Here is a 70,678-nt window from a genome sequence, read left to right on the forward strand (position 1 = left end):
TGAGACAAGTCAGGGGAAGATTAGTGGTGGGTCTGGGACTTGTAATATTTGATAGTGTATTCTGATAGTGCAGGTGAGGTTAGTCCTGAGCCAAAGTCATCATCAAAGTGGACATTTGTTGTCAGTCCAATGTTCTAAGTCCTGTTTTTATAAACTGATTGGTCAGATTTGTCAAGATGTTATTGGGTGTAACACTCGACTGGCATAAGTTGGTTGTGATTGGTCAGTTTTGATCTGTTGGTAAAGTTGGGTTATTCTGTTTAATTGGTTTTTAATGTTCATGTTGTGAATAAGTCATTTGAATGGTGCCCAGTAGTAGTAGACACCTGTTGATGGGAGTCTGTATGAAGTTGGTTAATAATTAATAGACTTGCACTTAAAAACTTATAATTAGTAGTAATGTCAGTGTTAGACTCCAAGAAGACCTCTTGCATCGCTCTTGTTGTTCACAGCTTCATACTTTACCTCTAGCAAAGAAATTCTTGTGCCAAAGCCATAATGATAAAGGCCTGTTCAGAGGCTATGAATGACAAATCTGTTGGTAAGGGTTGGGTTCCATTATGACACTTTCCTCCTCTATATCTTCATCAACATTTGTGAGGGTATCATCACAAGGGACTGAGGTGTAAAGAGCCCCTTTGATCCATGGCACAGAGGGCCTAGCTGGTTTTGAACATGGTGTAGCTGCCACCTGGCAATAAACAAGGAGAGAATTAGACATCAATAACTGTACACTGAAAGATTTGGCTTTTAATTATTAACTTTCTGCACTAATTTCTCCAGTTAATGATATATGTCAGGTAACATCCAGCACGTAAAGACGAGAAATCTCTACATATTTTCTCACCTTTTGGGCAATAGCCGAAAACTTCATGACATGGAATGTTTCATCAAACATGGAAGCGCACATGTTAACATTGACAATCAGAGCAGCCCTTCCTTTTCCACAGAAAAATCCCTGGAACAGTCTGGTGAGTTTACTTTCACGGAATGGGATGATAAGTGGTTGATTCCTATAAAAATAAATTAAAAGTTTCGGTTGAGGTAAAAGATGACAGGTTTTTTTTTAAATAAAAACATAAAGTACAGTATGATTGACATTTATTCTAAAGCTGAAAACTACTATCAACATGGATTTGCAGTCTGCTGGACAACTTATACTTACGAGTTTTTCTGATTGTAACGTAAATATTCCAAGCATTTTCCCAAAGTCATCAAGGAGGTGTTGATATTACCAGCTTCTTTGAGTCTGTCTCCCTTGCTCTGGGTTTTTGAGTAGCGCTCAGATCCTGCTAAATCCACAAATGAAAGTCTGCAGAAAAAAAATTCTGTTAATTGTAACCGCTTTAAGTGTAGCATTGTCTCCCCCGTGAGCAATTAAAACACACTCCTAACCAGCTAGGCCCTCTGTGCCATGGATCAAAGGGGCACTTCACACCCCAGCTCCTTTGTGATGATACCCTGACAGAGGTTGATGAAGATATAGAGGGGAAAAGTGTCAAGAGAATCCATGTAAGAACATGGAGTTGTAGATCTCTATAAATATAAAGGTTCTGGAGGATACTTTACTACAAGTAGATGACATGTAATATTTTTTAATCAATGTCTTTTGAACAATTTGTGATTTCTAAATTAGTAATGTTGAGAGAAATTGCATATGTTCACCTCTTACCTGCTAACTCTTGCTACGTGAGGATCATCAACATCTACAACTCGCAGAACTTTAATGCTGAAGATACAGTGACTGAATTACTTTGTTAGTAATACTGGTATGCAATGATACGATCCACGTCCATGTGTCATCATTATCATCACTACTATTACAACCACCATCATCATCATCATCACCTCACCATGCTAGTTGGCAACAAATATGCCACAGAATGGACCAAAAAAGACCCTAATGTAACTCACAATAGCAATTTGTTGTTTTTACCTACGACTGGAACATTGGTCTAACTTTGTGGAAGCTATTCTTTGATTTTTCTGGCCAATCTTAAGAATGTATACACGAAAACAAAATTGTTTAATTTCACATGTCACCCCTCTGAGCAAATAAACAAGCCATATTTGAGTTATTGGTGATTATGAGCAGGTAACCTGAGAAGGGAAAACAGAAGGTGGAGAGGAAGAAGGATGGAAGCATATCTTACCTTGCAGGCTTCATCAGCATTGGAGACATACATTTCTCTCAATCCTTTATTAATAAATGTATATAGGCATTATTAACAATTTGCCTTAAAATCTCCACTTTATGAGATAATTATCATTATTAATAGCATTATTTATTTACTGCTAATAGTGTTTTAAGTTACAATAAATTAACAAAAACATATTGGAAGAGAAAAGTCGGGTATTGGTAATTTAGTCCTCCTCAATTGTCACATCCTTGTCAACTGTTGATCCATTTGATAGGTCTAGCTGAGTGTGCAATTTTGTTAAAGACTTGACCATTAAAACAAATTAGTTCTGAAAGTGAGAAACCATAGATAGCTATGACAGATTCTCAAGCACAAGGTCTTTGTTGTTTCTGAAGACAGAAAACACAAATCTACCAAGGTATGTTAAAAACTACTAGCTTGCACCTCAAATTCTGGATGTTTCAAATGTAATAAAAAAACCACATTGTTTGCCAGGAAGAGGCCACAGGAAAACAGAATGGAGCATACAGTGCCGTACAAGCTAAAGGGAACAAGACAGTCACCTATTTTATACCATGCAAATTAATTTTTTGTAAAAATAATAAAATAAAATTTATTAATAATTTCTGAGCAATTAATAAAGCAACAAGGCTATCTCAAAGGTTTGACCTTGCTCTTTAATTAGCACATACCTTTGATATAGGGATTCCCATTTGAGTCATCACCTAGTCTGAGTGTTGTTCTTTTTTTACCTTTCCCTGTAGGACATGGCTCCAACAGATCAAAGATTGTTTCATTGTAGATTTTGGCGAAAGAAACCCAAACAGAGAATTTAACTGGTCCTTGTGTATCTACATTGATTGTGGTGTCATCTGCAACCCTGGAGACATTCTCCTTGTTATCAATGGAAGACTCTAAAAATCGAATTTAGAAAAAATACTAATGAACTTCTTCTCTTGGGAAAGGTCCTTAGCAAACTCTCGAATAAACAATTAAGGCTTTAAGGTGAATTTTCATAACATTTTGTAACCATGCACAAGTGCTATAACTGTTGCAACTGAGATAAACTTGCATTCAATCTGGTTCAAATGTTGCTTGCCTTCATTTCCTCCATCCTGGCTCTACAGAGCGGAGTCATCAATGCAACTGACTTTTGACAAATCAGCTGTGGAGTCTTGGTCCAGTTTGAGAAATGCATTTATGTCAAAAGTCTGAAAGAACAATGCAATGCATTGCTTATTCAGATAAATATCTTATAATACCATAGCCACTTCTATAAGTTTCTCATCTCAAAAAGTATCCTACTTTCAAAAAAATCTCTATTTTTTCACTATCAGCCAAACAAGGCTGAGATCAAAAATAAATTTTAAGAACATACTAAGAACTAACCAGACTGAGTGTCAGTTAAATAAAAACGTCCTTATTTGCCCACTTTTTGTTAGACGTTGTCATTAAAAGAGAGTGTATTCATTTAATAAATGTGAGAGTTCGATTGAAAAAAATATTGCCCGGCTAGGAAACCCTCAAAGGCTTACCTCACAACCCACTACTACCTGTAATTACTGTAACTCACTTCTTTGTTGAGAGACGAGAGTAACGCACTCTTGAAACTATTCTCCTTCTGTTCCTCGTCATCTGTAAGCCTAATAATATCTGTGCAGAATCTTGGTTTGAGGTTCATTCTCTCATAACTCTTTCCCGCTATACTGTTGAACAGCACATCGAGACTTCGAGGTAGAATCTCACCATCTTTGGGGGTTCCCTGAATTGTGTAAGTCTAAAAACATACCGTGAACAAAGATGTTTTAAAGCAACTGAACTACAATAAAAAAAATCACCGTGTAAATGACATCGGAACAACACCATCATGAATCCAATAGCATTCGAGAGAAGATAAAGAAGTTACAGCGCACTGAACGCGCAGTTACAAAATGTACAAACAAAACAGAAAGCTTGCTTACCTTTCCCGAGTTTGCCGCCCCGTAGGTGAAAACCAAACAATTTTGTCCGTTTATGAAGTCCGTCACAAGAGGAAGAGTTTTTTCATCGAAGAACTCTTTCTGTGTTGTATCCTCACTAAACACATTTGTGAACGAAAATCGATGCGAAATCTCACTGCCATCGCGAGTGCTGTTTTTGAATGGGAACGATTCTTTTGGCGCGTTCATCAAAACCGCGATACGGCTTTCTCTCTCTACACATTGTTGATCTTCGTTTGCCTCGAGTTCTTCGCTACTAAATGGCCGTGCTCGTAAATAAACCTTCATGCATTCTCTCCAAGAAGTTCCGGAAGAGGTCTTTTCTTTTGTGAGAACATCAAATTCATCGAAGAGGTTCTTGCGAACGTCGGCATCATTGTCACGGATAGGATGGTTGATCTGACTATCATGAGGCTCTTCCTCGCCGTCCGAAACACAACTACGTGGATGCTCAGACATTTCGTTCAACCAAAAAAATATTTTCAACGACTGAAATCAGTAGATCTAACAATATTTACCAAAAAAATGTGCACGAACAACTCCCTCCTAAAAACACGAGAAAAAACAGTTTTGAACTTGCCACTCCTTGATTTAACTTTCTTCTAACTGGTCCGTCAAGGAATGCCGCTGCTCAAATTGAATCGTGGGCAAGTTCGTTCTTATGGCGCGTATTTACGGACAAAAATAGGTATAGATCGTTTTCACTCACGTGACCAAATAGGGATCAAAGAGTAATTCATTCTCTGCAAATGTCTCTCCTTGGCTAACACAACAAATTTGTTTGCGATGATGTGGCCTTTTACGCTGGTTATAAATCCTGAAATCATCTGATTGTTGGCTTCCAGGTTTCGGAAAGCCTTAAACTGTTGTTGCGCGTAGAAGCTCGTCTCCAAAACCAGATAGAAAAGGAGAACTGTAGATTCAACTGGAGGCAAGCAGTCTGGTTGAAAATTCTTACTCTGAATAGGGACGGGATCGATTCCAATCGCCGAAATTTTTTCCAAACAACGCTGCCTTACTCGTGGTTCTAGCTTCTTGGCGTACTCAGAAAGAGGAGGATGAATAATGATATCAGTATTGGCACTTAATTTTGCTTCCGTTGCTGTAGTATTCATTTTTGCAGGCAGAAAATTGCTGATGTGCTTATTATTTGCATATATAATACTACCTTGGGTTGTACACAAATATGGCGACCGGAAATGATGTGACGTCACGTGAAAACGATCTATATGAGACAGGGGTGAAAAACCTCTGCGCATGCGCCAGAGACCAGCGGTATGAAACGCGGGCTCAGACGCGCGCTTATTTAAACTCAATAAATTTTGCGGGAAATGAACAGCCATTACAAAAGTTTAAAAAATAAGGAAGCCGTTAAAAAGATAAGGTTTTAATTCTCATTTTTTAAAAGAAGAAAAGAATTTTAAAAAATTGAGGGGGTGTACAAATTGTAAAAAAACTGTTCTCGCGCCGAAAAACGGTCTTTTGTGCAAAGTTCCATTACGGTTGCAAACTGGCTCAATTTGAAGCAACATTTACAGTGTCGTGTTGGCTTTTTCTGATCACTTTTTCGTCCGTTCATGGAAAATGTTGGTTCGTCGGTAAAACAAGGAACAGTAAAGAAGCTTTTTACGGCACCTCTAAGCCCCTGCCACTCGGTTTGGCAAAAGCTGTGAACTTGCCTGAAGAAACTCCAGTTTGTTTACATCATCGTCGAACCATCAAAAAGCAAGATAGTCGCTCATCATCGCCGTTTCCCAACCAACATTCCAATTAACTAAGCTTAATTCCTGTAATAATTTGAATATATCAACAAAGTTGAAATGGTAAGCTGCCCACCGGAACGATTACAAAAGCTTCGCTCCGACAAAGGGCTAACGCTCGAAACGTCAGCTTTTGTAATCGTTACGGTGGCCAGTTTACCATTTCAACTTTGTTGATATATCCAAATTATTTCGTTACCCCCACCGACGCCGCCCCAAACAGTTTCTTTCGAAACTATCAGCCTTTATTAATTCCGTATGATGCACGATCCTCGCAGTAGATAGCGCTATTTATGCAATAGCGAAAATCAGACCTGAAAAAAATCAGGCCTGTACGGGACTTGAACCACTGACCTCTGCGATACTAGTGCAGCGCTCTACCAATTGAGCTAACAAGCCAGCTGGGAGCAGGCCGTTAAGTTGGTTCGTAATAAATCCGTGAAAGTGATAAATGAGATAGAATAAATATATGAAGTTCATATATTTTGAACTGCGGTATTAGATACGTATGATGCACGATCCTCGCAGTAGATAGCGCTATTTATGCAATAGCGAAAATCAGACCTGAAAAAAATCAGGCCTGTACGGGACTCGAACCACTGACCTCTGCGATACTAGTGCAGCGCTCTACCAATTGAGCTAACAGGCCAGCTGGTAGCAGGATTTATTACGATCCTCGCAGTAGATAGCGGGTTTACTACGAACCAACTTAACGGCCTGCTCCCAGTTGGCTTGTTAGCTCAATTGGTGTATGAAGTGTTTGTAGAATGTAAGATGAAGTTATACATAAATGTGTTTGAACGTAAGTGTCGCTCTGATTGACGAGCTGTCATCATGTCTGTGTACAATTGATGGAAAGTATGATTCCAACGTGTTTTCCCACGTTGGAATCATAGGTTTATGGCAACTTCCGCGCGGTCTGGGTCCGAGGGATTCGGTCGAGTGGGTTCTAATTAAATATTCGTACGGCGCAGGTGCGCGAGGGGGGTTTTAGGGTTTATTCATGCGGCGTAGGTGAACGAGGGGATTAGGGTTGCTGGTATTTACAGATATTTACATAAACACTTTTGAGATACCTCGACTGTTTAGATTGCTAAAAATCGCTGTAAGAGTATAAGAGCTGTAAGAGCTGAAAACCTTCAAAAGGAGATGCATTTAGGATGTTCAATAACCAAAGAAAGCTGAAAACTCAGGGGCCCTGCGATTTATGATTTTAGAATATCGATGACGTCACGTGAAAACAAAGAATACTCAGCATTTTCTGCCCACCCCCTCAAGTTGCATTTTATTTAAGTCTTTAATGAAGATTAAAGATGTTTACCAACAAATTTGGAAAACCACATTGTCTACGTGTCCAGGAATTTATTTATTATTTATTGGAAAAAAAAACTTCCTCAGTAGATTTCAAAAATTTAAATGTTAATGGAAAAAGGCATGTCAGAGAAAGGAAAAATAAAAACACTGATTCCGAGGAACGTTTTAGCAACCCCGCAGCGGGCTTTTCGGACCGGCGGCGGCAAAGGATAGGATGACTATACTTACATGAAGTATTTTACCAATTTTTTTGAAAAACGCATGCGTAAAGTTTTGTAGACATGCGCAGTGTTAGATGTGATACATCCCACATGGATGGTGAGTACCACACCATATATATGAGACATCATATATATGGTGTGGACATCATATATATGGTATGATGAGACATCATAGATATACTTATCAAATCCTTACACAATTATAACACATATAAGGCATCTGCCGATCACGTTTACGTCTACGTTATAATCCGTGAAAGGGTGATGACCTGACTGACTGCTCACATGACTGATCATCTCTCCGGCCAATACTTCGATACTTCGGCTCTCACTTCGGCACTACTTCGGCACAACTTCGGCACTTCGATACTTCGGACTCATTTGCATAAATCTCATTTGCATAAAGTAAACTCGAACCTAACACTTTGGCCGAGCGATTTTTTAATTCTTATTTAAACTCGGTCCCATGCTCCGCGGAATTGCCGGAGTAGACGCCTTACACTAATTACGATTTTTTACAATACGCGTAAAGAAACCGTTTATAGTCTCATTACGTGATCTTTATATTCAACCGTTTACATCGCGTAGACTTTCTTTACGAAAGTCTAAAGAAGCTCGTAAAGATAAGTAAAGAGGATCTTATCGCTTTCTTTACGACGTCTTTACGGAACCGTAAATTCAAAATTTCATGCTGTGCTTGTTCGGCTCCACCAAACTCCGTCAATAAGTACATGGTATTAGCGGAACCGAAAAGGTATAATTTTGGTCTGGAATTTGCGTTTAAAACGCACGCATTTGAAATTTTTATGGACTTCGGTCTCTTTAATAGTTTGAGGTTATTGCTATATTGAGTAGAAATTTATGATATATTTGTACTAAAACCTTTTTATCTCAAAATTATGATATTCGGACGCATTTCAACTGTGGGTCTGTTTGAATAAAGCTTAAAGCTTTTCATAGGAATTGAGTGCGATTATTAGGCTGTTTGAAGGAAGTTGGGGATTATGTCTTAGAAACAAGGGGGGTTCCGCGGCCACGAGCTCCACCCTCCCGTCCCTACTACCCATGCCTCAGTCTCAGCAACGAAATTGTCTCAGCCCTTGGCTTAAGAGCCGCCAAAGAGGACCGACAACATTTTACAACAGGTACGAAATCATCTGCTCTAGTGAAGTGACTAGAAATTGTTGGTCTCATCGGGATACAGAGTCCCTCGTGACATTTTTCCGACCTCGACCTCTTTACTTCAAGGTCTGACGTAGTCATGTTATGATGGTGAGGTATGGACTTTAATTACACTCGTTAGCTCACTCAGGAGATGGGTTCCTGGCCCATTCCATTCCCATCTGCCATGCTGGGTTAGGCGTATTTTCTTCGGCCTCCTCCTACTAGGTTAGCTTCTGTCCCAGAGTCATGCTTTTATTTATATCTGTTTTGCCGCTATTATTTCGGCGCCTCTTGGGGAAGAGAACGCGTAGAACAGTCATACGGTATATTCATACAGATAGAACAGTCTATTGTATATTCATACGGCTGCCAGCAAGTTCTCTGTAGCTCACGTACTTTTAGAGGCGGCTGCGTAGGTATTAAGTAGTGTCGAATCCACATGAGAAACTCAATTTTCTTTGTTTCACGTTCGTTGCAAATAACTGAACAGTGATCGCAGCCGTTCAAGTTTTGATTTGGACAAAAAGAAGACGAATTTTGACACCTGCTCTTTCCTTCAAAGGTAACGCGCGAATAATAAAACGTCAAAGAGGTCCTTTGAGAATTAGTTCGTGCGGTTAAAATTTCACGTGCAACTGCGCGCAGTAAATTTAAAAGTCAACTACGAGGGCGTAATCAAATATTTCACTCCGTTGAACTGCAAGAAGTTTCAGTGAAAGTTTTTCAGGTAAGACCTGAAGGCTCCTGGTAAATGTGCGCTCTGTTTAGCAAAGTCGAGTGACAGCTAGAATGTCATATGCGTTTAGGCAGTAAATTTTGAGAAAGCTCCCGAGCGCGGAATTTAATAGCACGGTTACCTTGGCGAGAATGCATGCGTAAGTTCGTCGAATGTTGGGGCTCGTTATTTCTAAAGCGACAATTGCTGCGTACGGTTTAAAATCCAGCTGTATTTTTTCAAAGAACTTTCCAAGTAGACCTTTTTTAGAGCAAAACGAGGGGTTGACGACGAAAGGCTCTGACAAAGGATTAATGCTCGAATCGTCCGCTCGTTAGGATCTCTCTCTGTGGCAATTTACTCAACCCACTTGGAAAAGTAAATTATAATAGTTATTGAGCATAAGTATCGCGCCACTAGAACTGGAGGCTGTAATATACTTTCAAAAATAATCTTGGGATGTCACAATTGTTTTGCTATTGCATTGCTATTCTAAATCACCAATCCCCATCTTATTTTTTTTAGTAGATACAGAATGAATTTAAAGCGTTGTTTGTTCATTGGCAAGTTCTTGTGCATGTTGCTGGTATCCACCAATGCTTGGTGGCCATTTTATAGCTCGTCTACTGAAGAGACCGAAGCAGAGCAAGGGCGTTATTTGAAGAACAGTCCAGTTCCTTTTGAAATGACGACATTCGAAGAAAAAGTTTTGGCCAAGGCCAAGAAGTATATGGAAAATCTTGCACCATTGGACACCTGTCATCAGATTGTAAGTATGAAATCATCAAAGTATACAAACAGTTTTTAATTTCACAAATCTTGTTTTAGTATTCTAATCAGAGAATGTTTAGAAATACATTTGATAATAAAAATTAACGGTAAAAAACTACGACGTTTCGAAGTCTGCATGACCTCATTATCAAGTAAAATGTTAAAACTGATGTAAAATTGTAGCTCAGAGATTATATACAAATAAAATGTGATAACTTCATTAGAATAATGAGCGTTCATTGTTATAGGTGTTTAGCATGTCAGATCGTGCAGTATATGTTTAAATAAATACTTTTGCACGTATTGAGTCAGACTGCGTGTTTAGCTTTGGTTTTTGTTCGCGAATGAATAGCATTTCGTGAATTAGGCAGTCCAACGAAAGAATCTTTTACGAAGGAATGCCAGCATCTCAAGCGGATGTTTACTAAGCTTAAGTACCCAGTGAAACTCATCAACTCAGCTATCGCCTGGTACACGAGTTCTACGATCCAAAGCCGTCACGAAACCCCAACTGAACTTGACGCGGCAACACAAAAACCTGTCAGAATAACTTTACCATTTAAAGACCAAAAATCGGCCGACACAGTAAGACATCAGCTGAAAGATCTCGGCCGGAAAATCGGAACTGACCTACAACCAGTTTTCACGAGTCGTAAGATCGAGGGAAAGCTCAAGATACAAGAAGAGAAGCCCGCTTTAATTAACCACCAATGCGTTGTTTACACTTTTAAATGTGATTCGTGCGATGCGGATTATATCGGTTATACCACACGCCATCTTTATCAACGCATAGAAGAACATAAAGCCTCTGTCATTGGCAAGCATCTGAAAGAAGCCCACAGTGTAGCGTCCACTAGCCTAGAGGAAATGTTTTCCGTTCTTAAGAAATGCCGCGGAAAAATGGACTGCCTAATTCACGAAATGCTATTCATTCGCGAACAAAAACCAAAGCTAAACACGCAGTCTGACTCAATACGTGCAAAAGTATTTATTTAAACATATACTGCACGATCTGACATGCTAAACACCTATAACAATGAACGCTCATTATTCTAATGAAGTTATCACATTTTATTTGTATATAATCTCTGAGCTACAATTTTACATCAGTTTTAACATTTTACTTGATAATGAGGTCATGCAGACTTCGAAACGTCGTAGTTTTTTACCGTTAATCTTGTTTTAGTAATAGCAGTAAATATTATATTTTCCAATTAAATGCACTTACACTGGTAATGCAAATTATTTCCTGTTCTGTCACTCGTAACTCGTTGCGTTACACGTTTTCACGTATTGTTTTGTTAAGAATTGTGGGATAGCAGGAGGAATGCTGTCAAAATAGAAAACTGTAGTTTGTAGGTGCTCCGGTGAAGACGCTTTCTCGTTTCACCTCATACGTTTATTTTCAATAAACCCGGTTACACTGCCGAAGAAGAGTTCTGATCTCGTCAATTTTTCGGGTAATGGATCAGAGCTTGATAGATCGGAACGTTTCCGCTCTAGAGATGTTTTTGTACTACGGGGCATGCTTAGCACGCGAATATAAATACACGTGGGGTTTTCAACGCACGACTACATGCTCGTGACATTCGATTTGGATCCCTTGCACCTACTGGCCGTCTGTTCAATTCAGAGCTTAATCGCGACCTTGGAAATCCAATCGTTTCTCACGAATTTCTCCCGCCTAAACGAGGCTTTAAATTGGCCTCGCTAAATATCAATAGTCTTTCTGCACACATCGGTGAACTAAGAATTTTGCTTTCCGACAGACCTATCGATATCTTAGCCATAAATGAAACTAAATTGGATGACACAATAGGCGATAATGAAATTCATATTTCTGGCTATGAATCTATTCGTAGAGATCGCTCTACTAACGGTAGGTCTGGAGGGGGTGTTTGTTTTCTTATTCGTTCCGAAATCAATTATTCTGTTCGCTCTGATCTAATATGTGAACAAATAGAAAGTCTGACTGTCGAAATCAAGAAGCCCAGATCAAGGCCTTTTGCCGTTATGACCTGGTATAGACCCCCTGATTCTTCAATTGACCTTTTTAGACCATTTGAAGAACTTATTGGAAAACTAGACTCAGAAAATATCGAATATTACGTCTTAGGAGATCTGAATTGTAATATGGCCACACCTAAGTTTGACAAAAGTACAAATATCTTATCTAATATTGCTGATGTTTACGGCCTTGACCAGTTAATAACTGAACATACTAGAATTACCGACAAATCACGTACTTTAATTGATCTAATTTTTACAAATACTCCAGATAGGGTCGTCTGCTCAGGGGTCTCACATATAGGCATCAGCGATCACAGTTTGGTTTACGTTTTTCGTAAAGTTTCTATTGAATCGACAACGAATAAGCATACTACCCTGAGATATAGGAAATTTAAGAATTTTAACTCTGATCACTTTCGTAACGATATAGGTCAACAGGATTGGAGTAGCATCGAAAGCTATTCTGATCCTAATTTAATATGGGCTGCATGGAAAGAACTATTCCTGGAATGTGTAAACAAGCATGCCCCACTTCATGTAAAACGGGCGCGCGCCTCAAAGTCACCTTGGATTACACCTTACTTAAAGAAACGAATGCATGACAGAGATATTCTTAAATTGAAAGCATCGCGTTCTAAGGATGTTAATGACTGGCTACAATTTAAAAAATGTCACAACCTAGTTAATAACGAAATCAAAAAAGCAAAAGAGCTCTTTTATAAAAGAGCATTAGATGAAAACGAAGGCAATTCGCGCCAGACATGGAGGATTGTAAATGAGCTCATGTCGAGGAAAACTAATAAATTTTCCATAAAAGAAATCAAAAGCAACGGTAACTCTATTTACGGCCCTCCTGAGCTGGCCGATGCCTTCAACAATCACTTTTCTTCTATTGGACCCAAGCTTGCTAGCCAGATTTGTTCTAATAATGGTCCATCACACCTACAGTACCTTAAGGGAACTGACAAACGTTTTGAGTTGAAATGTATTATATCTTCTAAAGTGTTCTCACTTTTGTCTAAGCTTTGTAAATCGAAAGCCACAGGCTTAGATATGATATCTTCGCGACTTCTTAGGGAGTGCGCCGATCTGATAGCTGATCCATTGTGTTCTACTTTTAATCAGTCTATCAGATCACGTGTTTTCCCTCAGGAACGGAAATGCGCAAAGGTTATCCCACTTTTCAAAGAGGGAGATCACTCCGACTTAAACAATTATCGCCCAATTTCTATCGTCCCTATAGTAGCTAAGGTGTTTGAGCGTATCATTTACGACCAGGTTTACGGTTATCTCACTGAAAACAATTTGATTTCAGTCAGCAATCTGGCTCTCGTTCGCTCCATTCAACTGTTACTGCCTTGTTGGAGGCCACAAACAATTGGGTCTTCAACATTGATAAAGGCAGTATAAATGCAGTTGTTTTTCTCGACCTAAAAAAGGCTTTTGATACCGTTGATCATACAATTCTTATGTCTAAATTATTCGAATATGGTATCCGCGGTATCGCTTATGAATGGTTTAGCTCATACCTAGATAATCGCCATCAACAATGTTTTGTAAATGGTTCGCTCTCAATTAGTCAAGTTCTCACTTGTGAAATTCCGCAAGGAACAATTCTAGGACCTTTGCTTTTTGTTCTATACATAAATGATCTTCCTAATTGCCTGTCTAATTCAGTTGCACGTATGTATGCCGACGATACTCACCTGACCTTTGCCAGTAACAACATAGAAATGATCAATGATGTTATGAATCACGACCCATCCAATGTTATCACATGGCTCACTGCAAACAAATTGACTCTAAATTCATCTAAAACTGAATTCATGTTAATTGGATCGCGGCAAAGGATAGGTACCTACGATACTTCCCCTAAACTAATCATAGGTGGTGACACTATTAAACAAGTTAGCTCAGTCAAATCTCTGGGTGTACATATAGACGAAAACCTTTCATGGAATATGCACATTGAAAAAATAGCCAAGAAAATCGCATCGGGCATTGGAGCAATTAAACGTTGTAGGCCTTTTGTTAATCGAGCCACGCTTGAGTCCGTTTTCAATGTCTTAGTTCAACCGTACTTTAATTACTGCAGCGAGGTCTGGGGGCATTGTAACAAGGGTCTTTCGAATAAGCTCCAAAAGTTGCAAAACCGGGCTGCCCGTATTCTGACCTTCCCCAGTTATGACACAAGCGCTGATCCTCTTTTTGTGCAACTTAACTGGAGACGGTTAGATACTCAGCGACAAATACAAGTGGCCACCATGGTCTATAAATCTATACATGGTCTTGCGCCCGACTATCTTGGTTCTCTTTTCACTAAATATGATCCTCCATATAATCTAAGGAACTCTGAAAACAAACTAGCTGTTCCATTGCCCCGCACCAATTTCCTGAAAAATAGCTTTAGCTATAACGGTGCGGTTATCTGGAATAGCTTGTCCCCTGAATTGCGGCAAGCAAAATGCTGTGGGTGTTCGAAATTAAATTAAGTCTTCTTTTTTTATTCTAACGCTCATTTGTTACTTTTCCTTCTTTAACTTGTATGAAGAAAAGGGACATTATATCAGTTCAAGATCATTTTGCAGTTATTATTGCGAAAGCTGTTTCACAATCTCGACCTAAGGAGCTGGTAGCAAGACCTTAAAACTGTTTGTTTATTTGTTTGTTTCTTTAGGACCCTGATGTAGCAGACAAGGCGTGTCCGACAACGGCTTCTTCAAGATCAGCAAAGAAATCCTTCAAGGGGAACAGCAGTGACATACCATTGGCTCAGGTAGATCTTGACGAGCCAGTTCATTCCTGGTTTAATGTTGACGAAAAGTTAATTATAACAATTCCCTGATTCCGACATTTGACAAAAATACAGACCAAAAATTTCATGGAAGGTCGAGGAATAAAATCAAATGATTTTTTATTCAATGCATCGCCTCTAATGGCAGGAAGAGGTGTGGATTTTACCTGGAATTTATGCAACTAATCAAGTCCTTGATGACTTGAATGAAAACGTTGCCAATCTTGGGATCCTTGCGTTTGCTGGGATCGCCCCAGGGCAATCAATCATTGTATGGTATTAAAAGAAAATATGTGGTGAGAGGCGTTCTGAACTTTCCTTTAAACGATCAAGTTGGTATTTAGGTAGATTAAATAGGAGCGAGTTGCAGTAATCAAAGTGAAAGATACAATAGCATTGACCAGTGTCTTCTTCGACTGCATGGAGATTCCCAGGAATCTTTGCGGACAGCTTTTTCGTGTTTGGTATCCTCTGTCCTGACACAACGGGGTGACGGTATATGTCATTTATCCAGTTGTTTAATTCATATGCGTTATTAACCAAGCGTAAGGTCAAGATAGCTGGATATTGGCCGAGTTCCTTTTTTTAGCATTTTTGTGGACCGCGACGAATTCGAGGTACATAAAAATGGGAAGAAAAGAACGAGGCTAATATCCAGCCATCTTCACCGAACAAGCTTGGCTAATAAAGGATTTATTACATTGCAAAAAGATTTTGCTTCATTAAGAATTAAGAATGACTTGTTTTCTTCGAGATTGAGAGCCCGGAAAGAAAGCCAACTGTGTTTGTTTTGACTATCTTTTGCCACTTTTTGCGTTTCCGTCGCCGAAATTGTCTAAGAGTTACGAATGTATTCAATACTATCTAAATGCCGACCTTGCTAATTTAGCTCAATGGTTCGAAAGTAATTATCTGACACTGAACACTAAAATATCGAAATTTTTATTCTTTGGTAGCCATCGCAGATTGGAAACCTGCCAAGGTATCAAGCTTGAAATAGATAACAAAGAACTTGAAAATACGAACTCAATCAAATTTCTCGGTGTAGTCATCCACAAGAACATGACATGGCACGAGCACATCGAATCATTAATCACCAAAATAAAACAAAAACTCGGTTTACTAAAGCGAGTCAAGCGTCAGTTACCATTAGAAACGCGAATTACATTGTACAATTCCTTAATAAGTCTACTTTTTGACTATACCGACATCCCTTGGGGAGACAAGAATAACGCCACTATCATGGAAGACTTAAAAATACTACAAAATAAAGCTGCAAAAGTTATCCTTGATTTGCCCAATCGCGCCTCATCCCCGACGCTCTAAATTGTCTAAACTGGCCAACACTGCTCCAACGGCGTCTTGTCCACAGATACATTGCCACCTTTAAGTACATTCACGGCCTTGTTGATTAGAGTTTTAATATTTGAAGAAATTCTGACCTCCCTAGATATAAAACGAGAAGAAAGGATTTACCGTAAAAGCCCGAGGATAAACCGCACTTTTTTTCCCCAAAATCATCGCTAGAAATTGGGGTTGCGGGTTATCTACGGGAACATTTAAGAAAAGTGTCGTGAATGTCCACTATCAAGTCCAATCTAATGCCTGGTTACTAAGCTTGGAATGTTTTGCCCACGTTTTAGTTGTAATGGAGAAATCTATGGAAGAACTGCGTTGAATGAAGAAATTCCTGTCAACAAAGACCAGAAAAAGACCAGTCATATGTCAAAGTAGGTAGAAACGATGTTCATTACGTTAAAGTGCTAGCGTTGTGGGTAACACTTTGAAATATTTTCAATTGCATGGTGAATAACGAGTTTATGTTCGATGAACAGTGGATGAAGGAGACTTCTTAAGACTCGACTTTGGATTTCTTTTGATTTCTATCTAAAAACTTTCCCAAAATTTGAGCTGCTAAATTCGGGATGTAGCTTATCCGCGGGCTTTCAAAGTATCTAAAAGCGTGCGTAAAGCGCGTTACTCGAGGAAGCAAATTATTACCTCGAAAGCAACGACTCGAGCAACGTTTTAAGTCAGTGTCGTTTAAAATTTCTTGATTTTTCACAAATTATAGATCAAATTGTTCCATACGCTCGAGACTTTTTACCTTTCAGGTTTTTTTTCAAAAGTTTTCTCAAGTGTTTCTTCAAAAACCCTTGCTTCAAGTTACCTCAAAATATACCGTGAACCGATGACATGCAGTCTGTGTACAGCCGACCCCCTACCTTCCAAAAGAGAATCGGGTAGAGCCCCCTTCTTTTGAACGGTAGGGGGGGTTGTGCACAGACTAATTAGGTAACGCGTGTCAAAAGTGCCAGCACAGGCATAAATGGAGTAAGTTTGGCCCAGAATCTCTCCTAAAGAAGCACGGAGACCTATCTTTTCAATTGAATTTTTCGAAACAGATATTGATAGGAAACATTTAAAAAAAATTTAAAAAATTATTTGATAACTTCTTTCTGAGGAATCAACTTGAAAATTCTTCCCTACAGCTTTTTAAAGGCTCGTTCGTTAGTTGGGCAATTCTCTTATTTTTTTCGTAGGCGACGTCGCCCGAACACAAGAGAATCGGCGAGAAACAAGCGGACGACATCCGCGACAAAGTCGACGACTTTACCCGCAAAAAAGTCGTCAGCGGTAAGGTTATCTGATTCTATTACCTGATTAACACGCATCAGTTTGTTCTATGAAGAAATAGTCAATGGATATTGGAGTTGTGAAGTCTGAGTTGCTTTAGCCTTCGTAGTTTAGCCGGGATTGCCAGCATTCGTCCCGCGTATCAAGAAAAAAAAAAAAATAATAATCATTTGAGAAATACTCTATAGCTAAGCAATATCTTTAATGAGAAAAGACCTTTATTGAATCTAACATGTGTATAAAAAAATAAAAAAAATCTTGCTGGTTACAATTCTCCTTTTAAGGAAAAATATTACTAACCTAAACTACATAGTTATATGGCTATGAATAATAAAATTATAATGTGCTGTTTAGCAAGTCTATATCTTACTTTAAGTCTCTTGAGAAAGGAAATGCAAAGTCTTCAAAAGTTCAACGCAAAAGAATAGTAAAAAGATTTACTATAAAATTTACTATAATTTACTATAATAATAATAATAATAATAATAATAGTATAATAATAATCTTTTGAATATATCAACAAAGTTGAAATGGTAAATTGGCCACCGTTACGGTTATAAAAGCTGGCGTTTCGAGCGTTAGCCCTTCGTCGGAGCGAATAGAGGAATTGTGGGTTGTGTGTGCTTTCAAAGGCAGAAAGGAGAGCTACGTGATTGGTGGGAACATGGCAAGGAGAAAAACATGAATAAATTAGTGGAATGAAAAGCGTTCGTTGATACCTGTGGGATTTAGACTGCCGGTTTGAAAGATGAGCTTTTGTTCAAGGGTTTTGCGGCTTTCCGTGCAACCTAAGTGTAAGGAAAGACCGCAGATTGCCCTAGGTTGCTTGTTCACGTGCACCTCCGCCAATGTAATCTATTGCATAACTCACTCTTATTGCAAAAAGATTTACATCGGCGAAACAGGCAGAGGACTAGGTGACCGATTCCGAGAAAACCTTCGCGACGTGGAGAGGAACGACCAGGACACATCGAAACCAGTCGCTTGACATTTTAATTTACCCAATCATTCCTCGACATTCCATGAAATTTTTGATTGGTATTTTTGTCAAATGTCAGAGTCAGGGAATTGTTATGATTAACCTTTCGTCAACATTAAACCAGGAATGAACTGGCTCGTCAAGATCTACCTGAGCCAATGGTATGTCACTGCTGTTCCCCTTGAAGGATTTCTTTGCTAATCTTGAAGAAGCCGTTGTCGGACTCGCCTTGTCTGCTACATCAGGGTCCTAAAGAAACAAAGAAATAAACAGTTTTAAGGTCTTGCTACCAGCTCCTCAGGTCGAAATTGTGAAACAGCTTTCGCAATAATAACTACAAAGTGATCTTGAACCATTTCTTCCCCAAGGTATGTTCCCAGTGTGAACAAGTGTCTTTTTTTTTCGTAACTCGCAGTTTTTCAGCGTTGCAGTGTGTTTCGTTTAGAACTAAACTGTTTTATATAACTTAGATAGATGGCTGGCCTGTTGAAGTACAGGCTTAAATATATTTTCAAAAGGGAGTTGTGCCGTGAAATTTGCTGAGTCATTTCATTTGTCTTGCTCGATATAGGGGAAAGTGGAGTGTTGTATCGCATGCTTTAATTTCTATTCGCTGCGAATGAAATTAAAACACCTCTTATAATTAAATAATATTCATGTCATTTTTTGTAATAATAATAATAATAATAATAATATAAAAAAATAATAATGTTCAATGTCTGATCACTTTTTTTTTTAAATGGAATGGGGTCATCTGTGACTTGCTCCCAGGCTCTGGTCCTGTCTTTTCTCCCTCGGGTATTTCCACTTTGACGTGACACTTGCCTTTGAATTCTGATTGCATTGTTATTATAACCAAATGCTCGAATATCAGGATTATCATTCCGTCTGCCTAACTTGCGCTGATGGCCAAAATCTTCCTCTAGAGAATCTTGACAGAAGCGCTCAGTCAAGACAAACTCCACCCCTTCTTGGAGGAGAAATTGCGTAGCCTCAATAACAGAATAGACTGTGAGCTGAAAACCTTCATGAGTTTGCCACCAGATAAACATTTTGCTCCTTCCATTCTGATCGAAATTTCCAGGTCTGTTGTTACGTGCTTCTTTCCAGGTCTTAAGGTAATCAAGGAGTTTCAGTAACCACTGAAACCTGAAATAAAAATTACATAAAATTTAGAATTGTCATATTGTAAGGGTTAGAGTTGTCATATTACACATTAATCTGCTCCATGAAAATTTCCATGTATACAAAATGGTTAACAGAACAGTGTAAATTTACATTTTCATCAAGAACCACAGCTGCACTATCCATTATTTTGATTGTTTACATTGGATGTAGCAAGAGAGCCTCGTTTTCATGTGGTTTACATAGGGGTGTATTTCTTAGGTTATTCTGCTGTCAACAAAGTACAGGATATTATTATACCAGTGTAAAGCACTAATTGGTTTAACTGTGGGGTTAGGGTTACATTAAACATACAATTTGCACTACATGTATAGCATTCAAACAAACTAATGACAAGATTTAGGTATACCACAGTCACAAGTTAAATTTATAATTACAAAAAAGAGGAAAATATACAGATGACAATATATATAACTATAATAACAATATTAATTGCCATACCTGCCATCCTGAGAGTCACGGTATGGAGCAAGTAAGGGTAAATATATCTCTACTTCATTAGAGCAGTTCACCGAAATTGCAAAAACTTTACCACACTTTGATAAAAATACTTACATGGTAATAATAAACAAACATGAATCACACATTATTAAGTATAGCGACATCTACTGGCATAACTAAAAAAAGATTACCTGCTGTTGAGTGGACTCTGATGTGAACACCTTGTCCATCTCGAACAGTTTTGTTGATCCTTTGGAGAAAACACCAAGAACACGATCGTCATCTTTGTCAAAAGAAACATCATTGGCAGCCATTTTTCCTCCTCCGTCTTCTTTGATCACAGGCCTTACCCTGCAATATACTCTAATGTTGCCTTTCAATTCCACCAGTTCGTTGTGGAGCTTTTTCCTCAGCGCCATTTCCTTTTTGTACTTCGTAACCAATTCTTTATCTTTGTCATCAATTCCTTCGATGCGCTGCACAATCTGTAAGGAAAACAAAAGTGGAGTTACATTCAGAACTGAAATTGCAAACAGATCGCGAGATTCTCGCAGGAGAAATCCATCCTTGTGTAAACGAGGTACCCCATACAGTGGAACCTCGACTTCACGAACCTCTATATAACGAAGTCCTAGGTATAACGAACGATACTTCAGCCTCAGCCCGGCTAAAGTTACAGTAAAATGTATGCCACGAAACCTCGATATAACGAGCCAATTTCCCCAGTCCCTTAGCACCTCGTAAATTGAGGTTCCACTGTGTCTTGAAACATGCGAGCTACAGGAAGTGAAACCTACTTGTTTTATCACCTCGCGTATTGCCGGTTTAATTCGAGTCCCGAGTTTTAAACAGTTTATCCTTAGATCTTGATGTTCTCTCTTTATATTGTCCAAAGTGTTCTTCATTAAAATCAGCTGCTGTGTAACGCTTTTCAGCTTTGAGCGCATAACGCTGGTTTCCCTCCCACATTTGGCCCGCTCCTCTGCAACAAGTCGTCTTTTTTCCTCTTCAAAAGTCTTTCGTCTGTTGTTCAAATTCTTGTCCCAGCTGATCGATATCCGCTTTATATTTGATGATCTGTTGGAGAGGGAGAGGATAAAAACAAACACGAAAATCAAACACTAACTTGCGCTGATGGCCAAAATATTCCTCCAGAGAATCTTGACAGAAGCGCTCAGTGAAGACAAACTCCACCCCTTCTTGGAGGATAAATTGCGTAGCCTCAATAACAGAAGAGACTGTGAGCTGAAAACCTTCATGAGTTTGCCAACAGATAAACACGTTGCTCCTTGCATTCTGATCGAAATTTCCAGGTTTGTTGTTTCGTGCTTCTTTCCAGGTCTTAAGGTAATCAAGGAGTTTCAGTAACCACTGAAACCTGAAATAAAAATTACTTAAAATTTAGAATTGTCATATTGCAAGGGTTAAAGTTGTCATATTACACATTAATCTGCTCGATGAAAATTTCCATGTATACAGAATGGTTAACAGAACAGTCTAAATTTACATTTTCATCAAGAACCACAGCTGCACTATCCATTATTTTGATTGTTTACATTGTATGTAGCAAGGGAGCCTCGTTTTCATGTGGTTTACGTAATGGTGTATTTTTTAGGTTATTCTGCTGTCAACAAAGTACAGGATATTATTATACCAGTGTAAAGCACTAATTGGTTTAACTGTGGGGTTAGGGTTACAATAAACATACAATTTGCACTACATGTATAGCATTCAAACAAACTAATGACAAGATTTAGGTATATCACAGTCACATGTTAAATCTATAATTACAAAAAAGAGGAAAATATACAGATGACAACATATATAACTGTAATAACAATAATAATTGCCATACCTGCCATCCTGAGAGTCACGGTATGGAGCAAGTAAGGCTAAATATATCTCTACTTCATTATAGCAGTTCACCGAAATTGCAAAAACTTTACCACACTTTGATAAAAATACTTACATGGTAATAATAAACAAACATGAATCACACATTATTGAGTAAGCGAGGATTTAGTACGGGTCGCAAATGACGAACAAAAAGATTTTCACTGCTCCCGGATTGTGGACAGTTTGATCTCATTCTCTGCCTTTTTGGCGTTAGCCACCTCTAATGTTTGACGCATGGTTTTCATGATGTTTTCTCTTGAATCGTTCGTTTTTCTGATTTCTTCATCCTTCTTTACCAGCTTTTCCTCCAGAGTAGCACGCTATTTCTGCAATATGGCTATTTCCTTCTCCATGTTCTGCATCCGCTCGGAGGCGCTTCGCTCATTAACTTCGTTCTCGTTGGACATATTTTTGACGGTATCACTAGCAGCCATCGCTTGGTTCTTCAAGCTGGTAATTCCCTTTTTCTTTATGTCCAGCGCCTTGGTTTTAGTCTTCTGCCTGTTTCGCCTATGTATATCTTTTTGCAATAGGTGCAAGTTATGCAATAGATTACATTGGCGGAGGTGCACGTGAAGTGAGCGGTGATCTTAATGGATCGTTTGGGTCCCGATATTTTATCAGTTTTGTGAATAGAAGGACACGTTTTGCATCGTGCACGAGCGCATTTAAAAGTGCCTGGTTGGTCATTAGTCTGAAAAGAACTTCTGACCAAAAAATTGCCTATGTTTTTGTCCCGTTTGAATGAAATGAGCGGAGGCTGCGAAAAGATAGTGCTTGTCTCTGGATCGTTTTGAAGTAATTTAAAGTTTTTGAGAATGATGGATTTAATTGAGTGGTTGGGAGGGTGAAACGTGAGAGTGAATGGAATGCGGTCGGAATCTTCCTTTTGCGACGTTTGTAGTGCTGAATGTCGATCAATAAGCTGGGCGCGGTGGTAACCCGCTTGAGCGAAAGAATCAAGGTAACCACGTTTATCGAAAAACTGGCACATTGACTATGATTTGTGCTGGAAATCAGAGTCATCACCACATAAACGACGAAGTCTTAGAAACTGAGAAAAAGGAATGGAATTCTTAACGTGAGATGGATGCGAAGACGAATATAACAAGTAATTATGCGAGTCTGTAGGTTTGTCATACACACTAGTGCATAAACCGTTGCCTTCAATTGAAACTTTGATGTCTAAAAAGGATAAAGAACTGTTAGAAATTTCCCAGGTACATGATTTCAGAGCCGGGTGAAAAGAATTGACTGCGGTTATGAATTGAGTGAGTTCCTCTCTGGTAGAGGAGGTAGCGCCGATACAGTCGTCGATGTAGCGACCGTAGAGTTCAGGTTTGGAGTATGATAATATAATGATTCTAGTATTTCTTTGAAATCTTCCTGAAGCGGACCGTTTTTATTTATCATTATTAAAAAAGAGCAGCACATACACGCTTTCTAGTGTAATGGGACGCTGCACAGAAACTAGTACTGAAAGAGAAGAGATAGAAGAAGAGAGGCAGCTTGGTTCGGTTTGCCCACAGAAATTTTCGAAATAACTTTTCTTCATCCATAATCACCGCCTGAAGAACTTTAACTTTCTAGGTTTCTTCCCATATATTCAAAGTGTTCTAAGGAGCTAATAAATAATGTAAAAAGAAAATCGTTGGTCTTATCATTTTCCCTCTGCCTTAACCTCTTCAAACACCTGGAGAGAACAGCGCATTGCAGATTAAAAGAGCGTCTATTGTTTAAATATATCTCTACTTCATTAAAGCAGTTCACCGAAATTGCAAAAACTTTATCACACTTTGCTAAAAATACTTACATGGTAATAATAAGCAAACATGAATCACACATTATTAAGTATAGCGACACCTACTAGCATAACAAAAAAACAATTACCTGCTGTTGAGTGGACTCTGATGTGAACACCTTGTCCATCTCGAACAGTTTTGTTGATCCTTTGGAGAAAACACCAAGAACACCATTGTCATCTTCGTCAAAAGAAACAACGTTGGCAGCCATTTTTCCTCCTCCGTCTTCTTTGATCACAGGCCTTACCCTGCAATATACCCTATAGTTGCCTTTCAATTCCACCAGTTCGTTGTGGAGCTTTTTCCTCAGCGCCATTTCCTTTTTGTACTTCGTAACCAATTCTTTGTCTTTGTCATCAATTCCTTCGATGCGCTGCACAATCTGTAAGGAAAACAAAAGTGGAGTTACATTCAGAACTGAAATTGCAAACAGATCGCGAGATTCTCGCAGGAGAAATCCATCCTTGTGTAAACGAGGTACCCCATACAGTGGAACCTCGACTTCACGAACCTCTATATAACAGAGTCCTAGGTATAACGAACGATACTTCAGCTTCAGTCCAGCTAAAGTTACAGTAAAATGTATGCCACGAAACTTCGATATAACGAGCCAATTTCCCCAGTCCCTTGGCACTTCGTAAATTGAGGTTCCACTGTACTTAGTGTCTTGAAACATGCGAGCTACAGGAAGTGAAACCTACTTATTATATCACCTCGCGTATTGCCGGTTTAATTCGAGTCCCGAGTTTTAAACAGTTTATCCTTAGATCTTGATGTTCTCTCTTTATATTGTCCAAAGTGTTCTTCATTAAAATCAGCTGCTGTGTAACGCTTTTCAGCTTTGAGCGCATCACGCTGGTTTCCCTCCCACATTTGGCCCGCTCCTCTGCAACAAGTCGTCTTTTTTCCTCTTCAAAAGTCTTTCGTGTGTTTTTCAAATTCTTGTCCCAGCTGATCGATATCCGCTTTATATTTGTTGATCTGGTGGAGAGGGAGAGGATAAAAACAAACACGAAAATCAAACACTAACTTGCGCTGATGGCCAAAATATTCCTCTAGAGAATCTTGACAGAAGCGCACAGTCAAGACAAACTCCACCCCTTCTTGGAGGATAAATTGCGTAGCCTCAATAACAGAATAGACTGTAAGCTGAAAACCCTCATGACTTTGCCGACAGATAAACATGTTGCTCCTTGCATTCTGATCGAAATTTCCAGGTCTGTTTTTACGTGCTTCTTTCCAGGTCTTATGGTAATCAAGTAGTTTCAGTAACCACTTAAACCTGAAATAAAAATTACTTAAAATTTAGAATTGTCATATTGCAAGGGTTAGAGTTGTCATATTACACATTAATCTGCTCGATGAATATTTCCATGTATACAGAATGGTTAACAGAACAGTGTAAATTTACATTTTCATCGAGAACCACAGCTGTACTATCCATTATTTTGATTGTTTACATTGGATGTAGCAAGAGAGCCTCGGTTTCATGTGGTTTACATAAGGGTGTATTTCTTAGGTTATTCTGCTGTCAACAAAGTACAGGATATTATTATACCAGTGTAAAGCACTAATTGGTTTAACTGTGGGGTTAGGGTTACAATAAACATACATTTAGCACTACATGTATAGCATTCAAACAAACTAATGACAAGATTTAGGTATACCACAGTCACATGTTAAATTTATAATTACAAAAAAGAGGAAAATATACAGATGACAACATATATAACTATAATAACAATAATAATTGCCATACCTGCCATCCTGAGAGTCATGGTATGGAGAAAGTAAGGCTAAATATATCTCTACTTCATTAGAGCAGTTCACCGAGATTGCAAAAACTTTACCACACTTTGATAAATATACTTACATGGTAATAATAAACAAACATGAATCACATATTATTAAGTATAGCGACATCTACTGGCATGACAAAAAAAAAATTACCTGCTGTTGAGTGGACTCTGATGTGAACACCTTGTCCATCTCGAACAGTTTCGTTGATCCTTTGGAGAAAACACCAACAACACCATCGTCATCTTCGTCAAAAGAAACAACATTGGCAGCCATTTTTCCTCCTCCGTCTTCTTTGATCACAGGCCTTACCCTGCAATATACTCTAATGTTGCCTTTCAATTCCACCAGTTCGTTGTGGAGCTTTTTCCTCAGCGCCATTTCCTTTTTGTACTTCGTAACCAATTCTTTCTTTGTCATCAATTCCTTCCTTCCTTACCCAATCATTCCTCGACCTTCCATGAAATTTTTGGTTGGTATTTTTGTCAAATGTCGGAGTTAGGGAATTGTTATGATTAACTTTTCGTCAACATTAAACCAGGAATGAACTGGCTCGTCAAGATCTATCTGAGTTAATGGTATGTCAGTTCTGTTCCCCTTGAAGGATTTCTTTGCTGATCTTGAAGAAGCCGTTGTCGGACTCGCCTTGTCTGCTACATCAGGGTCCTAAAGAAACAAACAAATAAACAGTTTTAAGGTCTTGCTACCAGCTCCTTAGGTCGAAATTGTGAAACAGCTTTCGCAATAATAACTGCAAAATGATCTTGAACTGATATAATGTCTCTTTTCTTTATACAAGTTAAAAGAAGGAAAAGTAACAAATGAGCGTTAGAATAAAAAAAGAAGACTTAATTTAGTTTCGAACACCCTTAGCTCTACTAGCACTGATGAGTGTAAACAGAGTCAACAGGGATACAAAATGAAGTCCATAAACTTTATTCTCACCGACGAAGAGGGATCTGCTTTTGAAGAGTCGCTTCTTTCAGCAGCAAGTTCTCTTTCTACGTTTTCTTTCTCATGCTTAATCTCCTACACACTCCTATCCTTGTCGTCAAGTTGTCTCTGGTAATCCCGTTTAGTTTTCCCGCAGTTCCTCTTCCATCTCTCTTCTCAAATCCTGCTTACACTGGTCGGGGTTTGTGGACAGTTTGATCTTACGCCAACTAAAGGCAGCGTAAATCTCTTTTTTACACCAACTTTACGCCGTGCGTAAAGGTCTCTAAAATAAGTCTCATTACTCCAGCTTTACGTCAGTGCGTAATGGCCGTGTAAAGGGTGCCTTTACGAAATGTAAATGTGGTGTAAAGCTGTGTAAAGTAGATCTTTACGGCAGCTTTATGATAACATTACACAACTTAAATGTTTTTTCATGCTTTGCTATTCTCAAGTGAAAAAGTGTCACTTTATTTCTGCGCTAACTTGCAATTGACTTAATAGTTATAGTTATATTTCACAGCTCGCGGACGCAGTCGTCTGGCAATTATGGTTCTTGTGGAGTCTTGCTCTGTTTTTGCTTCACGACATCCCTAAAGGTATCCAAAAAATTAAATATAAAGTGAGCTACACCAAAACTCTTTGTGGCAGAAAAGACGTCTGATTTCAAACTGGATGGATTTGTGCCTCACGGGGATCATTGTGCCTGTTTTGCCAGAGACAAATATGCTGGCATCGCAGGTATTTTAAACAGCTTTCTTCTCTTTTTCGCGGAGGATTGAGTTAACGTTGATGATGTGCCCTTTTCATTGTCTTCACCTGAAAAAGAGATATACACTTCAAAGCTCGATAAAGAGGCACGCCTGTACGAATTAGGAAATGTCCATGGTTCGAGATTGCATCAGAACTTCACGAAACTTTATACCTGCAACGCTATCTTGCAAGTCTTGGAAGAGTTTTCTCTTTTTTGACTCTATTTTGAGTGACTCTGTCTCGTCCTGCGAAGAGATTTAAACTCAGCATTTAATGGGCACTCGAACAAAGCAACTTAGCCTGAGTAGCGGCCCTAGAGGAAGGGGGAAAGGGGGTGGGAAGCCGATGAGCACTGATGAGTGTAAAAAGAGTCAACAGGGATACAAAATGAAACCCATAAACTTTATTCTCACCAAAGAAGAGGGATCTGCTTTTGAAGAGTCGGTTTTTTTAGCAGCAAGTTCTCTTTCTACGTTTTTTTTCTCATGCCTAATCTCCTCTACACTCCTATCCTTGTCGTCAAAGGGTCTCTGGTAATTCCGTTTCGTTTTCCCGCAGTTCCTCTTCCATCTCTCTTCTCAAGTCCCGCTTACACTGCTCGGGGATTGTGGGCAGTTTGATCTCATTCTCTGCCTTTTTAGCGTTAGCCACCTCTAATGTTTGACGCATGGTTTTCATGATGTTTTCTCTTGAATCGTTCGTTTTTCTGATTTCTTCATCCTTCTTTACCAGCTTTTCCTCCAGAGTAGCAGGGTATTTCTGTAATCTGGCTATTTCCTTCTCCATGTTCTGCATCCGCTCGGAGGCGCTTCGCTCATTAACTTCGTTCTCGTTGGACATATTTTTGACGGCATCACTAGCAGTCATCGCTTGGTTCTTCAAGCTGGTAATTCCCTTTTTCTTTATGTCCAGCGCCTTGGTTTTAGTCTTCTGCCTGTTTCTCCTATGTATATCTTTTTGCAATAGGTGCAAGTTATGCAATAGATTACATTGGCGGAGGTGCACGTGAAGTGAGCGGTGATCTTAATGGATCGTTTGGGTCCCGATATTTTATCAGTTTTGTGAATAGAAGGACACGTTTTGCATCGTGCACGAGCGCATTTAAAAGTGCCTGGTTGGTCATTAGTCTGAAAAGAACTTCTGACCAAAAAATTGCCTATGTTTTTCTCGCGTTTGAATGAAATGAGCGGAGGCTGCGAAAAGATAGTGCTTGTCTCTGGATCGTTTTGAAGTAATATAAAGTTTTTAAGAATGATGGATTTAATTGAGTGGTTGGGAGGGTGAAACGTGAGAGTGAGTGGAATGCGGTCGGAATCTTCCTTTTGCGACGTTTGTAGTGCTGAATGTCGATCAATAAGTAAGGCGCGGTGGTAACCCGCTTGAACGACAGAATCAAGGTAACCACGTTTATCGAAAAACTGGCACATTGACTCTGATTTGTGCTGGAAATCAGTCATCACCACATAAACGACGAAGTCTTAGAAACTGAGAAAACGGAATGGAATTCTTAACGTGAGATGGATGGGAAGACGAATATAACAAGTAATTATGCGAGTCTGTAGGTTTGTCATACACACTAGAGCATAAACCGTTGCCTTCAATTGAAACTTTGATGTCTAAAAAGGATAAAGAATTGTCAGAAATTTCCCAGGTACATGATTTTAGAGCCGGGTGAAAAGAATTGACTGCGGTTATGAATTGAGTGAGTTCCTCTCTGGTAGAGGAGGTAGCGCCGATACAGTCGTCGATGTAGCGACCGTAGAGTTCAGGTTTGGAGTATGATAATATAATGATTCTAGTATTTCTTTCAAATCTTCCTGAAGCGGACCGTTTTTATTTGTCATTATTAAAAAAGAGCAGCACATACACGCTTTCTAGTGTAATGGGACGCTGCACAGAAACTAGTACTGAAAGAGAAGAGATAGAAGAAGAGAGGCAGCTTGGTTCGGTTTGCCCACAGAAATTTTCGAAATAACTTTTTTTCATCCATAATCACCGCCTGAAGACCTTTAACTTTCTAGGTTTCTTCCCATATATTCAAAGTGTTCTCAGGAGCTAATGAATAATGTAAAAAGAAAATCGTTGGTCTTATCATTTTCCCTCTGCCTTAACCTCTTCAAACACCTAGAGAGAGAAAAGCGGATTGCAGATTAAAAGAGCGTCTATTGGCTAAATATATCTCTACTTCATTAGAGCAGTTCACCGAAATTGCAAAAACTTTACCACACTTTGATAAAAATACTTACATGCTAATAATAAACAAACATGAATCACACATTATTAAGTATAGCGAGGATTTAGAACGGGTCGCAAATGACGAACAAAAAGATTTTCAAGCAATATTTTCCAGTACACACAACTGTCTCAAAGCTCCTTTAAATGAAAGTTTGCTCCGAGATTTCGCTGCTAAACTGGTGCATTGATGAAGGAAACACCATCACTGCCTTCTTTTGCATCAGTTACTGTTCGCTAGCGCAAGGTTTGCATTAAAAAATTAAAGCCCGAACGCATGATGTCACGTCCGACTCATCAAATACAACATCAACTGGCATAAAAAAAAAAAAATTACCTGCTGTTGAGTGGACTCTGATGTGAACACCTTGTCCATCTCGAATAGTTTTGTTGATCCTTTGGAGAAAACACCAAGAACACCATCGTCATCTTCGTCAAAAGAAACAACATTGGCAGCCATCTTTCCTCCTCCGTCTTCTTTGATCACAGGCCTTACCCTGCAATATACTCTAATGTTGCCTTTCAATTCCACCAGTTCGTTGTTGAGCTTTTTCCTCAGCGCCATTTCCTTTTTGTACTTCGTAACCAATTCTTTCTCTTTGCCATCAATTCCTTTGATGCGCTGCACAATCTGTAAGGAAAACAAAAGAGGAATTCCATTCACAACTGAAATTGCAAACAGATCGCGAAATTCTCGCAGGAGAAATCCATCCTTTTGTAAGCGAGGTACCCCATACAGTGGAACCTCGACTTCACGAACCTCTATATAACGAAGTCCTAGGTATAACGAACGATACTTCAGCCTCAGCCCGGCTAAAGTTACAGTAAAATGTATGCCACGAAACCTCGATATAACGAGCCAATTTCCCCAGTCCCTTGGCACTTCGTAAATGGAGGTCTCACTGTACTTAGTGTCTTGAAACATGCGAGCTACAGGAAGTGAAACCTACTTTTTTTATCACCTCGCGTATTGCCGGTTTAATTAGAGTCCCGAGTTTTAAACAGTTTATCCTTAGATCTTGATGTTCTCTCTTTATATTGTCCAAAGTGTTCTTTATTAAAATCAGCTGCTGTGTAACGCTTTTCAGCTTTGAGCGCATAACGCTGGTTTCCCTCCCACATTTGGCCCGCTCCTCTGCAACAAGTCGTCTTTTTTCCTCTTCGAAGTCTTTCGTCTGTTGTTGAAATTCTTGTCCCAGCTGATCGATATCCGCTTTATATTTGTTGATCTGTTGGAGAGGGAGAGGATAAAAACAAACACGAAAATCAAACACTAACTTGCGCTGATGGCCAAAATATTCCTCTAGAGAATCTTGACAGAAGCGCTCAGTGAAGACAAACTCCACCCCTTCTTGGAGGAGAAATTGCGTAGCCTCGATAACAGAATAGACTGTGAGCTTAAATTCTTCATGAGTTTGCCACCAGATAAACATTTTGCTCCTTGCATTCTGATCGAAATTTCTAGGTCTGTTGTTACGTGTTTCTTTCCAGGTCTTAAGGTAATCAAGGAGGTTCAGTAACCACTGAAACCTGAAATAAATATTAAATAAAATTTAGAATTGTCATATTGCAAGGGTTAGAGTTGTCATATTACACATTAATCTCCTCTATGAAAATTTCCATGTATACAGAATGGTTAACAGAACAGTCTAAATTTACATTTTCATCAAGAACCACAGCTGCACTATCCATTATTTTGATTGTTTACATTGGATGTAGCAAGGAAGCCTCGTTTTCATGTGGTTTACATAAGGGTGTAATTTTTAGGTTATTCTGATGTCAACAAAGTACAGGATATTATTATACCAGTGTAAAGCACTAATTGGTTTAACTGTGGGCTTAGGGTTACAATAAACATACAATTTGCACTACATGTGTAGCATTCAAACAAACTAATGACAAGATTTAGGTATACCACAGTCACATGTTAAATTTATAATTACAAAAAAGAGGAAAATATACAGATGACAACATATATATCTATAATAACAATAAAAATTGCCATACCTACCATCTTGAGAGTCACGGTATGGAGCAAGTAAGGCTAAATATATCTCTACTCCATTAGACCAGTTCACCGAAATTGCAAAAACTTTACCACACTTTGATAAAAATACTTACCTGTTAATAATAAACAAACATGAATCACACATTATTAAGTATAGCGAGGATCAGTAGTACGGGTCGCAAATGACGAACAAAAAGATTTTCAAGCAATATTTTCCAGTACACACAACTGTCTCAAAGCTCCTTTAAATGAAAGTTTGCTCCGAGATTTCGCTGCTAAACTGGTGCATTGATGAAGGAAACACCATCACTGCCTTCTTTTGCATCAGTTACTGTTCGCTAGCGGGAGGTTTGCATTAAAAAATTAAAGCCCGAACGCATGATGTCATGTCCGACTCATCAAACACAACATCTACTGGCATAGCAAAAAAAAAATTACCTGCTGTTGAGTGGACTCTGATGTGGACACCTTGTCCATCTCGAACAGTTTTGTTGATCCTCTCAGGGAGAAAACACCAAGGACACCATCGCCATCTTCGTCAAAAGAAACAACATTGGCAGCCATCTTTCCTCCTCCGTCTTCTTTGATCACAGGCCTTACCCTGCAATATACTCTAATGTTGCCTTTCAATTCCACCAGTTCGTTGTGGAGGTTTTTCCTCAGCGCCATTTCCTTTTTGTACTTCGTAACCAATTCTTTCTCTTTGTCATCAATTCCTTCCTTCTTTACCCAATCATTCCTCGACCATCCATGAAATTTTTGGTTGGTATTTTTGTCAAAGGTCGGAGTCAGGGAATTGTTATGATTAACTTTTCGTCAATATTAAACCAGAAATGAACTGGCTCGTCAAGATCTACCTGAGCCAATGGTATGTCAGTTCTGTTCCCCTTGAAGGATTTCTTTGCTGATCTTGGAGAAGCCGTTGTCGGACTCGCCTTGTCTGCTACATCAGGGTCCTAAAGAAACAAACAAATAAACAGTTTTAAGGTCTTGCTACAAGCTCCTTAGGTCGAAGTTGTGAAACAGCTTTCACAATAATAACTGCAAAATGATCTTGAACTGATATAATGTCCCTTTTCTTCATACAAGTTAAAAGAAGGAAAAGTAACAAATGAGCGTTAGAATAAAAAAGGAAGACTTAATTTAGTTTCGAACACCCACAGCACTACTAGCACTGATGAGTGTAAACAGAGTCAACAGGGATGTTGACTCTGTTTACACTGTATGTTGACTCTGTTTACCCGTATGTAAACAAAAACAAAGGCGTGGTTGACTAAGATCCTTTGAGACGGTGGCTAACAACAAATCAAACTTTGGGATTTTCCAAGTTCGTACGGTAGCGACTGAACTGTTTCATTCCTAAGGAGACTTTTTATCCTAAGCTGTGAAAGCTAGTCAGTAAGTAGGAGTGTGCTCTTAGTTCTCCTTGAAGAGCCCGGAGTAAAGACGTCGTCACTGTCCTCCATTTCTCGTTCTTTCATCCATTCGATTTTGAGCTGAAACAGAGCAAAGAACGTACGGGGTTACATAATAGAGTTTATTACATCGCACGCAGCGACCGTGGGCAAGAAGGAACGAATCCTGTGTTGTGATTGGCTAGCCGAGCGGGTAAGATGGGCCGGGATTGCCAGCATTGATCCCGCGTACAAAAAAAAAAAAAAATAATCATCATTTGAGAAATACTCTATAGCTAAGCAATATCTTTAATGAGAAAAGACCTTTATTGAATCTAACATGTGTATAAAAAAATAAAAAAAATCCTGCTAGTTACAATTCTCCTTTTAAGGAAAAATATCACTAACCTAAACTACATAGTTATATGGCTATGATTAATAAAATTATAATGTGCTGTTTAGCAAGTCTATATCTTACTTTAAGTCTCTTGAGAAAGGAAATGCAAAGTCTTCAAAAGTTCAACGCAAAAGAATAGTAAAAAAGTTTACTATAAAATTTACTATAATTTACTATAATAATAATAATAATAATAATAGTATAATAATAATCCTTTGAATATATCAACAAAGTTGAAATGGTAAGTTGGCCACCGTTACGGTTATAAACGCTGGCGTTTCCAGCTTTAGCCCTTCGTCGGAGCGAATAGAGGAATTGTGGGTTGTGTGTGCTTTCAAAGGCAGAAAGTGAGCTACGTGATTGGTGGGAACATGGCAAGGAGAAAAACATGAATAAATTAGTGGAATGAAAAGCGTTCGTTGATACCTGTGAGATTTAGACTGCTGGTTTGGAAGATGAGCTTTTGTTCAAGGGTTTTTCGGCTTTCCGTGCAACCTAAGTGTAAGGAAAGACCGCAGATTGCCCTAGGTTGCTTGTTTACGTGCACCTCCGCCAATGTAATCTATTGCATAACTCACTCTTATTGCAAAAAAGATTTACATTGGCGAAACATGCAGAGGACTAGGTGACCGATTCCGAGAAAACCTTCGCGACGTGGAGAGGAACGACAAGGACGCATTGAAACCAGTCGCTTGACATTTTAATTTACCCAATCATTCCTCGACCTTCCATGAAATTTTTGATTGGTATTTTTGTGAAATGTCAGAGTCAGGGAATTGTTATGATTAACTTTTCGTCAACATTAAACCAGGAATGAACTGGCTCGTCAAGATCTGGCTGAGCCAATGGTATGTCACTGCTGTTCCCCTTGAAGGATTTCTTTGCTGATCTTGAAGAAGCCGTTGTCGGACTCGCCTTGTCTGCTACATCAGGGTCCTAAAGAAACAAACAAATAAACAGTTTTAAGGTCTTGCTACAAGCTCCTTAGGTCGAAGTTGTGAAACAGCTTTCACAATAATAACTGCAAAATGATCTTGAACTGATATAATGTCCCTTTTCTTCATACAAGTTAAAAGAAGGAAAAGTAACAAATGAGCGTTAGAATAAAAAAGGAAGACTTAATTTAGTTTCGAACACCCACAGCACTACTAGCACTGATGAGTGTAAACAGAGTCAACAGGGATGTTGACTCTGTTTACACTGTATGTTGACTCTGTTTACCCGTATGTAAACAAAAACAAAGGCGTGGTTGACTAAGATCCTTTGAGACGGTGGCTAACAACAAATCAAACTTTGGGATTTTCCAAGTTCGTACGGTAGCGACTGAACTGTTTCATTCCTAAGGAGACTTTTTATCCTAAGCTGTGAAAGCTAGTCAGTAAGTAGGAGTGTGCTCTTAGTTCTCCTTGAAGAGCCCGGAGTAAAGACGTCGTCACTGTCCTCCATTTCTCGTTCTTTCATCCATTCGATTTTGAGCTGAAACAGAGCAAAGAACGTACGGGGTTACATAATAGAGTTTATTACATCGCACGCAGCGACCGTGGGCAAGAAGGAACGAATCCTGTGTTGTGATTGGCTAGCCGAGCGGGTAAGATGGGCCGGGATTGCCAGCATTGATCCCGCGTACAAAAAAAAAAAAAAAATAATCATCATTTGAGAAATACTCTATAGCTAAGCAATATCTTTAATGAGAAAAGACCTTTATTGAATCTAACATGTGTATAAAAAAATAAAAAAAATCCTGCTAGTTACAATTCTCCTTTTAAGGAAAAATATCACTAACCTAAACTACATAGTTATATGGCTATGATTAATAAAATTATAATGTGCTGTTTAGCAAGTCTATATCTTACTTTAAGTCTCTTGAGAAAGGAAATGCAAAGTCTTCAAAAGTTCAACGCAAAAGAATAGTAAAAAAGTTTACTATAAAATTTACTATAATTTACTATAATAATAATAATAATAATAATAGTATAATAATAATCCTTTGAATATATCAACAAAGTTGAAATGGTAAGTTGGCCACCGTTACGGTTATAAACGCTGGCGTTTCCAGCTTTAGCCCTTCGTCGGAGCGAATAGAGGAATTGTGGGTTGTGTGTGCTTTCAAAGGCAGAAAGTGAGCTACGTGATTGGTGGGAACATGGCAAGGAGAAAAACATGAATAAATTAGTGGAATGAAAAGCGTTCGTTGATACCTGTGAGATTTAGACTGCTGGTTTGGAAGATGAGCTTTTGTTCAAGGGTTTTTCGGCTTTCCGTGCAACCTAAGTGTAAGGAAAGACCGCAGATTGCCCTAGGTTGCTTGTTTACGTGCACCTCCGCCAATGTAATCTATTGCATAACTCACTCTTATTGCAAAAAAGATTTACATTGGCGAAACATGCAGAGGACTAGGTGACCGATTCCGAGAAAACCTTCGCGACGTGGAGAGGAACGACAAGGACGCATTGAAACCAGTCGCTTGACATTTTAATTTACCCAATCATTCCTCGACCTTCCATGAAATTTTTGATTGGTATTTTTGTGAAATGTCAGAGTCAGGGAATTGTTATGATTAACTTTTCGTCAACATTAAACCAGGAATGAACTGGCTCGTCAAGATCTGGCTGAGCCAATGGTATGTCACTGCTGTTCCCCTTGAAGGATTTCTTTGCTGATCTTGAAGAAGCCGTTGTCGGACTCGCCTTGTCTGCTACATCAGGGTCCTAAAGAAACAAACAAATAAACAGTTTTAAGGTCTTGCTACAAGCTCCTTAGGTCGAAGTTGTGAAACAGCTTTCACAATAATAACTGCAAAATGATCTTGAACTGATATAATGTCCCTTTTCTTCATACAAGTTAAAAGAAGGAAAAGTAACAAATGAGCGTTAGAATAAAAAAGGAAGACTTAATTTAGTTTCGAACACCCACAGCACTACTAGCACTGATGAGTGTAAACAGAGTCAACAGGGATGTTGACTCTGTTTACACTGTATGTTGACTCTGTTTACCCGTATGTAAACAAAAACAAAGGCGTGGTTGACTAAGATCCTTTGAGACGGTGGCTAACAACAAATCAAACTTTGGGATTTTCCAAGTTCGTACGGTAGCGACTGAACTGTTTCATTCCTAAGGAGACTTTTTATCCTAAGCTGTGAAAGCTAGTCAGTAAGTAGGAGTGTGCTCTTAGTTCTCCTTGAAGAGCCCGGAGTAAAGACGTCGTCACTGTCCTCCATTTCTCGTTCTTTCATCCATTCGATTTTGAGCTGAAACAGAGCAAAGAACGTACGGGGTTACATAATAGAGTTTATTACATCGCACGCAGCGACCGTGGGCAAGAAGGAACGAATCCTGTGTTGTGATTGGCTAGCCGAGCGGGTAAGATGGGCCGGGATTGCCAGCATTGATCCCGCGTACAAAAAAAAAAAAAAAATAATCATCATTTGAGAAATACTCTATAGCTAAGCAATATCTTTAATGAGAAAAGACCTTTATTGAATCTAACATGTGTATAAAAAAATAAAAAAAATCCTGCTAGTTACAATTCTCCTTTTAAGGAAAAATATCACTAACCTAAACTACATAGTTATATGGCTATGATTAATAAAATTATAATGTGCTGTTTAGCAAGTCTATATCTTACTTTAAGTCTCTTGAGAAAGGAAATGCAAAGTCTTCAAAAGTTCAACGCAAAAGAATAGTAAAAAAGTTTACTATAAAATTTACTATAATTTACTATAATAATAATAATAATAATAATAATAGTATAATAATAATCCTTTGAATATATCAACAAAGTTGAAATGGTAAGTTGGCCACCGTTACGGTTATAAACGCTGGCGTTTCCAGCTTTAGCCCTTCGTCGGAGCGAATAGAGGAATTGTGGGTTGTGTGTGCTTTCAAAGGCAGAAAGTGAGCTACGTGATTGGTGGGAACATGGCAAGGAGAAAAACATGAATAAATTAGTGGAATGAAAAGCGTTCGTTGATACCTGTGGGATTTAGACTGCTGGTTTGGAAGATGAGCTTTTGTTCAAGGGTTTTTCGGCTTTCCGTGCAACCTAAGTGTAAGGAAAGACCGCAGATTGCCCTAGGTTGCTTGTTTACGTGCACCTCCGCCAATGTAATCTATTGCATAACTCACTCTTATTGCAAAAAAGATTTACATTGGCGAAACAGGCAGAGGACTAGGTGACCGATTCCGAGAAAACCTTCGCGACGTGGAGAGGAACGACAAGGACGCATCGAAACCAGTCGCTTGACATTTTAATTTACCCAATCATTCCTCGACCTTCCATGAAATTTTTGATTGGTATTTTTGTGAAATGTCAGAGTCAGGGAATTGTTATGATTAACTTTTCGTCAACATTAAACCAGGAATGAACTGGCTCGTCAAGATCTGGCTGAGCCAATGGTATGTCACTGCTGTTCCCCTTGAAGGATTTCTTTGCTGATCTTGAAGAAGCCGTTGTCGGACTCGCCTTGTCTGCTACATCAGGGTCCTAAAGAAACAAACAAATAAACAGTTTTAAGGTCTTGCTACAAGCTCCTTAGGTCGAAGTTGTGAAACAGCTTTCACAATAATAACTGCAAAATGATCTTGAACTGATATAATGTCCCTTTTCTTCATACAAGTTAAAAGAAGGAAAAGTAACAAATGAGCGTTAGAATAAAAAAGGAAGACTTAATTTAGTTTCGAACACCCACAGCACTACTAGCACTGATGAGTGTAAACAGAGTCAACAGGGATACAAAATGAAACCCATAAACTTTATTCTCACCGAAGAAGAGGGATCTGCTTTTGAAGAGTCGCTTCTTTCAGCAGCAAGTTCTCTTATTACGTTTTCTTTCTCGTGCTTAATCTCCTCTACACTCCTATCCTTGTCGTCAAAGTGTCTCTGGTAATTCCGTTTCGTTTTCCCGCGGTTCCTCTTCCATCTCTCTTCTCAAATCCTGCTTACACTGCTCGCGGATTGTGGACAGTTTGATCTCATTCTCTGCCTTTTTGGCGTTAGCCACCTCTAAGTTTGACGCATGGTTTTCATGATGTTTTCTCTTGAATCGTTCTTTTTTCTGATTTCTTCATCCTTCTTTACCAGCTTTTCCTCCAGAGTAGCAGGCTATTTCTGCAATCTGGCTATTTCCTTCTCCATGTTCTGCATCCGCTTGGAGGCGCTTCGCTCATTAACTTCGTTCTTGTTGGACATATTTTTCATGGCATCAGTAGCAGCCATCGCTTGGTTCTTCAAGCTGGTAATTCCCTTTTTCTTTATGTTCAGCGCCTTGGTTGCTAAGGCGCACTTTTCTTGCCACGTTTGCAGTTCTGTGTAAAGAGTTTCCAATTCACCTTGACGTTCGTCAAGTGTCTGTCCTTGTTCAGCTAATATTATATCTCGCTCTTCTAACACTTTTTCCAGGTTGGCAATCACATCTTTGTCCTTTCCTGCATCTGCGAAAAACAAGAACATGATTCCAAAGCACATTTGAGAAGTGCATTACGTTCAACACATGATGTCTCTCTTTTCTTCTCGTGTATGAAAAACCTTCTAGTCCAACTGCACTATAAAAATCATGCAAATGTACATAGAAGAAGTCTTGATTTGACCTCCCATACTCTTACTATTTTGAAACAAACAGACTTTACATTCTCTGTGGTCGCTTAAGGTAGTTTTTACTGAATGCAGACAGTACAACTCGACATAACTTTTGTGTCAGGCATACCCTAGCCGTCACAATTCTTGCTCAGCGATCGCTCAACATCCTCTATATAAAGCAATATTATTGAAAAAATGAAACTTTCGCAGCAGCTACCTGATGAGACTAGACGCAGGTTTCTTTCCATGGAACTCTTTTCGTCATTAAGCGTTTTCACTTTGTCCGCGAGTGTCCTGATCTGTTCTCGGGATTTTTCATTTTTAACTGATGCTTTCCTAATGTTTTGCTCCAGTTCTTCGACTGTTTTGTTCCTGTCTTCGATGGTCTTTTGCATGGACATCACTTCATTACGCACCCATCGATCAAAAAGGAAAAGCATGGAAAAGCAAACAAACAAACAAATTAAATAGAATTACGTGCGGCGTATATCTGCTATCAAGAAGCCGACTAAGTCAACAACAAGTTAATGAAAAAAACACAGTGCATTAATTAAGTCTCTCTAAGGGCAAAGGAAAAATGAGCAGTATCTTTGCCACCTTCACGGAAAAACAGGTGTTTTGCAATTTTACATAAAGTACATCGAATCTCGCCTGAGTTGTCAAAAATTAGAGAACTTCTGTTCATTGCCTGTACTGGAACACGAGTGCGAAGTTTTGCGCAGAGGAGGGAGTCTGTTATTTTACCCGAGTGTTTCTAATAATAACGTTTTGCTGCTAAGCGTGCGACTGCCTGCATGGTTAATCAGTTTCCACCAACCATTACATGTCTGACGTTGTCAAAATGATACACGCGATGTAAATGTAGTGCGAAAAACCATTTCTTCCTCAAGGTATGTTCCCAGTGTGAACAAGTGTCTTTTTTTTTCGTAACTCGCAGTTTTTTAGCGTTGCAGTGTGTTTCGTTTAGAACTAAACTGTTTTATATAACTTAGATAGATGGTTGGCCTGTTGAAGTACAGGCTTAAATATATTTTCAAAAGGGAGTTGTGCCGTGAAATTTGGTGAGTCATTTTATTTGTCTTGCTCGATATAGGGGAAAGTGGAGTGTTGTATCGCATGCATTAATTTCACTTCGCTGCGAAAGAAATTAAAAAACCTCTCATAATTAAATAATATTCATGTCATTTTTTGTAATAATAATAATAATAATAATAATATAAAAAATTGAATAATGTTCAATGTCTGATCACTTTCTTTTTACATGGAATGGGGTCATCTGTGACTTGCTCCCAGGCTCTGGTCCTGTCTTTTCTCCCTCGGGTATTTCCACTTTGACGTGACACTTGCCTTTGAATTCTGATTGCATTGTTATTATAACCAAATGCTCGAATATCAGGATTATCATTCCGTCTGCCTAACTTGCGCTGATGGCCAAAATATTCCTCTAGAGAATCTTGACAGAAGCGCACAGTCAAGACAAACTCCACCCCTTCTTGGAGGAGAAATTGCGTAGCCTCAATAACAGAATAGACTGTGAGCTGAAAACCTTCATGAGTTTGCCACCAGATAAACATTTTGCTCCTTGCATTCTAATCGAAATTTCCAGGTCTGTTGTTAGGTGTTTCTTTCCAGGTCTTAAGGTAATCAAGGAGTTTCAGTAACCACTGAAACCTGAAATAAAAAGTACATAAAATTTAGAATTGTCATATTCCAAGGGTTAGAGTTGTCATATTACACATTAATCTGCTCTATGAAAATATCCATGTATACAGAATGGTTAACAGAACAGTGTAAATTTACATTTTCATCAAGAACCACAGCTGCACTATCCATTATTTTGATTGTTTACATTGGATGTAGCAAGGGAGCCTCGTTTTCATGTGGTTTACATAAGGGTGTATTTTTTGGGTTATTCTGCTGTCAACAAAGTACAGGATATTAGTATACCAGTGTAAAGCACTAATTGGTCTAACTGTGGGGTTAGGGTTACAATAAACATACAATTTGCACTACATGTATAGCATTCAAACAAACTAATGACAAGATTTAGGTATACCACAGTCACATGTTAAATTTATAATTACAAAAAAGAGGAAAATATACAGATGACAACATATATAACTATAATAACAATAATAATTGCCATACCTGCCATCCTGAGAGTCACGGTATGGAGCAAGTAAGGCTAAATATATCTCTACTCTATTAGAGCAGTTCACCAAAATTGCAAAAACTTTACGACCCTTTGATAAAAATACTTACAGGGTAATAATAAACAGACATGAATCATACATTATTAAGTATAGCGACATCTACTGGCATAACAAAAAAAAATTACCTGCTCTTGAGTGGACTCTGATGTGAACACCTTGTCCATCTCGAACAGTTTCGTTGATCCTTTGGAGAAAACACCAAGAACACCATCGTCATCTTCGTCAAAAGAAACAACATTGGCAGCCATTTTTCCTCCTCCGTCTTCTTTGATCACAGGCCTTCCCCTGCAATATACTGTAACGTTGCCTTTCAATTCCACCAGTTCGTTGTGGAGCTTTTTCCTCAGCGCCATTTCCTTTTTGTACTTCGTAACCAATTCTTTATCTTTGTCATCAATTCCTTCGATGCGCTGCACAATCTGTAGGGAAAACAAAAGTGGAGTTACATTCAGAACTGAAATTGCAAACAGATCGCGAGATTCTCGCAGGAGAAATCCATCCTTGTGTAAACGAGGTACCCCATACAGTGGAACCTCGACTTCACGAACCTCTATATAAGTTTGCCCCGAGATTTCGCTGCTAAACTGGTGCATTGATGAAGGAAACACCATCACTTCCTTCTTTTGCATCAGTTACTGTTCGCTAGCGCGAGGTTTGCATTAAAAGATTAGAGGCCGACCGCATGATGTCACGTCCGACTCATCAAATACAACATCTACTGGCATAGCAAAAAAAAAATTACCTGCTTTTGAGTGGACTCTGATGTGAACACCTTGTCCATCTCAAATAGTTTTGTTGATCCTTTGGAGAAAACACCAACAACACCATCGTCATCTTCGTGAAAAGAAACAACATTGGCAGCCATTTTTCCTCCTCCGTCTTGTTTGATCACAGGCCTTACCCTGCAATATACTCTAATGTTGCCTTTCAATTCCACCAGTTCGTTGTGGAGCTTTTTCCTCAGCGCCATTTCCTTTTTGTACTTCGTAACCAATTCTTTATCTTTGTCATCAATTCCTTCGATGCGCTGCACAATCTGTAAGGAAAACAAAAGTGGAGTTTCATTCAGAACTGAAATTGCAAACAGATCGCGAGATTCTCGCAGGAGAAATCCATCCTTGTGTAAACGAGGTACCCCATACAGTGGAACCTCGACTTCACGAACCTCTATATAAGTTTGCTCCGAGATTTCGCTGCTAAACTGGTGCATTGATGAAGGAAACACCATCACTTCCTTCTTTTGCATCAGTTACTGTTCGCTAGCGCGAGGTTTGCATTAAAAAATGAAAGCCCGAACGCATGATGTCACGTCCGACTCATCAAATACAACATCTACTGGCATAACAAAAAAAAAATTACCTGCTGTTGAGTGGACTCTGATGTTGAACACCTTGTCCATCTCGAACAGTTTTGTTGATCCTTTGGAGAAAACACCAACAACACCATCGTCATCTTCGTCAAAAGAAACAACATTGGGAGCCATTTTTCCTCTTCCGTCTTCTTTGATCACAGGCCTTACCCTGCAATATACTCTAGTGTTGCCTTTCAATTCCACCAGTTCGTTGTGGAGCTTTATCCTCAGCGCCATTTCCTTTTTGTACTTCGTAACCAATTAATTCTTTATCTTCGTCATCAATTCCTTCGATGCGCTGCAAAATCTGTAAGGAAAACAAAAGTGGAATTCCATTCAGAACTGAAATTGCAAACAGATCGCGAGATTCTCGCAGGAGAAATCCATCCTTGTGTAAACGAGGTACCCCATACAGTGGAACCTCGACTTCACGAACCTCTATATAACGAAGTCCTAGGTATAACGAACGATACTTCAGCTTCAGCCCGGCTAAAGTTACAGTAAAATGTATGCCACGAAGCCTCGATATAACGAGCCACTTTCCCCAGTCCCTTGGCACTTCGTAAATTGAGGTTCCACTGTACTTAGTGTCTTGAAACATGCGAGCTACATGAAGTGAAACCTACTTGTTTTATCACCTCGCGTATTGCCGGTTTAATTCGAGTCCCGAGTTTTAAACAGTTTATCCTTAGATCGTGATGTTCTCTCTTTATATTGTCCAAAGTGTTCTTCATTAAAATCAACTGCTGTGTAACGCTTTTCAGCTTTGAGCGCATAACGCTGGTTTCCCTCCCACATTTGGCCCGCTCCTCTGCAACAAGTCGTCTTTTTTCCTCTTCAAAGTCTTTCGTCTGTTGTTCAAATTCTTGTCCCACCTGATCGATATCCGCTTTATATTTGTTGATCTGTTGGAGAGGGAGAGGATAAAAACAAACACGAAAATCAAACACTAACTTGCGCTGATGGCCAAAATATTGCTCTAGAGAATCTTGACAGAAGCGCTCAGTCAAGACAAACTCCACCCCTTCTTGGAGGAGAAAATGCGTAGCCTCAATAACAGAATAGACTGTGAGCTGAAAACCTTCATGAGTTTCCCACCAGATAAACATTTTGCTCCTTGCATTCTGATCGAAATTTCCAGTTCTGTTGTTACGTGTTTCTTTCCAGGTCTTAAGGTAATCAAGGAGTTTCAGTAACCACTGAAACCTGAAATAAAAATTAAATAAAACTTAGAATTGTCATATTGCAAGGGTTAGAGTTGTCATATTACACATTAATCTGCTCTATGAAAATTTCCATGTATACAGAATGGTTAACAGAACAGTGTAAATTTACATTTTCATCAAGAACCACAGCTGCACTATCCATTATTTTGATTGTTTACATTGGATGTAGCAAGGGAGCCTCGTTTTCATGTGGTTTACATAAGGGTGTATTTTTTTAGGTTATTCTGCTGTCAACAAAGTACAGGATATTATTATACCAGTGTAAAGCACATATTTGTTTAACTGTGGGGTTAGGGTTACAATAAACATACAATTTGCACTACATGTGTAGCATTCAAACAAACTAATGACAAGATTTAGGTATACCACAGTCACATGTTAAATTTATAATTACAAAAAAAAGGAAAATATACAGATGACAACATATATAACTATAATAACAATAATAATTGCCATACCTGCCATCCTGAGAGTCACGGTATGGAGCAAGTAAGGCTAAATATATCTCTACTCCATTAGAGCAGTTCACCGAAATTGCAAAAACTTTACCACACTTTGATAAAAATACTTACATGCTAATAATAAACAAACATGAATCACACATTATTAAGTATAGCGAGGATTTAGTACGGGTCGCAAATGACGAACAAAAAGATTTTCAAGCAATATTTTCCAGTACACACAACTGTCTCAAAGCTCCTTTAAATGAAAGTTTGCTCCGAGATTTCGCTGCTAAACTGGTGCATTGATGAAGGAAACACCATCACTGCCTTCTTTTGCATCAGTTACTGTTCGCTAGCGTGAGGTTTGTATTAAAAAATTAAAGCCCGAACGCATGATGTCACGTCCGACTCATCAAATACAACATCTACTGGCATAACAAAAAAAAAATTACCTGCTGTCGAGTGGACTCTGATGTGAACACCTTGTCCATCTCGAACAGTTTTGTTGATCCTTTCAGGGAGAAAACACCAAGGACACCATCGTCATCTTCGTCAAAAGAAACAGCATTGGCAGCCATTCTTCCTCCTCCGTCTTCTTTGATCACAGGCCTTACCCTGCAATATACTCTAATGTTGCCTTTCAATTCCACCAGTTCGTTGTGGAGCTTTTTCCTCAGCGCCATTTCCTTTTTGTACTTCATAACCAATTCTTTCTCTTTGTCATCAATTCCTTCCTTCCTTACCCAATCATTCCTCGACCTTCCATGAAATTTTTGGTTGGTATTTTTGTCAAATGTCGGAGTCAGGGAATTGTTATGATTAACTTTTCGTCAATATTAAACCAGGAATAAACTGGCTCGTCAAGATCTACCTGAGCCAATGGTAGGTCAGTTCTGTTCCCCTTGCAGGATTTCTTTGCTGATCTTGAAGAAGCCGTTGTCGGACTCGCCTTGTCTGCTACATCAGGGTCCTAAAGAAACAAACAAATAAACAGTTTTAAGGTCTTGCTACCAGCTCCTTAGGTCGAAATTGTGAAACAGCTTTCGCAATAATAACTGCAAAATGATCTTGAACTGATATAATGTCTCTTTTCTTCATACAAGTTAAAAGAAGGAAAAATAACAAATGAGCGTTAGAATAAAAAAAGAAGACTTAATTTAGTTTCGAACACCCACAGCACCTCTAGCACTGATGAGTGTAAACAGAGTCAACAGGGATACAAAATAAAGCCCATAAACTTTATTCTCACCGAAGAAGAGGGATCTGCTTTTGAAGAGTCGCTTCTTTCAGCAGCAAGTTCTCTTTCTACGTTTTCTTTCTCATGCTAAATCTCCTACACACTCCTATCCTTGTCGTCAAGTTCTCTCTGGTAATCCCGTTTCGTTTTCCCGCAGTTCCTCTTCCATCTCTCTTCTCAAATCCTGCTTACACTGCTCGCGGATTGTGGACAGTTTGATCTTATGCCAACTAAAGCGCAGCGTAAATCTCTATTTTAAACCAACTTTACGCCGTGCGTAATGGTCTCTTAATTAAGTCTCATTACTCCAGCTTTACGTCAGTGCGTAATGGCCGTGTAAAGCGTGCCTTTACGAAATGTAAATGTGGTGTAAAGCTATGTAAAGTAGATCTTTACGGCAGCTTTATGATAACATTACACAACTTAAATGTTTTTTCATGCTTTGCTATTCTCAAGTGAAAAAGTGTCACTTTATTTCTGCGCTAACTTGCAATTGACTTAATAGTTATAGTTATATTTCACAGCTCGCGGACGCAGTCGTCTGGCAATTATGGTTCTTGTGGAGTCTTGCTCTGTTTTTGCTTCACGACATCCCTAAAGGTATCAACAGATTAAACATAAAGTGAGCTACACCAAAAGTCTTTGTGGCAGAAAAAACGTCTGACTTCAAACTGAATGGATTTGTTCCTGACGGGGATCATTGTAACTGTTTTGCAGGAGACAAATATGCTGGCACCGCAGGTTTCTTAAACAGCTTTTCTCTCTTTTTCGCGGAGGATTGAGTTAACGTTGGTGATGTGCACTTTTCATTGTCTTCGCCTGAAAAAGAGATATACACTTCAAAGCTCGATAAGGAGGCACGCCTGTACGAGTTAGGAAATATACACGGTTGGAGATTGCATCAGAACTTCACAAAACTTTATACATACAACGCTATCTTGCAAGTCATGGAAGAGTTTCCTCTTTTTTGACTCTACTTTGAGTGACTCTGTCTCGTCCTGCGAAGAGATTTAAATTTAGCATTTATTGGGCACTCGAACAAAGCAACTTAGCCTGAGTAGCGGCCCTAGAGGAAGGGGGAAAGGGGGTGGGAAGCCGAGGGGAGAGAGGCGTGGGGAGAGGGAAGGAAGAGCCTGCGAGCGACCCCGTGGATTCTTCCAAACTCTTACCGATTAATTATGCATAGTTATAGTTATATTTTACAGCTCGTGGACACAGTCGTCTGGCAATTATGGTTCTTGTGGAGATTTGCTCTGTTTTTGCTTCACGACATCCCTAAAGGTATCAACAGATTAAACATAAAGTGAGCTACACCAAAAATCTTTGTGACAGAAAAAACGTCTGACTTGAAACTGAATGGATTTGTGCCTGATGGGGATCATTGTAACTGTTTTGCAGGAGACAAATATGCTGGCACCGCAGGTTTCTTAAACAGCTTTTTTCTCTTTTTCTCGGCGAATTGAGTTAACGTTGGTGATGTGCCCTTTTCATTCTCTTTCATTGGGGAGAGGGAAGGAAGAGCCTTCCAGCGACCCCGTGGATTCTTCCAAACTTCCACGGATTAATTATGCATAGTTATAGTTATATTTCAAAGCTCGCGGATGCAGTCGTCTGGCATTTATGGTTCTTGCGGAGTCTTGCTCTGTTTTTGCTTCACGACATCCCTAAAGGTATCAAAAGATTAAATATAAAGTGAGCTACACCAAAACTCTTTGTGGCAGAAAAAACGTCTGATTTCAAACTGGATGGATTTGTGCCTGACGGGGATCATTGTAACTGTTTTGCAGGAGACAAATATGCTGGCACCGCAGGTTTCTTAAACAGCTTTTTTCTCTTTTTCGCGGAGGATTGAGTTAACGTTGGTGATGTGCACTTTTCATTGTCTTCACCTGAAAAAGAGATATACACTTCAAAGCTCGATAAAGAGGCACGCCTGTACCAGTTAGGAAATGTCCATGGTTCGAAATTGCATCAGAACTTCACAAAACTTTATACCTGCAACGCTATCTTGCAAATCTTGGAATTTTTTTTTTGACTCTACTTTGAGTGACTCTGTCTCGTCCTGCGAAGAGATCTAAATTCAGCATTTAATGGGCACTCGAACAAAGCAACTTAGCCTGAGTAGCGGCCCTAGAGGAAGGGGGAAAGGGGGTAGCAGGCTGAGCGGAGAGAGGCGTGGTGAGGGGGAAGGAAGAGACTGCCAGCGATCCCGTGGATTCTTCCAAACTCCCACCGATTAATTATGCATAGTTATAGTTATATTTCAAAGCTCGCGGACGCAGTCGTCTGGCAATTATGGTTCTTGTGGAGTCTTGCTCTGTTTTTGCTTCACGACATCCCTAAAGGTATCAAAAGATTAAACATAACGTGAGCTACACCAAAACTCTTTGTGGCAGAAAAAACGTCTGATTTCAAACTGGATGGATTTGTGCCTAACGGGGATCATTGTAGCTGTTTTGCCGGAGACAAATATGCTGGCACCGCAGGTTTCTTAAACAGCTTTTTTCTCTTTTTCGCGGAGGATTGAGTTAACGTTGGTGAATTGCCCTTTTCATTGTTTTCACCTGAAAAAGAGATATACACTTCAAAGCTCGAAAAGAGGCACGCCTGTACGAATTAGGAAATGTCCATGGTTCGAGATTGCATCAGAACGTCACAAAACTTTATACCTGCAACGCTATCTTGGAAGTCTTGGAAGAGTTTCCTCTTTTTTGACTCTACTTTGAGTGACTCTGTCTCGTGCTGCGAAGAGATTTAAATTCAGCATTTAATGGGCACTCGAACCTGCAACTTAGCCTGAGTAGCGGCCCTAGAAGGAGGGGCAAAGGGGGTGGGAAGCCGAGCGGAGAGAGACTTGGGGAGAGGAAAGGAAGCGCCTCCTAGCGACCCCGTGGATTCTTCCAAACTCCCACTGATTAATAATGCATAGTTATAGCTATATTTCACAGCTCGCGGACGCAGTCGTCTGGCAATTACGGTTCTTGTGAAGTCTTGCTCTGTTTTTGCTTCACGACATCCCTAAAAGTATCAAAAGATTAAACATAAAGTGAGCTACACCAAAACTCTTTGCGGCAGAAAAGACGTCTGATTTCAAACTGGATGGATTTGTGCCTGACGGAGATCATTGTAGCTGTTTTGCCGGAGACAAATATGCTGGCACCGCAGGTTTGTTAAACAGCTTTTTTCTCTTTTTCGCGGAGGATTGAGTTAACGTTGGTGATGTGCACTTTTCATTGTCTTGACCTGAAAAAGAGATATACACTTCAAAGCTCGATAAAGAGGCACGCCTGTACGAGTTAGGAAATGTCCATGGTTCGAGATTGCATCAGAACTTCACAAAAGTTTATACCTACAACGCTATCTGGCAAGTCTTGGAAGAGTTTCCTCTTTTTTGACTCTACTTTGAGTGACTCCGTCTCGTCCTGCGAAGAGATTTAAATTCAGCATTTAATGGGCACTCGAACAAAGCAACTTAGCCTGAGTAGCGGCCCTAGAGGAAGGGGGAAAGAGGGTGGGAAGCTAAGCGGAGAGAGGCTTGGAGAGAGGGAAGGAAGAGCCTGCCAGCGACCCCGTGGATTCTTCCAAACTCCCACCGATTAATTATGCATAGTTATAGCTATATTTCACAGCTCGCGGACGCAGTCGTCTGGCAATTATGGTTCTTGTGGAGTCTTGCTCTGTTTTTGCTTCACGACATCCCTAAAGGTATCAAAAGATTAAACATAAAGTGAGCTACACCAAAACTCTTAGTGGCAGAAAAGACGTCTGATTTCAAACTGGATGGATTTGTGCCTGACGGAGATCATTGAAGCTGTTTTGCCGGAGACAAATATGCTGGCACCACAGGTTTCTTAAACAGCTTTTTTCTCTTTTTCGCGGAGGATTGAGTTAACGTTGGTGATGTGCACTTTTCATTGTCTTCACCTGAAAAAGAGATATACACTTCAAAGCTCGATAAAGAGGCACGCCTGTACGAGTTAGGAAATGTCCATGGTTCGAGATTGCATCAGAACTTCACAAAACTTTATACCTGCAACGCTATCTGGCAAGTCTTGGAAGAGTTTCCTCTTTTTTGACTCTACTTGGAGTGACTCCGTCTCGTCCTGCGAAGAGATCTAAATTCAGCATTTAATGGGCACTCGAACAAAGCAACTTAGCCTGAGTAGCGGCCCTAGAGGAAGGGGGAAAGGGGGTGGGAAGCTGAGCGGAGAGAGGCTTGGGGAGAGGGAAGGAAGAGCCTGCCAGCGACTCCGTGGATTCTTCCAACTCCCACTGATTAATTATGCATAGTTTTCGCTATATTTCACAGCTCGCGGACGCAGTCGTCTGGCAATTATGGTTCTTGTGGAGTCTTGCTCTGTTTTTACTTCACGACATCCCTAAAGGTATCAAAAGATTAAACATAAAGTGAGGTACACCAAAACTCTTTGTGGCAGAAAAAACGTCTGATTTCAAACTGGATGGATTTGTGCCTGACGGAGATTATTGAAGCTGTTTTGCCGGAGACAAATATGCTGGCACCGCAGGTCGAAATTGTGAAACAGCTTTCGCAATAATAACTGCAAAATGATCTTGAACTGATATAATGTCTCTTTTCTTCATACAAGTTAAAAGAAGGAAAAATAACAAATGAGCGTTAGAATAAAAAAAGAAGACTTAATTTAGTTTCGAACACCCACAGCACCTCTAGCACTGATGAGTGTAAACAGAGTCAACAGGGATACAAAATGAAGTCCATAAACTTTATTCTCACCGAAGAAGAGGGATCTGCTTTTGAAGAGTCGCTTCTTTCAGCAGCAAGTTCTCTTTCTACGTTTTCTTTCTCATGCTTAATCTCCTACACACTCCTATCCTTGTCGTCAAGTTGTCTCTGGTAATCCCGTTTAGTTTTCCCGCAGTTCCTCTTTCATCTCTCTTCTCAAATCCTGCTTACACTGCTCGGGGTTTGTGGACAGTTTGACCTTACGCCAACAAAAGGCAGCGTAAATCTCTATTTTACACCAACTTTACGCCGTGCGTAAAGGTCTCTAAAATAAGTCTCATTACTCCAGCTTTACGTCAGTGCGTAATGGCCGTGTAAAGCGTGCCTTTACGAAATGTAAATGTGGTGTAAAGCTGTGTAAAGTAGATCTTTACGGCAGCTTTATGATAACATTACACAACTTAAATGTTTTTTCATGCTTTGCTATTCTCAAGTGAAAAAGTGTCACTTTATTTCTGCGCTAACTTGCAATTGACCTAATAGTTATAGTTATATTTCACAGCTCGCGGACGCAGTCGTCTGGCAATTATGGTTCTTGTGGAGTCTTGCTCTGTTTTTGCTTCACGACATCCCTAAAGGTATGAAAAGATTAAACATAAAGTGAGCTACACCAAAACTCTTTGTGGCAGAAAAAACGTCTGATTTCAAACTGGATGGATTTGTGCCTGACGGGGATCATTGTAGCTGTTTTGCCGGAGACAAATATGCTGGCACCGCAGGTTTCTTAAACAGCTTTTCTCTCTTTTTCGCGGAGGATTGAGTTAACGTTGGTGATGTGCCCTTTTTATTGTCTTCACCTGAAAAAGAGATATACACTTCAAAGCTCGATAAAGAGGCACGCCTGTACGAGTTAGGAAATGTCCATGGTTCGAGATTGCATCAGAACTTCACGAAACTTTATACCTGCAACGCTATCTTGCAAGTCTTGGAAGAGTTTCCTCTTTTTTGACTCTACTTTGAGTGACTCTGTCTCGTCCTGCGAAGAGATTTAAATTCAGCATTTAATGGGCACTCGAACAAAGCAACTTAGCCTGAGTAGCGGCCCTAGAGGAAGGGGGAAAGGGGGTGGGAAGCCGATGAGCACTGATGAGTGTAAACAGAGTCAACAGGGATACAAAATGAAGCCCATAAACTTTATTCTCACCGAAGAAGAGGGATCTGCTTTTGAAGAGTCGCTTTTTTCAGCAGCAATTTCTCTTTCTACGTTTTCTTTCTCATGCTTAATCTCCTCTACACTCCTATCCTTGTCGTCAAAGTGTCTCTGATAATCCCATTTCGTTTTCCCGCAGTTCCTCTTCCATCTCTCTTCTCAAGTCCCGCTTACACTGCTCGGGGATTGTGGACAGTTTTATCTCATTCTCTGCCTTTTTGGCGTTAGCCACCTCTAATTTTTTACGCATGGTTTTCATGATGTTTTCTCTTGAATCGTTCGTTTTTCTGATTTCTTCATCCTTCTTTGCCAGCTTTTCCTCCAGAGTAGCAGGGTATTTCTGTAATCTGGCTATTTCCTTCTCCATGTTCTGCATCCGCTCGGAGGCGCTTCGCTCATTAACTTCGTTCTCGTTGGACATTTTTTTAACGGCATCACTAGCAGCCATCGCTTGGTTCTTCAAGCTGGTAATTCCCTTTTTCTTTATGTCCAGCGCCTTGGTTTTAGTCTTCTGCCTGTTTCGCCTATGTATATCTTTTTGGAATAGGTGCAAGTTATGCAATAGATTACATTGGCGGAGGTGCACGTGAAGTGAGCGGTGATCTTAATGGATCGTTTGGGTCCCGATATTTTATCAGTTTTGTGAATGGAAGGACACGTTTTGCATCGTGCACGAGCGCATTTAAAAGTGCCTGGTTGGTCATTAGTCTGAAAAGAACTTTTGACCAAAAAATTGCCTATGTTTTTCTCGCGTTTGAATGAAATGAGCGGAGGCTGCGAAAAGATAGTGCTTGTCTCTGGATCGTTTTGAAGTAATTTAAAGTTTTTAAGAATGATGGATTTCATTGAGTGGTTGGGAGGGTGAAACGTGAGAGTGAGTGGAATGTGGTCGGAATCTTCCTTTTGCGACGTTTGTAGTGCTGAATGTCGATCAATAAGTAAGGCGCGGTGGTAACCCGCTTGAACGACAGAATCAAGGTAACCACGTTTATCGAAAAACTGGCACATTGACTCTGATTTGTGCTGGAAATCAGTCATCACCACATAAACGACGAATTCTTAGAAACTGAGAAAAAGGAATGGAATTCTTAACGTGAGATGGATGCGAAGACGAATATAACAAGTAATTATGCGAGTCTGTAGGTTTGTCATACACACTAGTGCATAAACCGTTGCCTTCAATTGAAGCTTTGATGTCTAAAAAGGATAAAGAATTGTCAGAAATTTCCCAGGTACATGATTTTAGAGCCGGGTGAAAAGAATTGACTGCGGTTATGAATTGAGTGAGTTCCTCTCTGGTAGAGGAGGTAGCGCCGATACAGTCGTCGATGTAGCGACCGTAGAGTTCAGGTTTGGAGTATGATAATATAATAATTCTACTATTTCTTTCAAATCTTCCTGAAGCGGACTGTTTTTATTTATCATTATTAAAAAAGAGCAGCACATACACGTTTTCTAGTGTAATGGGACGCTGCACAGAAACTAGTACTGAAAGAGAAGAGATAGAAGAAGAGAGGCAGCTTGGTTCGGTTTGCCCACAGAAATTTTCGAAATAACTTTTTTTCATCCATAATCACCGCCTGAAGACCTTTAACTTTCTATGTTTCTTCCCATATATTCAAAGTGTTCTCAGGAGCTAATGAATAATGTAAAAAGAAAATCGTTGGTCTTGTCATTTTCCCTCTGCCTTAACCTCTTCAAACACCTGGAGAGAGAAAAGCGGATTGTAGATTAAAAGAGCGTCTATTGGCTAAATATATCTCTACTTCATTAGAGCAGTTCACCGAAATTGCAAAAACTTTACCACACTTTGATAAAAATACTTACATGCTAATAATAAACAAACATGAATCACACATTATTAAGTATAGCGAGGATTTAGTACGGGTCGCAAATGACGAACAAAAAGATTTTCAAGCAATATTTTCCAGTACACACAACTGTCTCAAAGCTCCTTTAAATGAAAGTTTGCTCCGAGATTTCGCTGCTAAACTGGTGCATTGATGAAGGAAACACCATCACTGCCTTCTTTTGGATCACTTACTGTTCGGTAGCGCGAGGTTTGCATTAAAAAATTAAAGCCCGAACGCATGATGTCACGTCCGACTCATCAAATACAACATCTACTGGCATAACAAAAAAAAAATTACCTGCTGTTGAGTGGACTCTGATGTGAACACCTTGTCCATCTCGAACAGTTTTGTTGATCCTTTGGAGAAAACACCAACAACACCATCGTCATCTTCGTCAAAAGAAACAACATTGGCAGCCATTTTTCCTCCTCCGTCTTCTTTGATCACAGGCCTTACCCTGCAATATACTCTAATGTTGCCTTTCAATTCCACCAGTTCGTTGTGGAGCTTTTTCCTCAGCGCCATTTCCTTTTTGTACTTCGTAACCAATTCTTTCTCTTTGTCATCAATTCCTTCGATGCGCTGCACAATCTGTAAGGAAAAGAAAAGAGGAATTCCATTCAGAACTGAAATTGCAAACAGATCGCGAAATTCTCGCAGGAGAAATCCATCCTTGTGTAAGCGAGGTACCCCATACAGTGGAGCCTCGACTTCACGAACCTCTATATAACGAAGTCCTAGGTATAACGAACGATACTTCAGCTTCAGCCCGGCTAAAGTTACAGCAAAATGTATGCCACGAAACCTCGATATAACGAGCCAATTTCCCCAGTCCCTTGGCACTTCGTAAATTGAGGTCTCACTGTACTTAGTGTCTTGAAACATGCGAGCTACAGGAAGTGAAACCTACTTGTTTTATCACCTCGCCTATTGCCGGTTTAATTCGAGTCCCGAGTTTTAAACAGTTTATCCTTAGATCTTGATGTTCTCTCCTTATATTGTCCAAAGTGTTCTTCATTAAAATCAGCTGCTGTGTAACGCTTTTCAGCTTTGAGCGCATAACGCTGGTTTCCCTCCCACATTTGGCCCGCTCCTCTGCAACAAGTCGTCTTTTTTCCTCTTCGAAATCTTTCGTCTGTTGTTGAAATTCTTGTCCCAGCTGATCGATATCCGCTTTATATTTGTTGATCTGCTGGAGAGGGAGAGGATAAAGACAAACACGAAAAGCAAACACTAACTTGCGCTGATGGCCAAAATATTCCTCTAGAGAATCTTGACAGAAGCGCTCAGTCAAGACAAACTCCACCCCTTCTTGGAGGAGAAATTGCGTAGCCTCAATAACAGAATAGACTGTGAGCTGAAAACCTTCATGAGTTTGCCACCAGGTAAACATTTTGCTCCTTGCATTCTGATCGAAATTTCCAGGTCTGTTGTTACGTGTTTCTTTCCAGGTCTTAAGGTAATCAAGGAGTTTCAGTAACCACTGAAACCTGAAATAAAAATTAAATAAAACTTAGAATTGTCATATTGCAAGGGTTAGAGTTGTCATATTACACATTAATCTGCTCTATGAAAATTTCCATGTATACAGAATGGTTAACAGAACAGTGTAAATTTACATTTTCATCAAGAACCACAGCTGCACTATCCATTATTTTGATTGTTTACATTGGATGTAGCAAGGGAGCCTCGTTTTTATGTGGTTTACATAAGGGTGTATTTCTTAGGTTATTCTGCTGTCCACAAAGTACAGGATATTATTATACCAGTGTAAAGCACTAATTGGTCTAACTGTGGGGTTAGGGTTACAATAAACATACAATTTGCACTACATGTGTAGCATTGAAACAAACTAATGACAAGAGTTAGGTATACCACAGTCACATGTTAAATTTATAATTACAAAAAAGAGGAAAACATACAGATGACAACATATATAACTATAATAACAATAATAATTGCCATACCTGCCATCCTGAGAGTCACGGTATGGAGCAAGTAAGGCTAAATATATCTCTACTCCATTAGAGCAGTTCACCGAAATTGCAAAAACTTTACCACACTTTGATAAAAATACTTACATGCTAATAATAAACAAACATGAATCACACATTATTAAGTATAGCGAGAATTTACTACGGGTCGCAAATGACGAACAAAAAGATTTTCAAGCAATATTTTCCAGTACACACAACTGTCTCAAAGCTCTTTTAAATGAAAGTTTGCTCCGAGATTTCGCTGCTAAACTGGTGCATTGATGAAGGAAACACCATCACTGCCTTCTTTTGCATCAGTTACTGTTCGCTAGCGGGAGGTTTGTATTAAAAAATTAAAGTCCGAACGCATGATGTCACATCCGACTCATTAAATACAACATCTACTGGCATAAAAAAAAAATTACCTGCTGTTGAGTGGACTCTGATGTGAACACCTTGTCCATCTCGAACAGTTTTGTTGATCCTTTCAGGGAGAAAACACCAAGGACACCATCGTCATCTTCGTCAAAAGAAACAACATTGGCAGCCATTTTTCCTCCTCCGTCTTCTTTGATCACAGGCCTTACCCTGCAATATACTCTAATGTTGCCTTTCAATTTCACCAGTTCGTTGTGGAGCTTTTTCCTCAGCGCCATTTCCTTTTTGTACTTCGTAACCAATTCTTTCTCTTTGTCATCAATTCTTTTCTTCCTTACCCAATCATTTTTCGACCTTCCATGAAATATTTGGTTGGTATTTTTGTCAAATGTCGGAGTCAGGGAATTGTTATGATTAACTTTTCGTCAATATTAAACCAGGAATGAACTGGCTTGTCAAGATCTATCTGAGCCAATGGTATGTCAGTTCTGTTCCCCTTGAAGGATTTCTTTGCTGATCTTGAAGAAGCCGTTGTCGGACTCGCCTTGTCTGCTACATCAGGGTCCTAAAGAAACAAACAAATAAACAGTTTTAAGGTCTTGCTACCAGCTCCTTAGGTCGAAATTGTGAAACAGCTTTCGCAATAATAACTGCAAAATGATTTTGAACTGAAATAATGTCTCTTTTCTTCATACAAGTTAAAAGAAGGAAAAGCTTAGAATAAAAAAAGAAGACTTAATTTAGTTTCGAACACCCACAGCACCTCTAGCACTGATGAGTGTAAACAGAGTCAACAGGGATACAAAATAAAGCCCATAAACTTTATTCTCACCGAAGAAGAGGGATCTGCTTTTGAAGAGTCGCTTCTTTCAGCAGCAAGTTCTCTTTCTACGTTTCCTTTCTCATGCTAAATCTCCTACACACTCCTATCCTTGTCGTCAAGTTGTCTCTGGTAATTCCGTTTCGTTTTCCCGCAGTTCCTCTTCCATCTCTCATCTCAAATCCTGCTTACACTGCTCGCGGATTGTGGACAGTTTGATCTTACGCTAACTAAAGCGCAGCGTAAATCTCTATTTTACACCAACTTTACGCCGTGCGTAATGGTCTCTTAAATAAGTCTCATTACTCCAGCTTTACGTCAGTGCGTAATGGCCGTGTAAAGCGTGCCTTTACGAAATGTAAATGTGGTGTAAAGCTGTGTAAAGTAGATCTTTACGGCAGCTTTATGATAACATTACACAACTTAAATGTTTTTTCATGCTTTGCTATTCTCAAGTGAAAAGGTGTCACTTTATTTCTGCGCTAACTTGCAATTGACTTAATAGTTATAGTTATATTTCACAGCTCGCGGACGCAGTCGTCTGGCAATTATGGTTCTTGTGGAGTCTTGCTCTGTTTTTGCTTCACGACATCCCTAAAGGTATCAAAAGATTAAACATAAAGTGAGCTACACCAAAACTCTTTGTGGCAGAAAAAACGTCTGATTTCAAACTGGATGGATTTGTGCCTGACGGGGATCATTGTAGCTGTTTTGCCGGAGACAAATATGCTGGTACCGCAGGTATCTTAAACAGCTTTTTTCTCTTTTTCGCGGAGGATTGAGTTAACGTTGGTGATGTGCCCTTTTCATTGTCTTCACCTGAAAAAGAGATATACACTTCAAAGCTCGATAAAGAGGCACGCCTGTACGAGTTAGGAAATGTCCATGGTTCGAGATTGCATCAGAACTTCACAAAACTTTATACCTGCAACGCTATGTTGCAAGTCTTGGAAGAGTTTCCTCTTTTTTGACTCTACTTTGAGTGACTCTGTCTCGTTCTGCGAAAAGATTTTAATTCAGCATTTAATGGGCACTCGAACAAAGCAACTTAGCCTGAGTAGCGGCCCTAGAGGAAGGGGGAAAGGGGGTGGGAAGCCGAGCGGAGAGAGGCGTGGGGAGAGGAAAGGAAGAGCCTGCCAGCGACCCCGTGGATTCTTCCAAACTCCCACTGATTAATTATGCATAGTTGTAGTTATATTTCACCGCTCGCGGACGCAGTCGTCTGGCAATTATGGTTCTTGTGGAGTCTTGCTCTGTTTTTGATTCACGACATCCCTAAAGGTATCAAAAGATTAAACATAAAGTGAGCTAAACCAAAACTCTTTGTGGAAGAAAAAACGTCTGATTTCCAACTGGATGGATTTGTGCCTGACGGGGATCATTGTAGCATTTTTGCCGGAGACAAATATGCTGGCACCGCAGGTATCTTAAACAGCTTTTTTCTCTTTTTCTCGGAGGATTGAGTTAACGTTGGTGATGTGCCCTTTTCATTGTCTTCACCTGAAAAAGAGATATACACTTCAAAGCTCGATAAAGATGCACGCCTGTACGAGTTAGGAAATGTCCATGGTTCGAGATTGCATCAGAACTTCACAAAACTTTATACCTGCAACGCTATCATGCAAGTCTTGGAAGAGTTTCCTCTTTTTTGACTCTACTTTGAGTGACTCTGTCTCGTCCTGCGAAAAGATTTAAATTTAGCATTTAATGGGCACTCGAACAAAGCAACTTAGCCTGAGTAGCGGCCCTAGAGGAAGGGGGAAAGGGGGTGGGAAGCCGAGCGGAGAGAGGCGTGGGGAGAGGAAAGGAAGAGCCTGCCAGCGACCCCGTGGATTCTTCCAAACTCCCACTGATTAATTATGCATAGTTATAGTTATATTTCACAGCTCGCGGACGTAGTCGTCTGGCAATTATAGTTCTTGTGGAGTCTTGCTCTGTTTTTGCTTCACGACATCCCTAAAGGTATCAAAAGATTAAACATAAAGTGAGCTACACCAAAACTCTTTGTGGAAGAAAAAACGTCTGATTTCAAACTGGCTGGATTTGTGCCTGACGGGGGTCATTGTAGCTGTTTTGCCGGAGACAAATATGCTGGCCAAAATTTCATTTTCCAAAAAGGCAGAGAATGAGATCTGTCTCCAATCCGCGAGCAGTGTAAGGAGGATTGGAGAAGAGAGATGGAAGAGCAACTGCGGAAAACGAAACGGGATTACCAGAGACTACTTGACGACCAGGATAGGAGTATAGAGGAGATTAAGCATGAGAAAGAAAACGTAATAAGAGAACTTGCTGCTGAAAGAAGCGACTCTTCAAAAACAGATCCCTCTTCTTCGGTGAGAATAAAGTTTATGGGTTTCATTTTGTATCCCTGTTGACTCTGTTTACACTAATCAGTGCTAGTAGTGCTGTGGGTGTTCGAAACTAAATTAAGTCTCCCTTTTTCATTCTAACGCTCATTTTTTACTTTTCCTTCTTTTAACTTGTATGAAGAAAAGGGACATTATATCAGTTCAAGATCATTTTGCAGTTATTATTGCGAAAGCTGTTTCACAATTTCGACCTAAGGAGCTGGTAGCAAGACCTTAAACTCTTTGTTTATTTGTTTTTTTCTTTTGGACCCTGATGTAGCAGACAAGGCGAGTCCGACAACGGTTTCTTCAAGATCAGCAAAGAAATCCTTCAAGGGGAAAAGCAGTGACATACCATTGGCTCAGGTAGATCTTGACGAGCCAGTTCATTCCTGGTTTAATGTTGACGAAAAGTTAATTATAACTGCTATGTCGGGCATGCCGGCCCGCGGTATCTGTCACATATGCGCACGCATGCCACGTGCGCACCTTGTAGATTTGACAATCGCCATGTTGAAAATAGAGATGTTGAGTTTGTATTGAGTTGTAGTAATTCGTCTGACTTAAATCCGTGAAACACAACAGATTGGCGACGAGATTTTCAGAACTCACAAAAGAGACGTTCAGGCCTAGGACAATATGCCGATTGGAAAGATAGAAGCCTTCGATGAAACTAACGACGACTGGCTTGCCTACGTTGAACGAGTAGAGCAATACTTTCTCGCCAACGACATTAAGGAAGACAAACAAGTAGCAGTGATGCTCAGCCTAATGGGAAACAAAACGTATGGGCTATTACGAAACCTCTCTGCCCCAGAGAAACCATCCAGCCTGTCTTTCAAAACCATCGTGGAAACTCTACAGAAACATCTTTCTCCGAAACCACTGCTCATCGCAGAGCGATTTCGCTTTCACAAGAGAAACCAACTGGAAGGTGAAACCGTAAGTACTTACATTGCTGAATTAAAGAAGTTGACACTGTATTGTGAATTTGGAGCGAGCTTAAATGATGCATTAAGGGATAGACTAGTGTGTGGACTACACAATGAACTTATCCAGAAACGATTACTCTCCGAATCAGAGTTGACCTTAGGAAAGGCGACGGAAATTGCATTTGCCATGGAAGCTGCGGCAAAAGATGCCTTAGAGTTACAGGTTAGTAAAGAATCCGACGTTAACAAAATAAACACTGAAAACGCACGAGTATATAATGTGAAGCCGAAGCCCCGTGATAATTGTTATCGATGCGGTGGCACCACACATGAATCATCTGAGTGTTACTTCAAGAAGGAAATATGCCGGAAATGTGGAAAACTGGGCCACATCCAACGAGTTTGCCGCTCTGGAAGAAATCAGAACACTACCCAACGAAGAAAAGTTGATAAACCCAATCTGCATTCTTTTGAGATGAGTGATGAATGTGATGACGACAGTTTTGTGGCATCACTAGAAGTAAACAATGTCAACCAAGTAACAGCTGGTGAGGTCATCTGGGTTACACCAAAGATCAACGGACACACCCTGAAAATGGAACTCGATACGGGCTCAGCAATATCCACACTTCCATTGCAGAAATACAAGGAAATATTCGCAGACACACCACTGGTGGACACCAAAGCCATTTTGAAAACCTACTCAGGAGAGAAGATGAAACCAGAAGGAAAACTCCTTGTACGTGTGGAACACAACAATCAGGTTAAGAACTTAACATTGTACGTGGTAGAGACACAAGGCCCAGCCTTGTTTGGAAGAGATTGGCTACACGAGATACAACTCGACTGGAAACAGATCTGCGCCATTTCAAAAGAGAAGACACCACAAGAAACCCAAAAGAAATTAGAGAAACTCCTGGACGAGTACAGTGAAGTGTTTCAAAACGAAACTGGCACACTCAAGTCCACCAAAGCAAAACTAACGCTTAAGGAAAACAGTCAACCCAAGTTTTACAAAGCAAGACCTGTTCCATATGCCTTGAAACCCAAAGTCGAAGTTGAGCTGAAACGTTTAGAGGAAGAAGGAATACTGAGCAAAGTCAACTTCAGCAACTGGGCAACGCCTATTGTACCCATCGTCAAACCAAACGGTACAGTAAGGATCTGTGGTGACTATAAAATCACAGTAAACCCCCAACTGCAGTCAGAGGAGTACCCTCTCCCTCGCATTGACGACATATTTGCTAAGCTGGCAGGGGGGAAGAAGTTCACCAAAATCGACCTTAGACAGGCATACCACCAGATGGAAGTGGAGGAAGAGTCACAAGAGTACCTGACAGTCAACACCCATCAAGGATTGTACCGATACAATCGCCTGGTATTTGGAATAACGTCAGCCCCAGCCATTTGGCAGAGATCAATGGATCAAATCTTAGAAGGAATAGAAGGGACAAGCTGCATCTGAGACGATATGATAATCACAGGAAAAGATGACGAAGAGCATCTCGCCCACCTGGAGGAAACACTGAAGAGGTTAAAGGAACATGGCCTGAGAGCAAATCGCGGGAAATGCGAGTTTTTCCAGACAAAGATCACCTACTGCGGACACGAAGTGGACCAATACGGACTACACAAGACCCAAGAGAAAGTTGATGCCGTCGTCAATGCCCCAAGGCCAGAGAACGTTCAACAAGTCCGTTCATTTTTGGGATTGGTAAACTATTACCATAAGTTCTTACCCAACCTCGCAACCACCCTCAACCCCCTGAACAGGCTCTTAGAACAAGGCAAGCCGTGGAAGTGGTCCGCAGAGTGTGAAGAAGCCTTTTTCTCGGTGAAGAAACTCATAGCATCAGATATGGTACTTACCCACTATGATCCAGAGCGACCATTGAAACTAGCATGCGACGCCTCACAAGTCGGAGTCGGGGCCGTACTATCGCATGTAATAGAAGACGGCTCAGAACGGCCCATAGCCTTCGCGTCACGCACCCTTACGAGAGCAGAAAGAAACTACTCCCAGATTGACAAAGAAGCCTTAGCCTTGGTTTGGGGAGTCAAGAAATTCCACCTATACCTATTCGGCCGCCATTTCACGCTGGTCACAGATCATGAACCTCTGACCTCAATTCTTAACCCCAAGAAAGGGATACCAGCCATGACAGTTGCCCGTTTACAACGTTACGCACTGTTCCTAGCAGGATTCAAGTACAGCATTGAGTACAAAAACACCACCCAACATGGAAACGCGGATGGACTATCACGCCTACCCTTGAAAAAGGCGTACAGCAAGGAAGTAGCTGATCCAGCGGAAATTTTTCAAGTGTCACAGCTCGAAGTACTGCCAGTCAATGCAGATATGGTTCGTCAAGCAACCCAGAGAGATCCGGTATTATCACGTGTGGTAGAACACACGAGACAAGGGTGGCCACCAGTCAGTGAAAAGGAATTGGAACCATTCTACAGAAGGAAGGATGAACTTACATTACAGGATGGTTGCCTTCTGTGGGGCTCTCGAGTGATAATTCCACCTAAGTACCGAACACAGTTGTTAGAACAACTTCATGAAGGCCACCCCGGAATCGTAAGGATGAAGGCGTTGGCTAGGAGCTACATTTGGTGGCCAGGAATGGACAAGGAAGTCGAGCAAACAGCAAAAGGATGCACTGGCTGTCAACTCACCCAGAACAATCCTAAGACCGCCCCACTTCATACGTGGGAGTGGCCAGCACGCCCATGGCAACGTATCCACATAGATTTTGCGGGACCATTCTTGGGAACAATGTTTCTCATTGTTGTGGATAGCCACTCAAAATGGCCCGAAGTAATACCAATGACCACTACAAGCGCTGCAAGAACAATTGAGGAACTAAGAAAGCTGTTTGCGACACACGGATTACCACAACAACTGGTCAGTGATAACGGCCCACAATTCACATCAGACGAATTCAGAACATTCATGAGGAATAATGGTATCAAACACAAAAGGGCAGCGCCGTATCACCCAGCTACAAATGGCAGCGCTGAACGTTTTGTACAGACATTCAAGCAAGCTCTACGCGCAGCACTGACTGAGAAGAAAACCCTCTCCTGGAAACTGGCAAACTTCTTGCTAGCCTACAGAACAACACCACATGCGCTGACTGGTGAGGCACCAGCGGTACTTCTCATGGGAAGAAACCTCAGAACGAAACTCGACATATTGAAGCCTAACATACGGAAGCGAGTGGAAGAAAAGCAGCAAGACCAAGAGTTACGATCCAGCCACAACCCTACCCGTGAGTTAACCGTAGGTCAAGCTGTCGTTGCACGAAACTACAGAAGCGGAGATAAGTGGGTTCCTGGTATCATCACAGCTCACCCTGGACCCTTATCCTACGAAGTCAGAGTCGGACCAAATACAGTATGGCGACGACATATCGATCAACTCAAGGAGACTGCAGTAACTCCGAGCGTTAATAAGGAGTACTTCTCCCCACACCTAGACCCAGCTGTGTTAGTAGGAATTCCACCAGCGACATGCAGCGCCGAAAGTGAAGAACCACAACCTCCTTCTGCGAATGATATGGAGAAATTACCAACCATAGACATAGATGTGACCAACCAACCGAGCAAATCTCCTAGCAGCCAGAACGAGATCACGACCAGCAGTTCTGCAACACCACCACCTAGGCGCTATCCCCGTCGGCTGCGGAAACCCCCTGAAAAACTAAACCTATGAACTGAACTGAACTGAACTCAATTATTTTAGATTAGTTCTGAAATTTTGGGGGGGGAGGAATGCTATGTCGGGCATGCCGGCCCGCGGTATCTGTCACATATGCGCACGCATGCCACGTGCGCACCTTGTAGATTTGACAATCGCCATGTTGAAAATAGAGATGTTGAGTTTGTATTGAGTTGTAGTAATTCGTCTGACTTAAATCCGTGAAACACAACAATAACAATTCCCTGATTCCGACATTTGACAAAAATACAGACCAAAAATTTCATGGAAGGTCGAGGAATAAAATCAAATGATTTTTTAATTCAATGCTTCGCCTCTAATGGCAGGAAGAGGTGTGGATTTTACCTGGAATTTATGCAACTAATCAAGTCCTTGATGACTTGAATGAAAACGTTGCCAATCTTGGGATCCTTGCGTTTGCTGGGATCGCCCCAGGGCAATCAATCATTGTAGGGAATTAAAAGAAAATATGTGGTGAGAGGCGTTCTGAACTTTCCTTTAAATGATCAAGTTGGTATTTAGGTAGACTAAATAGGAGCGAGTTGCAGTAGTCAAAGTGAAAGATACAAAAGCATTGACCAGTGTCTTCTTCGACTGCATGGAGATTCCCAGGAATCTTTGCGGACAGCTTTTTCATGTTTGGTATCCTCTGTCCTGACACAACGGGGTGAAGGTATATGTCATTTATCCAGTTGTTTAATACATATGCGTTATTAACCAAGCGTCAGGTCAAGATAGCTGGATATTGACCGAGTTCCTTTTTTTTTCGGTTGTATGGACCGAGGCGAATTCGAGGTACATAAAAATGGGAAGAAAAGAACGAGGCTAATATCCAGCCATCTTGACCGAACAAGCTTGGCTAATAAAGGATTTATTACATTGCAAAAAGATTTTGCTTCATTAAGAATTAAGAATGACTTGTTTTCTTGGATATTGAGAGCCCGGAAAGAAAGCCAACTATGTTTGTTTTGACTATCTTTTGCCACCTTTTGCGTTTCCGTCGCCGAGATTGTCTAAGAGTTACAAACGTATTCAATACCACCTAAATGCAGACCTTGCTAATTTAGCTCAATGGTTCGAAAGTAATTATCTGACACTGAACACTAAAATATCGAAATTTTTATTCTTTGGTAGCCATCGCAGATTGGAAACCTGCCAAGGTATCAAGCTTGAAATAGAGAACAAAGAACTTGAAAATACGAATTCAATCAAATTTCTCGGTGTAGTCATCCACAAGAACATGACATGGCACGAGCACATCGAATCATTAATCACCAAAATAAAACAAAAAATCGGTTTACTTAAGCGAGTCAAGCGTCAGTTACCATTAGAAACCCGAATTACATTGTACAATTCCTTAATAAGTCTACTTTTTGACTATACCGACATCCCTTGGGGAGACAAGAATAACGCCACTATCATGGAAGACTTGCAAATACTACAAAATAAAGCTGCAAAAGTTATCCTTGATTTGCCCAATCGCGCCTCATCCCCCGACGCTCTAAATTCTCTAAACTGGCTAACACTGCTCCAACGGCGTCTTGTCCACAGATACATTGCCACCTTTAAGTACATTCACGGCCTTGTTGATTAGAGTTTTAATATTTTAAGAAATTCTGACCTCCCTAGATATAAAATAAGAAGAAAGGATTTACCGTAAAAGTCCGAGGATAAACCGCACTTTTTTTCCCCAAAATCATCGCTAGAAATTGGGGTTGCGGGTCATCTACGGGAACATTTAAGAAAGGTGTCGTGAATGTCCACTTTCAAGTCCAATCTAATGCCTGGTTACTAAGCTGGGAATGTTTTGCCCACGTTTTTGATGTAATGGAGAAATCTATGGAAAAACTGCGTTGAATGAAGACATTCCTGTCAACAAAGACCAGAAAAAGACCAATCATATGTCAAAGTAGGTAGAAACGATGTTCATTACGTTAAAGTGCTAGCGTTGTGGGTAACACTTTGAAATATTTTGAATTGCATGGTGAATAACGAGTTTATGTTCGATGAACAGTGGATGAAGGAGACTTCTTAGGACTCGAAACAATTTGGATATATCAACAAAGTTGAAATGGTAAATTGGCCACCGTAATGATTACAGAAGCTGACGTTTCGAGCGTTAGCCCTTCATTGGAGCGAATAGAAGAATTGTGGGTTGTGTGTGCTTTTAAAGGCAGAAAATGGAGCAACGTTATTGGTGGGTGCATGGCAACGAGAAAAACATGAATAAATTAGTGGAATGAAAAGCGTTCATTGATCCCTGTGGGATCGACTTTGGATTTCTTTTGATTTCTATCTAAAAACTTTCCCAAAATTTGAGCTGCTAAATTCGGGATGCAGCTTATCCGCGGGTTTTTAAAGTATCTAAAAGCGTGCGTAAAGCGCGTTACTCGAGGAAGCAAATTATTACCTCGAAAGCAACGACTCGAGCAACGTTTTAAGTCAGTGTCGTTTAATAGTTCTTGATTTTTCACAAATTATAGATCAAATTGTTCCATACGCTCGAGACTTTCTACCTTTCAGGTTTTTTTTCAAAAGTTTTCTCAAGTGTTTCTTCAAAAACCCTTGCTTCAAGTTACCTCAAAATATGCCGTGAACCGATGACATGCAGTATGTGTACAGCCGCCCCCCTACCTTCCAAAAGAGAATCGGGTAGAGCCCCCTTCTTTTGAACGGTGGGGAGAGGGGGGTTTGTGCACAGACTAAATAGGTAACGCGTGTCAAAAGTGCCAGCACAGGCATAAATGGAGTAAGTTTGGCCCAGAATCTCTCCTAAACAAGCACGGAGACTTATCTTTTTAATTGAATTTTTCGAAACAGATATTGATAGGAAACATTTAAAGAAAATTTAAAAAACTTATTCGATAACCTCTTTCAGTCTGAGGAATCAACTTGACAATTCTTCCCTACAGCTTTTTAAAGGCTCGTTCGTTAGTTGGGCAATTCTCTTATTTTTTTCGTAGGCGACGTCGCCCGAACACAAGAGAATCGGCGAGAAACAAGCGGACGACATCCGCGACAAAGTCGACGACTTTACCCGCAAAAAAGTCGTCAGCGGTAAGGTTATCTGATTCTATTACCTGATTAACACGCGTCAGTTTGTTCTATGAAGAAATAGTCAATGGATATTGGAGTTGTGAATTCTGAGTTGCTTTAGCCTGGGTACTGGCCCTTGAGGGAGGGGGGAAGGGGGTGGGGAGTCGAGAGGAGAGAGGCTTGGGGAAGGGATAGGAGGGCGAGCGGAGCGATGCTTGGGAAGAGGATAGGAGGGGCCTGCAAGCGACCACGTGGATTCTTCGAAATATCCGATCTCTCATAGATGAAGAATTCTCATTGGTCGAGATCAAATAACTGTCACTCAGCCGTTAAAGTGATAAGAAACAGGCATCCTAGAACAACATGGAATCGATAGGCCGCAACCCAAATTTCTAGCGACGATTTTGGGAAAAAAAAGTTCGGTTTATCCTCGGGCTTTTACGATAAATCCTTTTTTCCCTTCGATTATGTTTTTTGAAGTTCTCCAATTTAAAGGGATAATTTGTGCACCAAAATTACGCAATGATAAAAAAAGGTCACCGTGCTCGTTCAAGAGCTTAAGGCTATCCAACCTCTTTACCCGGTCTATTAAATGAAAAACAACACCATGTTCTTAGAACGTGCGAGAGCTCATTCGCCTGACTAAGTGATTTTTATGCGCAGTACAGGTTTCGCAGTGCAATACTGAGGAATACCTCAGGTAGCATGAATTGGCTTAACCACAAGACATTACTCGGTTAGTCCGCCATTTTTTCCGGCGGACCCTAGCGAGGCAGCAGCCTATTCTTCACAATAACGAGAAAAAGCCAAAATTTGTAGGATTTAGGATCTTAGGTCTTAGCTTAATAGGTTGTGGAAGTATTCATTAAGATCATGAACGGTTTGCTGATGACTCTCGAGGAAGACAAGAGATTTTCATGTGTTTGGCTGCCCTATTATGCGAGCAAATTTTTCCGAATATTCGCGAATGGAGTTACTTCATGATGGAGATCAGGCAAAAATGCTTCCAATCACAGTAATCGTTCTTTTCTCTACTCAAATAAAAAATTTGGGGCTCTGTTGTTGTTTCAAAAAGCCCTTTAAAACAAAACTAGTTGGAGAAATCGTAATTCGCTTTTAAAAGGCCACATCAACCCTTACTATACCGTTTCAGTTTAAAATCGTATTATCAGTATTTCCTTCAAGCTCTGACGCCAGTACCCACTTTCACGTTGAAACTACTAGTCTATGTCATCTAAATTAGTGAAATTTTCATTGTGGTCTCTCATCCGAGTGCATCTGAGCGTTTTAAATATATTGAGGACTTAAATTGTCATGGAAGTCCTCTGGATACCTGTGGTTTATTCCGGATGGTTATTTTAGTGGCTTCTCGCAACTTTCTCAAGAGTTCTTTTTGTAACAGGGACCTTCGATGGTATCTCGCGTTCCTTCACATGAAGACCTAAATCCGCGGAGCAGACGAGAAACTTTAACCAGCCGAATGACAAATAGGATAGTCCCAGCATTAAGAGTCAACCTATAATAGCCAATTTAGGGATGTTTTGCTTCATTAAAGCGTTGACAAGCTTCGCATGAGGTGCCGAGGTCACAGGAAGCAAACGACCAGTTAGAACTTGAACTATTGACGAGCCTGCTTGAATTCGCCATTTGCAAGCGATTTTAACCTTCTACTCTCATAGATTAGTTCTGACCAGGAGACATTTTGATGACTTTCCTTTGCGATGTGATTAATTTTGTTGCTTTTGAAAGAGGTGCAATTTCCCTATCAGGAGGTTCTTGAGGCTAGATAAAGCCGGGTGACAATACATTACAAAAGACTCTGTTTTATTCTGTGTGCTACTTTCTTTGTTTTTAAGTGACCCCTCTCTACTGGAGCAGATAGCCTAGTTATATATTCCTCCGGAACTTCGACGGGTATCCACTATTCCTTTGTTTAAGCGTATTTTAAAACTGTACGTGTTTAGTAATCGTGGAGCGCGTGAGATTTTTTCTTAGGATGCAGCACGCTACTCTTTTTGCAACTCCTTTCTTTACGCTTGGTAAAAAAGGGTTGACGGACCAGCACGACTCTTGCCAGGCTACGAGTGTAATATGAACGACTTTCTCCGCACTTGCCCGTATGTAAACAAAAACAAAGGCGTGGTTGACTAAGATCCTTTGAGACGGTGGCTAACAACAAATCAAACTTTGGGATTTTCCAAGTTCGTACGGTAGCGACTGAACTGTTTCATTCCTAAGGAGACTTTTTATCCTAAGCTGTGAAAGCTAGTCAGTAAGTAGGAGTGTGCTCTTACGTTCTCCTTGAAGAGCCCGGAGTAAAGACGTCGTCACTGTCCTTGGTTTTTTGCACTCTCTTCCATTCGATTTTGAGCTGAAACAGAGCAAGGAACGTACGGGGTTACATAATAGAGTTTATTACATCGCACGCAGCGACCGTGGGCAAGAAGGAGCGAATCCTGTGTTGTGATTGGCTAGCCGAGCGGGTAAGATGGGCCGGGATTGCCAGCATTGATCCCGCGTACAAAAAAAAATAATAATCATCATTTGAGAAATACTTTATAGCTAAGCAATATCTTTAATGAGAAAAGACCTTTATTGAATCTAACATGTGTATAAAAAAATAAAAAAAATCTTGCTAGTTACAATTCTCCTTTTAAGGAAAAATATCACTAACCTAAACTACATAGTTATATGGCTATGAATAATAAAATTATAATGTGCTGTTTAGCAAGTCTATATCTTACTTTAATTCTCTTGAGAAAGGAAATGCAAAGTCTTCAAAAGTTCAACGCAAAAGAATAGTAAAAAAGTTTACTATAAAATTTACTATAATTTGCTATAATAATAATAATAATAATAATATAATAATAATCCTTTGAATATATCAACAAAGTTGAAATGGTAAATTGGCCACCGTTACGGTTATAAACGCTGGCGTTTCCAGCTTTAGCCCTTCGTCGGAGCGAATAGAGGAATTGTGGGTTGTGTGTGCTTTCAAAGGCAGAAAGTGAGCTACGTGATTGGTGGGAACATGGCAAGGAGAAAAACATGAATAAATTAGTGGAATGAAAAGCGTTCGTTGATACCTGTGGGATTTAGACTGCTGGTTTGGAAGATGAGCTTTTGTTCAAGGGTTTTTCGGCTTTCCGTGCAACCTAAGTGTAAGGAAAGACCGCAGATTGCCCTAGGGTGCTTGTTTACGTGCACCTCCGCCAATGTAATCTATTGCATAACTCACTCTTATTGCAAAAAGATTTACATCGGCGAAACAGGCAGAGGACTAGGTGACCGATTCCGAGAAAACCTTCGCGACGTGGAGAGGAACGACAAGGACGCATCGAAACCAGTCGCTTGACATTTTAATTTACCCAATCATTCCTCGACCTTCCATGAAATTTTTTATTGGTATTTTTGTGAAATGTCAGAGCCAGGGAATTGTTATGATTAACTTTTCCTCAACATTAAACCAGGAATGAACTGGCTCGTCAAGATCTGGCTGAGCCAATGGTATGTCACTGCTGTTCCCCTTGAAGGATTTCTTTGCTGATCTTGGAGAAGCCGTTGTCGGACTCGCCTTGTCTGCTACATCAGGGTCCTAAAGAAACAAACAAATAAACAGTTTTAAGGTCTTGCTACCAGCTCCTTAGGTCGAAGTTGTGAAACAGCTTTCACAATAATAACTGCAAAATGATCTTGAACTGATATAATGTCCCTTTTCTTCATACAAGTTAAAAGAAGGAAAAGTAGCAAATGAGCGTTAGAATAAAAAAGGAAGACTTAATTTAGTTTCGAACACCCACAGCACTACTAGCACTGATGAGTGTAAACAGAGTCAACAGGGATACAAAATGAAACCCATAAACATTCTCACCGAAGAAGAGGGATCTGCTTTTGAAGAGTCGCTTCTTTCAGCAGCAAGTTCTCTTTCTACGTTTTCTTTCTCGTGCTTAATCTCCTCTACACTCCTATCCTAGTCGTCAAAGTGTCTCTGGTAATCCCGTTTCGTTTTCCCGCAGTTCCTCTTCCATCTCTCTTCTCAAATCCTGCTTACACTGCTCCCGGATTGTGGACAGTTTGATCTCATTCTCTGCCTTTTTGGCGTTAGCCACCTCTAATGTTTGACGCATGGTTTTCATGATGTTTTCTCTTGAATCGTTCGTTTTTCTGATTTCTTCATCCTTCTTTACCAGCTTTTCCTCCAGAATAGCAGGCTATTTCTGCAATCTGGCTATTTCCTTCTCCATGTTCTGCATCCGCTTGGAGGCGCTTCGCTCATTAACTTCGTTCTCGTTGGACATATTTTTCATGGCATCACTAGCAGCCATCGC

The 70,678-nt window shown here is 40.0% G+C and overlaps 4 protein-coding genes across 8 annotated transcripts in view; 1 reads left to right on the top strand and 3 right to left on the bottom strand.

Annotated features, from left to right (window-relative positions):
- Positions 1 to 4,583, bottom strand: part of LOC111333361 (uncharacterized) — an 8,905-nt gene extending 4,322 nt beyond the window's left edge. Inside the window, 10 exon segments of the mRNA XM_088735577.1 lie at positions 538 to 747; positions 823 to 1,013; positions 1,166 to 1,312; positions 1,673 to 1,744; positions 1,937 to 2,004; positions 2,154 to 2,197; positions 2,834 to 3,055; positions 3,241 to 3,352; positions 3,715 to 3,918; positions 4,103 to 4,583. Of these exon segments, the coding sequence (XP_088591703.1) occupies positions 538 to 747; positions 823 to 1,013; positions 1,166 to 1,312; positions 1,673 to 1,744; positions 1,937 to 2,004; positions 2,154 to 2,197; positions 2,834 to 3,055; positions 3,241 to 3,352; positions 3,715 to 3,918; positions 4,103 to 4,579 (1,747 nt within the window). The 5' untranslated portion in view covers positions 4,580 to 4,583.
- A 7,369-nt stretch (positions 4,584 to 11,952) lies between these two features.
- LOC148722668 (uncharacterized) lies at positions 11,953 to 17,520 on the top strand. Its single transcript, XM_088737065.1, has 3 exons — positions 11,953 to 13,077; positions 14,753 to 14,851; positions 17,413 to 17,520. The coding sequence occupies exons 1-3, from the start codon at positions 12,079 to 12,081 to the stop codon at positions 17,518 to 17,520; spliced, it is 1,206 nt and encodes a 401-aa protein (XP_088593191.1). The 5' UTR covers positions 11,953 to 12,078.
- LOC148722669 (uncharacterized) lies at positions 15,796 to 30,921 on the bottom strand. 3 transcript variants are annotated; one of them, XM_088736346.1, is made up of 5 exons: positions 30,803 to 30,921; positions 29,862 to 30,155; positions 23,898 to 24,191; positions 20,303 to 20,596; positions 15,796 to 19,634 (listed from the first exon to the last, which is right to left on the bottom strand). In XM_088736346.1, exons 2-5 carry the CDS (start codon positions 30,087 to 30,089, stop codon positions 19,608 to 19,610), a joined length of 843 nt encoding a protein of 280 aa, XP_088592472.1. In that variant the 5' UTR covers positions 30,090 to 30,155; positions 30,803 to 30,921; the 3' UTR covers positions 15,796 to 19,607. The 3 variants fall into 3 exon arrangements, with proteins under 3 accessions (XP_088592472.1, XP_088592470.1, XP_088592471.1); XM_088736344.1 differs by having other exon boundaries at positions 29,862 to 30,901; XM_088736345.1 differs by lacking the exons at positions 29,862 to 30,155; positions 30,803 to 30,921 and adding an exon at positions 25,760 to 26,037.
- Positions 30,922 to 36,761: 5,840 nt separating this feature from the next.
- Positions 36,762 to 55,803, bottom strand: LOC148722670 (uncharacterized). 3 transcript variants are annotated; one of them, XR_015992620.1, is made up of 6 exons: positions 43,089 to 43,520; positions 42,471 to 42,769; positions 41,854 to 42,147; positions 41,237 to 41,530; positions 40,485 to 40,569; positions 39,161 to 39,301 (listed from the first exon to the last, which is right to left on the bottom strand). XR_015992620.1 is itself a non-coding variant. In XM_088736555.1 (6 exons), the coding sequence occupies exons 3-6, from the start codon at positions 53,656 to 53,658 to the stop codon at positions 40,543 to 40,545; spliced, it is 843 nt and encodes a 280-aa protein (XP_088592681.1). In that variant the 5' UTR covers positions 53,659 to 53,724; positions 54,372 to 54,623; positions 55,535 to 55,803; the 3' UTR covers positions 40,405 to 40,542. The 3 variants fall into 3 exon arrangements, 1 of the variants encoding a protein (XP_088592681.1); XM_088736555.1 differs by lacking the exons at positions 39,161 to 39,301; positions 42,471 to 42,769; positions 43,089 to 43,520 and adding exons at positions 53,431 to 53,724; positions 54,372 to 54,623; positions 55,535 to 55,803 and having other exon boundaries at positions 40,405 to 40,569; XR_015992619.1 differs by lacking the exons at positions 41,237 to 41,530; positions 41,854 to 42,147; positions 42,471 to 42,769; positions 43,089 to 43,520 and adding exons at positions 36,762 to 37,806; positions 38,086 to 38,753 and having other exon boundaries at positions 39,116 to 39,301; positions 40,160 to 40,566.
- Between the last annotated feature and the right edge of the window lie 14,875 nt (positions 55,804 to 70,678).

The sequence above is a fragment of the Stylophora pistillata genome, chromosome 10 (assembly GCF_964205215.1).
Source record: "Stylophora pistillata chromosome 10, jaStyPist1.2, whole genome shotgun sequence".
Classification (NCBI taxonomy): Eukaryota; Metazoa; Cnidaria; class Anthozoa; order Scleractinia; family Pocilloporidae; genus Stylophora; species Stylophora pistillata.

Excerpts from the sequence above, each read along its gene's own strand:
- LOC148722668 (XM_088737065.1), top strand. The coding sequence starts at position 12,079 with ATGACCTGGTATAGACCCCCTGATTCTTCAATTGACCTTTTTAGACCA. Across the intron at positions 13,078-14,752 it reads AATGTATTATATCTTCTAAA|GACCCTGATGTAGCAGACAA; the intron begins GTGTTCTCACTT and ends TTGTTTCTTTAG. Across the intron at positions 14,852-17,412 it reads GTGACATACCATTGGCTCAG|GCGACGTCGCCCGAACACAA; the intron begins GTAGATCTTGAC and ends TTTTTTTCGTAG.
- LOC148722669 (XM_088736344.1), bottom strand. The coding sequence starts at position 30,449 with ATGTTTCAAGACACTAAGTACAGTGAGACCTCCATTTACGAAGTGCCA. Across the intron at positions 24,192-29,861 it reads CAGAGTCCACTCAACAGCAG|ATTGTGCAGCGCATCGAAGG; the intron begins GTAATTTTTTTT and ends TTTTCCTTACAG. Across the intron at positions 19,635-20,302 it reads CAGAGTCCACTCAACAGCAG|GTTTCAGTGGTTACTGAAAC; the intron begins GTAATCTTTTTT and ends TTTTTATTTCAG.
- LOC148722670 (XM_088736555.1), bottom strand. The coding sequence starts at position 53,658 with ATGGCGCTGAGGAAAAAGCTCCACAACGAACTGGTGGAATTGAAAGGC. Across the intron at positions 41,531-41,853 it reads CAGAGTCCACTCAAAAGCAG|ATTGTGCAGCGCATCGAAGG; the intron begins GTAATTTTTTTT and ends TTTTCCCTACAG. Across the intron at positions 40,570-41,236 it reads CAGAGTCCACTCAAGAGCAG|GTTTCAGTGGTTACTGAAAC; the intron begins GTAATTTTTTTT and ends TTTTTATTTCAG.